Source organism: Lactuca saligna, chromosome 5 (assembly GCF_052625555.1).
Source record: "Lactuca saligna cultivar CGN05327 chromosome 5, ASM5262555v1, whole genome shotgun sequence".
NCBI lineage: Eukaryota > Viridiplantae > Streptophyta > Magnoliopsida > Asterales > Asteraceae > Lactuca > Lactuca saligna.
This window is the reverse complement of record NC_136421.1, coordinates 282673619-282745707: the sequence shown is the minus strand read 5'-3', so window position 1 is coordinate 282745707 and position 72089 is coordinate 282673619. Positions and strand designations below refer to the sequence as shown.

Below are 72089 nucleotides of genomic sequence, written 5' to 3'. Positions count from 1 at the left end.
TTAGGAACAAATACATGGGGGATGGGATGTTTTCTTGGCCTTCCTGTCTTCTTTGGTGTGTGGGGGGGGGGGGGGCACATATTGTTTTCTCTCATTCTTACATGCCCTCTTATTATGACCATATTCCAAACAATTACCACATCTGGTAGTTATTGCAACCTTCACTTTTGTTGTTGAAATCTTGCTCTCCTTCTCACTGACATGCCTCTTTCTTTTGGTAGCAGGCCTACCAGGCATCCTCCTAGACATTAGAGGCAATGGCTTAATGTACTCAGTTTGGGCCCAAAGATTGCTTACATTAACAGGTTCAATGTTTGTTGAGTAACATTGCCTAAATTTCTCTTTAGAGAAGTATGCATTGATGTATGCATCTGGTGTTTGATGGATAAAATTAATTGATGCATTTGTATGCACACAAGGGATGTCAGCCAAATCCCACAGCCTACATGAACATGTCATATCATCTAAGTCCACCCTATAACTGTCACACCCTATTCTGGCCTCAAACACATGCCCTTAACTATGAATTATTCCCCATAACCTACAATCAAGTATCTAGTTAGTAACAATAATTAATGATTAAGACAAGTTTTAGAAAGCATAAAATAGTACCTCATATTTTTCCCAAATCTATTCATTTTTTTCAATTTTTGGACAAACATTTGAATTCCACTTTTTACTTTCCTCATTCATGTAAGCAAACCTGTCCATGATATAAATCCGTATCTCTTCAAGCATGGTGATCAAAGGTTTTCTCCTAGCATCCAATATTATTGAGTTGAAGCACCCTGAAGTCCCTTTCTCAACTGCTTCACATGTATAGCATGATCCAAAATAGGCTCTAGACCATGTTTTTGGTTGCTTTGACATCAAGTATTCATATGTAGAAGGGTTCAATTTCTTGATGCTTTCCATATGCCTTTTGAAGTCACCTTGTGTGCAACTTATAGAGGCAGCCCAAAACAACTTCTTATATTCCAAACCTGTGAAAGTCTTTCTAAAGTTAGCATAAATGTGCATAACACAATTCCTATGTTCAACATGAGGCAATATATCTTTCATAGATTCAAGCAGACCCTACAAGCCAATCATTTAATTAGTTTAATAAAGGACAAATATGTAATAAGATAATTATGCAATTAAGTAGAGGACAAGTATGTAAAATTTTACCTTGTGTTGATCTGATATCACTACCAAACCTCTTCCACTATCAAGATCTAAATCATCCCTTAAAAGCTCAAGGAACCATGTCCAGTTAACCTTAATTATTCTCAACATCCACAACGGCCCAAGTAATTGGATAGACCTAATTATTGGCATCTCTACCAATGGCTGTCAACAACTCACCCTTTACTGCTCCCTTCAGAAAGCACCCTTCCAAACCAATAACTCTTTTACACCCATTTTTCCAGCCTTCACATATATCTTTGAAACCAATATAAAACCTATGAAAATTGTTTATCCCATCTGGATTGACAGTTACACACACCTTACATGTAGGGCATGGATTGGATCTTAACAAATCTTGTGCATAATCTCATATCTTGGCATAATGATCAATTAATTTACCTTTAATTAACTCCTTGGCCCACTTCTTTGCCCTACGACATTGGCCTATAGACACAGCACACCTAAACCTTTGTCTGATGTTAGTAATCATCTCTTTAAGCTTCACCTTAGGTTTATTTGCAATTTCAGTTATGTAGTGTCTACCTATCCATTCAGGAGTAAACATAGAGCCAAGTTTGAACTTCCTACCACAAATATGATTAGCTTCTAAAGTCTTGATTTAAATAGATATTTTATTGGACATCTACGAGGCATACAGTCTAAAACGGCAACCATTATCCTCATTTCTTTTCCCACATCTTACAAGTATTCTTGTACTGTCACACTTTTCAAAGTAGAGTTGATACCCATTATGGACTGCATATTTTTGGATACAAAACTTCAGCTGTGTAACATTCTAAAAAATGTCACCAAGTTTTGGTTCCATTTTGCCCCATCTTGTTTTTGGATCATGTATTCTGTACTTGTTTATCACCTGTTCTAGCTCTTCTTCACCTTCATCACTTTGCAAGTCACCACCATGATACACTTATGCTCTTACATCATTAGTCAAACTAGAGTTTCTAATATTTTTATCAATTGGTAACATATCAAGAAATGTATCCTTACACTTGTCCAATGGAGTAACGAATTCTTCGTCTGGTTCATGATCCATGTAGATGCCATGAAGCTCAAAATCCATCTCATTAAGACCAGAGAAAGGCTCGCGTAAACCAAAAAATGGGTCTGTGTTTCCTTCGTCTTCTGAATCCCAATCCATCATAACAACCTGAAAAAACACACATTATCATTTAACCTCTGACGAACAGAGAACTGTAATAACACAATCTTCAAAGAAATTACACATACCCTGTGAAATTGACTTTCCAATAACCTAATATTCTTCAAAAAGCCCTAATTTTGCGATAAATGATGACGATTTTCTGAAGGATTCTAAGAAAGTATACGTTAACGTGCAAAAGGTTGAGATAAGGTGATGGGTAAACGGATGTAACATCTGTGCCAACTCCTCAATTGTGACAATCGTCAATCTTGAGTCAAGTCAAGTCATCAAGTGAAGCCGGTCAACTCAATTAAACCTTGTGTATTAGGGTTTGTGTTATGATCATACTGTATAACTTGCTATATTAATGGGAAAACATCACTTGAGAAAAGTCTTGTGTTAAAAATTTCCTAAGCCCTAGTGCTAATCAATGAACTAAACTGATAAAAACCATGTTGCATACTCATTGGGAGTGTGTGAGATCCTTAATCATGACTTAACGAGGCTCAAGAAACCTGCATTGCGGAGCCAAACACTCACAAATGCCACACTTGAAACCTCTCTCAAATATCTCTCTGTATGAGAAATCTCTCCAAGAATGTCAAATCTCTCCCAAATCTCTCCAAGTATGTGAAAGCTCTCTCAAATATCTCTCTGTATGAGAAATCTCTCAAAGAATGTCAAATCTCTCCCAAATCTCTCCAAGTATGTGAAACCTCTCTCAAATATCTCTTTGTATGAGAAATCTCTCCAAGAATGTCAAATCTCTCCCAAATCTCTCCAAGTATGAGAAATCTCTCCCAAATCTCCCTCAAATAGTTCCCGTAACTTTTTAGAATCATTCGGGTCATTCCGGACCTTAACCGGGTCAAAAACGGCTTAAAACGGGGCGAAAACGAGAAAAATAGGCTTTAGGAACCGAAACCGGAATGAGAGGCCTCTTAGGACCAGAACCGAGCCTCTGGTGGCTGAGGCATGCGAGACCGAGCCTCGGTCTCTGCCTCTCTCGGTCTCTCTTCTGGTCGCTCGGTCTCTGCCTTCTCACGCTCTGCCTCTCTCGGTCTCTGCTGGTCGCTCGGTCTCTGCCTCTCTCGGTCTCTGCTGGTCGCTCGGCCTCTGCCTCTCTCGGTCTCTGCCTCGCTCGGTCTCTGCCTCGCTCGGTCTCTGCTCCGCCTCTCTGTCTCTTCCCTCCTCTCGGTCTCTGCTCCTTCTCTCCTCTCTGTCTCTTCGCGCCCCTCTGGTCTCTCCTCCCCCCTCTCGGTTCCTTCCCTCTCTCTTCTCCCCTCTCGGTTTCTACCCTCCCTCCTCTCGGTTTCAACATCAGAAGGCCGAACCTCGGCCAGATTTCGGAAATTTGTCACTTTTAGCTCATTTTTGATATTTTTAACATTTTGAGCCCGTTTTTCGTGATTTTAAAGCGGGATTTTCTCCAGAAATTATATTTTAACATAATAAACTCTAAATATTCATAATTTAAACATATTTTTATGAAAATCATAATCTAAATAATAAAGATCTAATGGGGGATTTATTTAAGGTGGAGTGTTGACTTTGCCTTAACTTATGACACAAGCAACCACCCCATACCCACTCTATGACCAGCCATACCTCCCCACCTTACCTATGTCACTTAAATGTCCCTTACACTCAAATTACACTCACTCCCACGTTTTTTTTGAGCTGGAACAAACACCCACTCTCCTCATTTTCTCTCATTGCTCTCATTCCACTAAGTAACAATCACCACTTTTCTCTCAAACTCTTTCTACACAAATTTCGAGATTCAAGGCTGATTTCAAGTGTTCTTCCACTCTTAGTAAGTAAAAATTCATCCTCCCTATTATTATTTCACTTCATTCTACTCAAATCTTTGATTGCTTACACAAACTCCATAACTATAATGTTAGATTCTCGAAAATCTTCAAGGCATCTCCAAGTATTCTTGAATTAAAGACTTCAATTCTTCAACAATCATCTACTGAAATCACTTAAGGTGAGTTCATACCTCTACATTTTCATGTTTTCTCAAGTTTTCAGGGGGAGAATACAAGTTAAAACACCAAGAACATAATTAAAATTTTCTAACAGCCTTCATCAGAAAAGTTCAACTCCATTCACGGACTGTTTTGGGCATCTTAAACATTTTTGTTTTCGAAACTGTACAAGGTGCAAATAGTTCAAGGTTGTAGCTTTAAAATGACTACTTGCACATCTCCATAAGATTTTTCTACAATTTATGGTGATTTTTACAAAACTGCCTATCATTTCAAACAACAATCCGGACCAGTCTGTGATTATGGACTTTTTCACCCAAGTTGGAGGTCATTAAAAATCGTGATAAAAATTATGAGTAAACTAGACACATTTTGTGAACTCTCAGAATTTACGGATCTAGTTTTTGACTTCGTATGATTTTTCTATGATTTTTCCAAAACGGGGCAGAATGGCTAAAGTTAGCCAACAGCATGTATATATCATAACACTTTGTATTATGTTGAGCAAAGTGTATAATCATAAGTTCTAATATTTGAATGTGTTTCCTTATTAGTTTATCATTATGAACTGAAACTAAGTCATTCATATTAAATATTATTCATTCATTTTAGAACACGTATATTTAACTATAAAAAGTATAGTTTGATAAATTCACAACACTAATACATTTCCATAAAAGAATTCATACATATTACATACATTTTAGATAAACTATAATAGGTATAGTTTATGATACATCACTCAACACACTCGTACAAAAAGGGTACATTCATACAAGAAAGATTTATATTCACACACATTTCACGTAAACTTGTTAACCTATGTTGTGAGACTCTCTCTCTCCCCGTACGTCCGAGTGCGGGATATAATTCCTGGTAGTTATAATCAGAATCTCCTTGAGGGAGAACGTGATACTTGTATATAGATCTATATTGGGTTTGACACCCCACACCTTGCTGCTAGCTACAGTGGGACCTGCAGGTCTACGGGTGACAAATGTCATTTTATTTTCGCGACGCCTGAGAAACGTTGTGGCAGGTTCACATAGTCACAGTATAATTATAGCGACTCACCTAGGGAGATAACAATTCATAAAGTTTACGGGATTTCATAAAACCGAAGTAGGTTTTAGGTTGATTAAAAATTTACTTTCCATATCATTTTAAACTCACGACATTTCTACTAAGTAATGATGATTTCTTATACATTTTGGTCTTTGGTTATAAGGCTACATTTTACGGATTTCAAGGAAAAATATCGGATTTTTCTGAAACAAACGCGACATTTATATGTGAAAGACTTCTACTAAGTTTATTAATAAAAGCTTATGAACTCACCAACCTTTGTGTTGACACTTTTCAAACAACTTGTATTCTCAGGAAAACACTAAACAGGTAATCAAGTGCTTTTGAGGATGGGACGTTAAGGCGTCAAACTTTTCATATTTTGTCAACATATTGTAATTGATTTTGAACCATGTAATTCATACAAGTGATGTAACTTTTTCAATTATATATATGTTGGTTGTGTTTGCTTAAATTACTATTGAAATTGTGGTTATGATACTATACATGAAGTCCTCCACCCCCGGACGTTTCCGCCATCCTTGGTTTGGGGGTTGTGACATCAATTAAGTGCCAAATCAGCACATGGTAACCGACTACTAAGGGTCCAACCTGTTAATGAGACATTTGATAGATTTAGTGAAAGTATCCGACTTTAATAACCCAAAAACTCATCCAAGGGTAAAACCGACAGTTTTTGGAAAACTGAAGAGCTTTTATGACAATTTCCCTTGTTTTACAAACATAATTCTTTTAATTACAAGATAATGATAATTTCCATATGACATTAATACTTTTGTTAATAGATTCTCTTATTAAGATATTCTCTGAAAAAAAATGTTATCCATCTCTTATAAATCAGTTTTGATGCCACAAAAGTTTGTGACATTAAAAAGGTTATTTTGGTTAGGGTATTGTTATAATTGGTTTTCATTAATAAATTGTTTGCTAATGTATTGTTCAAAGTAAATCATTTTGTTGGAGTTTTATTACAATTATTTGGAAGTATTATGTATTTTATTATTATAATTAATGAGGCTTTATAAATATTTTTCAATTTATTAGGTTAACCCTTTACAAAATAGGGGTGTACCTGTGAAAAGCTCCAACAAAACTACATGCCCTTTAACCCAAAGAAAACTATATGCCGATACATTATGCGTTTTCCATAATCCATCATGTTTAAAAAAAAAAACTATTTGCCGAAATAAACCAATACACACACCTTTAGATTTTATGTATTATATTATTTTTTGTTTCAACGGATAACACATTTCATAGTGTGTTTTAAACAGTTTCTTTTTATTAATTACTTGATGAGTCTATTATTTCACAAATAATGCAAAAGTTGGATTATATGATTGAGATAAATTATTTGCCGCGGCAGCTTTGTACAGATATGTTAAAACAGAACCATCATTTAGTAATAGGTTTTAATATGTGTATTTTGTTTTTTTTTAATAAAACCGAATTGGTCTTAACACCGTTTTTTAATTAAAAATTCATTTAAAAAAAAAAGAACTTATTATAACTGAAACTGGTCTAAAAATGATTTAAAAAAATAGAAACCGATTGAAAATCGATATAAAAAACAAATCTTCTGTATAGACTAATTTTTATAAAAATTATTTGCACCCGTTGATTATCGTAGGTAAACAGCTAGTGTGTGTGTTTATTTATTTATTTATTTATTTCAATCAATTCAATAGTTGAACAAAAGAAACAATTCTAGAAACATCCAAGCATGAATGCTTTTTAAGAAGGTTTTTGGAAGCCTCCTGGCTAATAGGGAAATAATTTAAACCGGGGATTAAATATAATATTTAGTTGTTTAAATATGGATTTGTCTACAAGTTCTTTAAACTATAAACATGACTTGTGGGCATTAAAATTTTGTGGCTTATCATACCTAGAAGATGAAATATAAATTTCACTTCTTTCTCATCTCTCTCTTTCAAGTTTTAGTCTTCTAGGGTTTGGGGTGTGAAATATTAGAGGCATATACATTATTGGATGTTAGAGCATTTGAAAAACTCAATAGTTAGTATATTTTAATATACTTAAAGGTATGTACCAAAGGACTTCTAGCTCAGTGGTATTCAGTGTTGTTCTTCTTCTTTGACGTTGAGGGTTCAAGTCTCATCATGAATATATGAGTCTTTGAGGAGTAGGTTAGATTTGTCGTTAACTTAAAAATATGTATTCTAATATTGTATTTTCGATTATACGTGGATTAAATTAGTTTTGCATAGAATGTTGCTATAATAAGAAAATGTCATAAAATGTTTGTGTGAGATTCCACTGTCCAAATATGTTTTATGTAACCTAGAAAACCCTTCAAACTATACTTCTCAAGTCAAATTCACAAAAAAAAAAAAAAAATCATACAATCTTTTATTACAAAGAATTTCCAATATTTGATTCAAATATTGATGTGAATGTCTTTTATGAAAAATAAAAAATTATAAATTTTTATAAAACTTTTTAAAATAAAAAAGGAAATAAACAATAGTAGCCACAACTGATTTTTTTTTTTTTTTTTTATTTTATTTTTTTTTATAAATTGAATGGTTTTTTAGAACAGTAAAACATGCAAAATAGGAAGCACCAATTAATAGTGGTAGTTTTAGAAAATTTTGAAAATATTAGTGATTTTTTTAGAAAAAATATGATGATTAAACCGAATATTGTCCAAATTATATCGATTTTTATGTTGGCTTTAATTTAAATTATAAATAAAAAATACAATAATTTTTTTTTTTTGAATTTACTCCACATTTTGACATACTTCAATCAATTGTTATTTGTCTAAATATAATATTAAACAACTCAATAATAATCATTGAGTGATAATAAATACATGATACAATTAATATTTTAATACGTAATTTTATCCGATAAAATATTTTAACTTAATGGGTTAAAAAAAAATTCCAATCTTATGCCAAATTTAAACATTACAATGAAAAAAACCATTTATAAATAAACATTTTAATTCAATTAAGTTATTCTAAACAAAATAAGAATTAAACATATTCATACGATTTAAGATTTAATATGTTAGCTTTCTTTATAAGCGAAATCTTAGTCTTAATTTTGGAAAGCTTTTATAATATTTAACCGTTAGAGAAGTTGAAAGGGTTGGCTTAGAATTCCCGCTATTTATACCTTCTTCTTCGGGTTTCCCCAAAACAGTGAAACACCCCACAGACACATAGCGATTGTAGTAGCTTCGCCATCCTTCGCCGGAAATCTAAAACCGATGGAAATCGAAAGGGTTGCGTTCTTCAGTCGTTTCGATCTCAACAAATCTAAACACCGTCGAGACCAATTGCGATCTATGTAACTCTACTGCACGAGACGAAAACACCCCAACCTTCGCAGTAGACTCTCATTCACATGTTAGTCCAAGAAATTATCAAGATCGATGTAAGTTTTCTCTAGGGTTTTTTAGTGATTCAGATATTGTAATTTTCTTGTAAAATTAAAATTGATGTTTGATTAAGAAAGAATCAAAGGTTAGTTTTTTTTTTCCTTGTTGTGGTTTCTAGTATTACCCTGCATTCCTCTTCATCTTTTCATTGACGTTTTTGTTTGTAAACTCTGATTTTGTCAGTTTAACTAAATGCACCAGACCCATTACAACGTAAAAAAAGAAACTGCATTTTGTTGATCTTTTCGTTGGGTTTTTTTCTTCTTCATCTTATTGTTCTTATAGTTTTTATTCTCTAATCTAAGGGGTTTTCTGTTAACGAGACATGATGTTTCTTATGTACAAATAAAGTTAATATATAGAAAAGAAAACTAATTTTATCAACACATGGATTGATTCCAGATTTGTAAAATGAGTATGAACCTTGGCTACTTATTATGATAACTGCCCCATGTTATATAATTTTATGAAGATATGTAAAATTAATATCATGTAACACACTCCTCTTGTAGATGTAGTTCTAGGTGATTCTGTGACATAATATTGATTTCATGGGTAAATTTGAAATAATATTGATTTCATGGGTAAATTTGAAACAATTAGTTCAAGGAAAGGAATTTTCCATGAAAGATTTATTTAACAATTGTTAAATTGGACTGATTGGGTGTGGCTTATGCAATGGATTTGTTGGATTTTGTACAAAAAGTAAGATGGACTTTGATTATTTTGAATCATTTTATGTTTGTTTATTAGTTAAGATTATAGAATTAATCTTGAAACTTTGAAGGGTGATATGTTGTGGTGAGAGAGCCTGTATGTTTTTGTTCCTGGTAAGAGTTGATTAAAAAAACTGGTTAATTGGGTTCACATTTGTTTGTTTCTATTGTGTTTTAAATCCTGGTAAGAGTTGATAAAATATATTTTGATTGTTATTTTTACAAGTAAATCCCTGCGTGTAGTCCAGTTGGAGTAGTGAGACTCCTAACAACCCAATGGTGTGAAGATGAATCTTCAAATGTCAGATGATTAGGGGCATAGATGTCATTTCATTGCCACTCCAATGGAAGGATGTTTGTACAGGGGTACCGAGAGGAATCTTTTTTCTCACTATCTTGACTTAGCTCTCATGAATCCAATTTGACTCCTGGTATCATATATATATATATATATATATATATATATATATATATATATATATATCAACCTTTTAACGTTTACTTTTAAAGTTGAATTGTGTTTTATATAGAGCATCAGGGTGGTTGGAGAAAGAGCCAAATATGACTGTTAGGCCCAAGCATTTTTATGATTTTGAAGAAAATGTAGAAATTGGGCAAAATGGGTACCACAAAAGTTAGGTAAAATGAAATAAAATTTGTTCGGTTTTGTTAATTTGTATAGATTATAAACATAATTATGGTTGTGCTTATTTTTTTTCCAGCAAAGAAAGACACAACACAAGAAAGAAAAGGTATTTTGGCAGTTTATTATGGAAAGTCTTTCAATTGTTTTTCAGAAAATGAAGGAGATAAGAGAAACGTTTTTCCATTGTAAATGCTAAGAAACTATAATTAATGTACTTTTGATTACAAATAGAATTGATATGATTTCTGTAAATCTATGAATCTTGATGATCTTATTGATATGAGGAGCCCTCTATATATACAGTAGGAATAGGAGAGATTACAGGGATATACAAAGAGATATTCTAGGAAATTGCTAATCTCAATCAATTTACAATAAATACAAATATATATAGAGATATGTTCTACTAATAATTCCATCATGTGAATTTTGTTGTTGTTTGCTATATTTGTTTAAATCTATGAATCTTGATGATCTTATTGATATGAGGAGCCCTCTATATATACAGTAGGAATAGGAGAGATTACAGGGATATACAAAGAGATATTCTAGGAAATTGCTAATCTCAATCAATTTACAATAAATACAAATATATATAGAGATATGTTCTACTAATAATTCCATCATGTGAATTTTGTTGTTGTTTGCTATATTTGTTTAAATCTATGAATCTTGATGATCTTATTGATATGAGGAGCCCTCTATATATACAGTAGGAATAGGAGAGATTACAGGGATATACAAAGAGATATTCTAGGAAATTGCTAATCTCAATCAATTTACAATAAATACAAATATATATAGAGATATGTTCTACTAATAATTCCATCATGTGAATTTTGTTGTTGTTTGCTATATTTGTTTGAATCAGGGTTATATATGTATTTTAATTGTTTAAGCTATTGTAGCCAAGTGTCTAACATTCATTCAGGCTTTATGTTTAGGGAATGTATAAATATAAGCATCGGGATAATTCCATGTTTTCCAACATTCATATAAATCGATGTTTTGAGGCACTGGGATAAAAGTAAGATGAACAAATAAATGATGGATGATTGATTTAAGAAAAAATCATATTACATAATACATTATATTCAATCACTAATGCTTTTGTATTTCATATAAGCATAGGGAATGAATGCTCTTGCAAGTTTTCAATTCGGTTTCAAGAAAGTTATCAATTTGTTGATACCAATTACCTCAATAAGAAGTTTCTACCAGCAAAGCAAAGACACAGCACAACAAAGAAAAGAAAAGAAAAGGTATTTTTCCAGTTTATTATGACAGGTATTTTCATTTATTTTCTGAAAAAGAAAAAGAAGATGATGAAACCTTTTTCCATTGTAGATGCCAGGTCATCAGATTTACGTGTTTTTGATTGATAGCTGTGATGATTATTTGAGCAGAGATCAATCAGTTGTCAAAATCTTGAGACTCTGAAATCAAAGGTCCAATCAATCACTCATCTTACAGTTTCCTTGTTTGTTTGTTGGAATCATAACAAATAATAATGAATTATATGTTGATCCTAAATACATTTCAATTCATCTTGTGGTGGATCCATGGTTGTTGAAAATTGAAATGGATTTTACACCTGTTAGTTGACACCAAGACCTACTATTTATTTTCATAGTAATAGAATTTGCATCTTTTTTATTATTTTTCATTACCCTTATCACCTCTTATTATATTGATGGTTGTAAGACTTTATAACCTTAATTATATAATATGATGATGATGATGATATGGTGGTATACTTTTACTTTTGAGTTCAAATGAATACATGAGGGATTTTTATTGATTGATGATTACATAAGATGTTAAATTTTTTATGCATTCTGAATATTATTCCTTAATTAGGTTGTCAAGTGTGGTCTGTAGCAGGATTACAGACTTGATGTATGTCAAACTAATGATGAGGGGTATCCGTGTCATTTCATTCCCACTCTAATGGAAGGATGCTTGAGAGGAGACTCATTATTTTCGTCTTGTCTTCCTTTACCTTATTAGTTCAATCAGGAGGATATTTGGGAACTAACTTTTGTTTCTTGTTGTTCTTGGCTACACATATCCAAAATGCGATTGTATTTCTTTTATTACAATTTAGGATGGTTAAGTTATTAAAAAAATAATATTCATTAAATCCTACTAATTGATGGAGTGAGATTACCATGTGATAATTTTCTAATCATCAATTAATCTTCCTCCGCAGTGCAGGTAAATAAAGTGTGTAATTATGGGTTGAAGTTTTTGATTGAAATAGGGCTTCCAACATTCGAATTTTAAATTTGCAGGGTTTCCAACTGATTGGTACTCAATTACGTACGTATTATAATCGTTATTATTATTATTATTATTATTTTTGTAGATACATTTCTATACAGTTGAAGATATGTAGAAGCATCCTCTTCATCTTTTTGTTTATGGGGTTCTTGGTCTGCATCTTTTCATTTGGTGTTTTTCTACTTCATCTTTTCATTCGTATAGTTTTTATTTCTTTACTCCAGGGTTTTTTCTGTTATTCAGACATGATTTTTCTTATGTAAACTACCCCATGTTATATATATAATCTTATGAAGATTTGTAAAATTAATATCATGTAATACATCTTGTGTTCTGACTATCTGATAGGATAGCTTTTGGTCTTAATCAACAACAACAACATGAAATGATGTCGATTCAGATTCAACAGGTTTGATTTTTTCAACAACTAGTTTTAATATACCAGATATGATTTTTTTTTTTTCATGAAACTTCTCCATAATCTGTTTGAAATATGGTCATCTAAGAAAATTGCTCTCTAGAATTGCGATCGATCTAGAGTTCTGTAAGTCATCAAAATAATTCATCTATTTTGTCGTTTTGATTGTGATTCTGCTCTTCTAATTAAGAAAAGTCGTTTGAGTTATGGTTTAAAAATATCTTGAATCATTTCAAATTTTGAGTTTTTATCAGAAGAAAATAAAATTGGTTTTAGTGAGTTTGCTTGTCAGATCAGTCAATAGCTGAAACATGTTTAAAATATGCAAATACTAGGGGTTATGATCAGTAAGTAACTGGATTAGATTTTAAAATTTTTGAGTATTCATTTTATGTTTGAGAAAATAAATATCCTCCTACTTTTGTTCCTACAAATCATCCTACCCAATTAAATGATGACATATGTCATTTTAATATACTAAAATATCATTAATATACTACTTTATGTTTGTGTTAGAATTTTGTGAAAGAAGGGAACAGGGGAGGGGAGGGAGCCCTTGATGACATTAGAAAATGAAAAAGGAAAGTCCCAACATGCTTTATTTATATACTTTATACTAATAAAGTTAGCTTTAATATAATTAATGTCTCAAGTATTAAATAGGTATGGCCTTTAATTGTTTTATATCCAGTTGGAAGAGCAGTAGCTTTTCTTTCAATGGGAATGCTTAAAGTTGCTGGTTGGTTTAAAAGGGAAAAGGTTAGCCATTTATTTCTCTATTTTTTTTGAAACGGCAAACTAACTAATCTACTCCTAAATAACCACCTATGTCTCCACCAAGACTTGAACCCCTGACCTCTCATATGAGATGGTCACTCCATACCACTAGGCCATTGGCCCTTTGGTATTTATTTCTCTATTTAACCTAAATACTTTAAAATTTCATTTAAGTTAATGATTTTGCACCAGTGACAGAAGATGAACCAAAGCTGATGTTGAGGGTTGCAGAGTTGATTTGGGCTATTGAATAAGAAGAAGAGCAAGATGCATAAAACTCATGTCACATATTTTTTTTACCAAGTTTCAGTATTTCTTGAAAATGTGTTGGAGATAAAAGGCACCCATGTGAAAGAGGTTATGAGTTATAACCATTTGACTACCTTTCTAAAACTTTATCATATCACTTATTTTGCAAATGAATCTTCAAATATCACATGATGAGGGGCATACAATTCATTTCATTGCCACTCTAATAGGAGGAATCTTTTTTCTCACTATCTTGTTGGCCCTCATGAATCCAATTTGACTCCTGGTATCATATATTTTTATTTATATATTGCTTTATCAACTTTTTAACATTTCCTTTTAAATTTGAATCGTATTTTTATTTATATATCGATTTATCAACTTTTTAACATTTCCTTTCAAATATGAACGGTGTTTTATATACAGCTTCAGGGTGGTTGGAGAAAGAGTCAAATACGACTGTTAGGCACAAGGACTTTTATGATTTTGAAGAAATGGGGCAAAATGGGTACCAAAAAGCTTGGTAAAATGAAATAAAAGTTGATCGGTTTTGATAAACTGTATAGATTATAAACAACATAAATAGGGTTATACTTTTTCTCCAACAAAGAAAGTCTGCAAAGAAAGACACAACACTACTACACTAGAAAGAAAAGGTATTTTGGCAGTTTATTGAAGCAAATCTATTCTATGAAACATGCAAATAAAAATAGGTATCTTATATAGAAAGCATTTGTCAACACTAGCTTCATGGTATAATGGTTTTTGTTATAAAGTTATATGTGGTAAGCTATTTGTCAACACTACTAGATTCATATAACATTAGCAGCATATAGAAAGCTGTATGATTTTCTTTTTTCTAGCTTATGCAGGCAGAAACCACTTGCAATTATGGCGAGTTTGATGTTCTGTGTAGCCTTCTTCTCCAGCAAAGTAAAGACATAGCACAACAAAAAAAAAGGTATTTTTCCAGTTCAGTTAATTAATTTATGGCAAGTCTTTTCATTCATTTGTTTTCTGAAAAAGAAGAAGAAGATGATGAAACCTTTTTCCATTGTAAATGCCAGGTCATCAGATTTATGTGTTTTTGATTGATGGCTGTGATGATGATATGGACAGAGATCAATCAGTTGTCAAAATCTTGTGACTCTGAAAGCAAAGGTCCAATCTATCACTACATTTTCCTTGTTTAATTGTTGGAATCATAACAATGAGTAATGAAATCTATGTTGATCCTTCAAACATTTGAATTCATTTTGATAGGTAAAAGATGTTCATCTTGTGGTGGATCCATGGTTGTTGAAAATTCAAATGGATTTTACAGCTGTTAGTTGACACCAAGACCTACTATTTATTTTCATAGTAACAAAATTTGCATCTTTTTTATTATTCTTCATTACCCTTATCACCTCTTATTATATTAATGGTTGTATGTAAGACTTAATAACCTTAATTATATAATATGATGATGATGATGATATGGTGGTATAATTTTACTTTTGAGTTCAAATGAATAAATGAGGGATTTTTATTGATTGATTGATTAAATGGGTACCATATAAACATGATGTCCTTAACTTTTTTTTTTTTTTTTTTCTGCAAAACGTGATTTTTTTATTACAATATAGGTAAGTTATATTATTTAATATTCCTACTAATTAAAGAATGATGCTTACGGTATATATGTATTTCTTATAGTTTTATAATAATGTATCAAATGAACAGCCAAAGGAAAAGTGTACTATTACTTTTACTCAGTGATTCTTTACATATATAAGCATTGTACTATTAATATTTTGATTTTAATATTTCAGGACAATTAATCAATTGATTTGTTCTCCCATGGCTTGGGTGGTATGAAGGTAATTCTTGATATCTCTCTCAACACATGAAATAGAAAAAGAAATAGAAATGAGAATGAAATTACTATTTTACATTAATTAAAGCTGCAACTTTTAGCATGTCTGTTAAATTAAAAAAGTAAGATATCAGACACTACACAACTGCTTGATATTATTTACATAAAATGTTATCTAACATTTAATTTCTAACAGGGATAGAGAAGATATGCATGCACAATTGCATAGGTGTTTCATTAAGATAATGACCATGTTTCATGGTTAACAGGTGTTGAGATGTTACCAAGATATGAGTTTTGATTTCCATGTTTTTATAAATATGTCAAGTTGGATCTTTAAAGCTGCACTTTTTTTTTTAATTAACTTTAAAATTTGATTTCCTCGGTTTAAGTAACTGCACCAATTGCATTGCAACTCTAAAAAGAAGGAAACTCAGAATGTTTCTTATTTTTGTTGATCTTTTTGTTTGGGTTTTCTTCTTCACTTTTCCATTGGGGGATTTTCTATAAAATCTGAATGTGTTTATGTGGTTTTTTGATCATCTGATAGTGTGTGGTGTGTTTAGATGGTTTTGTTATAGTGAACTCTATTTTTGTGTATGTAAATGTAATGCATTGCTTCTATAAAAACAACTATATTTACCACTTATTTAGGTGAATGGTTTGGTTAACTTACAAAGGTAATTATATTCCATTATTAGTATAACTCAAAAGGCAATTGAAGCAGTGAAGAATGTTGATGAGACCATAAAACAACATATATAAAACAGTTATGGAAGGGATAATAATTTAAAGTTTTCAATTTTCTTTCTTTTTTGGGGCTTTTTGTAACTTTCTTTTTACATTACAGTTCCCACACTGACAGAGGGCAACAAAGCTATGTTCTAAATTGAATTGAGGTCTTTGTAACATTTTTGGTCCCTGTCCCAAGAAAAATGACAATAGTTTTGGGACCAACATTGCAAAGTTTAGCTCTACTGAGGACCAAATTTGCAAAAATCAGCTATAAAAGATGCAACTTTATCTAAAATCAAAAGTCAACATTCTATTGAATATGCATTTTTCCCTTTTATCAGTGAAGTAGTTTTTCACAATGCAAGCACACTATTTTTGAATATTTTTTCTTAGCAGGTTGGAATTAGTAGAAGCAAAATCCTCGCATGTGGTCATGTTGGTAAATATATGAATAATTCAAATATCACATGATGAGATGAGGGGCATACTTGGTACTAACAGGTATCTCCCCTCTCTTGTATATGTAGTCAGTCAGTCCTTCCTGTAAATTTTGTTGTTGTTTTGTGATGAATATACAGGAAGCAACTTTTGTTACATATCCAACATTAACGAAGGAAATAATAGTCCTTCATTCAACTTGTTAATATTCTCATTTTGTATCAAAAAGGAGGGGAGGCTAATAGTATTCATCTTGAAGATTGTTATAATTCTTGGATTCATAAAAAGGATAATATGCGTGGCATGCTGATTGATCCTAAAAACATTTCAATTCATATTGATAGGTGGAAGATGTAGTATATACATCTTGAGGTTGATCCATTGTTGTTGAAAATCAAAATGGATTTCACACCTGTTGGTTGTCACACCAACATCTTGTAATTACATGGTAGAAGATGTATTTGTTATATGCTTGATATAGTTTTATAATAGTGTATGAAATGGATTTTTGATGTTAAATTTTCAGGACAATTAATCAATTGATTGATTGTCCCATTGCTTGGATTGTATGAAGGTAATTCTTGATATCTCTCTCTCTCTCTCTCAACACATGAAAGAGTGAAATTAGTTGATTACATAAGATGTTAATTTTTTATGCATTCTGAATATTCCTTTATTAGGTTGTCAAGTGTGGTCTGTAGCAGGATTACAGACTTGGTGTCAAACTAATGATGAGGGGTATCCATGTCATTTCATTCCGACCCTAATGGAAGGAGTTTTTCTCACTATTTTGTTGGCCCTCATGAATCCAATTTTGATCCTGGTATTATATATCTTTATTAACTTTTTAACATTTATATTTAAAATTGTATTGTATATACAAGAAAGAGCCCAATGTTATTCTTTTCTCATAATAGTTTTGTTAGAGTTGAATTTAGTTCTATGATTTTCAAGATTTATCATTTTCACTTTGAAATCAAACTTCATATAAAATTTCCTCAATATTTTCTTCTGTCTTCCTTTCCCTTATTAATCAGGAGGATATTTGGGAACCAACTTTTGTTTCTTGTTGGTCTTGGCTACACATATCCAAAATGTGATATTTTTTATTACAATTTAGGATAGTTACGGTATTTAATATATATATATATATATATATATATATATATATATATATATATATATTCATTAAATCCTACTAATTGGTGGAGTGAGCCATGTGATAATTTCTAACGATCAATGAATTCTTCTGCAGATAATAAATAGAGTGTTTAATTATGGGTTGAAGGATTAAAATAGGGCTTCCAACATCTTCTCTTCACTTACTTAACCTTGGAATTGATTTCTGTGGGTATGTTGTTAGCAATTATGATTTGGAACTTTTTTTATTATAAACATAGAGACATTCGACTTTGAAAATTTGCAGGGTTTCCAACTGATTGGTTCTCCCATGGCTTGGGTGGTGGTTTGAAGGTAATTCTTGCTGTTAATAGGCTTATATAAAATGTTCAGTTATTATCATATCATATCATCATCGAGACATTTTACTTTTAAAATATCAAACTTGTTTGATTTTGCTTAAAGATTGGAGTTTAAAAGTTAAATTGGACATTTGATGCAACTTTGACTTTTGAGTCAAACTAACTAACATTTAATTTCAAATCTAATAGGTATTCTTCCATTTTGTTTTAGAGTTTTGATATGTGAAAGACATGTTTGGGGACATGTGATGCCAAAGAAATAAAAGCATGCTTCTACACTACTTCATTTTCCTTTCTAATACTCATATTATGTATTATAATCGTTATTATCTTTCTTTTGTAGATACATTTCTATACAGTTGAAGATCTGTAGAAACACCCTCTTCATCTTTTTGTTGATGGGGTTCTTGGTCTGCATCTTTTCATTGGGTGCTTTTCTACTTCATCTTTTCAATCATATATAGTTTTTATTTCTTTACTCCAGGGTTTTTCCTGATTTTTCTTATGTAAAAATAAAGTTAACTAATTTTATTAACACGTGGATTGATTCTAGATTTGTAAAATGAGTATGAACCTTGGCTACTTATTATGAAAACTGCCCCATGTTATATATAATCTTATGAAGATTTGTAAAATGAATAATAATTAATACTATCATGTAATACATCCTGTGTTCTGACTGGAGTAGTCATAGAGCTTTTGGTCTTAATCAAGAACAACAAGAAGAAACGATGTCGATTCTACAACAGGTTTGATTTTTTCAACAACTAGTTTTTAATATACCAGATATGATTTTTTTTCTTCATAAAACTTCTCATGAATCTGTTTGAAATATGGTCATTTGAGAAAATTCCTCTCTAGATTTGTGATCTAGGGTTTTGTAACTCATCAAAATAATTCATCTCACCCCTCTATTTTGTCGTTTTGACTGTGATTCTGCTCTTCTAATTAACAAAAGTCGTTTGAATTATGGTTTAAAAAAATCTTGAATCATTTCAAATTTTGAATTTTTATCAGAAAAAAATAAAATTGATTTTAGTGAGTTTGCTCGTCAGATCAGTCAATAACTGAAACATGTTTAAAATCTGCAAATACCGTGGGTTATGATCAGTCAATAACTGGATTACATTTTAATTTTTTTTGAATCTTCATTTTATGTTTGTGTGAGAATTTGGTGAAAGAAGGGAACAGGGGAGGGAGCCCTTGGTGTGACATTAAAAAATGAAAAAGGAAAGTCCCAACATGCTTTATTTATATACTTTATACTAATAAAGTTAGCTTTAATATAATTAATGTCTCAAGTATTAAATAGGTATGGCCTTTAATTGTTTTATATCCAGTTGGAAGAGCAGTAGCTTTTCTTTCAATGGGAATGCTTAAAGTTGCTGGTTGGTTTAAAAGGGAAAAAGTTAGCCATTTATTTCTCTATTTAACTTAAATACTTTAAAATTTCATTTAAGTTAATGATTTTGCACCAGTGATCCATCTGTGACCGTAGATGAACTCAAGCTAGCTGATGTTGAGGCTTGCAGAGTTTCAGTATTTCCTGAAAATGTGTTGGAGATAAAAGGCACCCATGTGAAAGAGGTTATGAGTTATGACCATTTGACCACTTATTTTGCGAATGGTGTAAACATGAATCTTCAAATATCACATGATGAGGGGCATACATGTCATTTCATTGTCACTCTAATGGAAGGAATCTTTTTTCTCACTATCTTGACTTGGCCCTTATGAATCCAATTTGACTTCTGGTATTATATATATATATATATATATATATATATATATATATATATATATATATATATATATATATATAATTGCTTTATCAACTTTTTAACATTTAGTTTTAAAATTGAATTGTGTTTTATATACATCTTCAGGGTGGTTGGAGAAAGAGTCAAATACTACTGTTAGGCACAAGGATTTTTATGATATTGAAGAAATGGGGGGCAAAATTGGTACTAAAAAGCTTCGTAAAATGAAATAAAAGTTGATCGGGTTTGATAATTTGTATAGATTATAAACAACATAAATAGGGTTATTCTTTTTCTCCAGCAAAGAAAGACACAACCCTACTACACTAGAAAGAAAAGGTATTTTGGCAGTTTATTGAAGCAAATCTTTCAACTATTTTCTGAAAAAGAAGGTGATGAAGAAAAAGTTTATATTCAATCACTAATGCTTTTGTATTTTATATGAGCATAGGGATGCTCTTGAAAGTTTTCAATTTGGTTTTTAATAAAGTTTTCAAATATCAATTACCTCAATGATGCCTCTAAGAAGTTTCTACCAGATAATACAATTTACCCTAAAAACCTGTTTATTAATTTTTTTATTTGGAAGATGGATTCAAGAGCCTTTGTCATGAGATGTTCAGTGGCTGAGGCTATGTTTTTATTTTTACATTTTACTCCCTCCTCTCATTAACATTTTCATTTTATCCCCCTTAGTCAAGTTCTAATTTAAATCTTTATTATTTTTTGACTAATTAATGTATTCTGTGATGATTTGAGCAGAGATCAATCAGTTGTGAAAATCTTGTGACTCTGAAAGATAAGGTCCAATCTATCACTCATTTTACAGTTTCCTTGTTTAGTTGATGGAATCATAACAAAGATAATGAAATCTATGTTGATCCTAAAATCATTTCAGTTCAGTTTGTGGTGGATCCATGGTTCTTGAAAATTCAAATGGATTTTACACCTGGTAGTTGACACCAAGATTATCTTTCATATATTACAACTGTTATAGTTACAAAAATACATATTTGTTCATGTCTAGGTTTATAAGGAATATATATATATATATATATATATATATATATATATATATATATATATATAGGTTAGCATCTAAACAATTTACCTCTTATTGACAGTTGTAAGACTTTATAGCCTTAATTATATAATATGCTTTTACTATTACTTTTACTTGATTCTTTACATATATAAGCATTGTATTATTAATATTTTGATTTTAAATTTTCAGGACAATTAATCAATTCATTGGTTCTCCCATGGCTTGGGTGGTATGAAGGCAATTCTGATATCTCTCTCAACACATAAAATATAAATAGAAATAGAAATGGGAATGAAATTACTATACTTTTAGCATATCTGTTAAATTAAAAAGTAAGATATTAGACACTGCACAACTGCTTGATATTATTTACATAAAATGTTATCTAACATTTACTTTGTAACAGGGATAGAGAAGATATGCATGCACATGTTTTGATTCCATGTTTTTATAAAAGACTGAAATTTTATACGTTTTTACCAAACAACTTTTTGACACTTGCGTTTGTGGTCAGGAAATTAATAAGATTTGAAAAGTTGGTATTTTCTTCAATTCAATTTGTTTAGGCCAACTTCTTATATGATAGCATTAAGACTATAAATTTAGCAAGGTGGAATTCAGGGCTTAGAAAACTAGATTTTTTTAGATACATATTATTACAGTTGAGTGAGATCTTCCTTAAAAGATTAAAAGTAGTTAGATGTATGAGATTGCTATTGGTAAATCTCAACCTGCAAAATCAAAAACTTCCTCTCTGTTATATGTATATATGCATTAAGCTTTTACCAAGGATTTGGCTTCTACCAGTCTTCTTAAAGCATACGTCACTTCTATGAAGTTATTAACTATATTCCATAATCAGTATAACTCAAAAGGCAATTGAAGTAGTGAAGAATGTTGATGAGACCATACAACATATACAAAACAGTTATGGAATGGATAATAATTTAAAATTAAAATTTTCTATCTTTTTTGGGGCTTTTTGTAACTTTCTTTTTTTCTATTTCAGTTCCCACACTCTGTGCATTGTTACAGAGGGCCACAAAGCTATGTTCTATGGTCTTTGTAACGTTTTTGGTCCCTGTCCCAAGAAAAATGACAATAGTTTTGGGACCAAAATTGCAAAGTTTAGCTCTACTTGGGGACCAAAAATAGTCATTTTACATGGAATAGAGACCAAAAATGTTACAAGAACCTCTAGTGAGGATCAAAACTGTAAGATGACCAAATTTGCAATAATAAGCTATACTGAGCGACCAAAAGTTGCAACTTTATCTAAAATCAAAATTAAACATTCTATTGACTACTCATTTTCCCTTTTGTCAGTGAAGTAGTTTTTCACAATGCAAGCACACTATTTTTGAATATTTTTTGTTAGCTGGTTGGAATTAGTAGAAGCAAAATCCTTGCACAAGGTCCAGTTGGTAAATATATAAATAATTCAAATATCACATGATGAGATGAGGGGCATACTTGTAATTTCATTGCCACTCTTATGAAAGGATGGTTGTGTAGGTATCCTTCTCACTATCTTGTTGGCCCTTATGAATCCAATTGGGCTCCCGGTAGTTTATATTTCTTTATTAACTTTTTAACATTTACTTTTAAAATTGTATTTTATATGCATCAGCTTCAGTGTGGTTGGAGAAAGAGTCAAGGCACAAGGAAAATTAGGCAAAATGATACAAAAACATGTATATAATCTTTAAATGTTGTTCTTTGCATAATAAAAAACTTTTGTTTTAAGTGCAGAACCATTTTCTCCCCTCTCTTCTTCTCTTGTATATGTAGTCAGTCCTTCCTATAAATTTTGTTGTTTTGTGATGATATTTAGGAAGCAACTTTTTTTTTCTTGTTACATATCCAAGATTAATGAAGGAAATAATAGTCCTTCATTCAACTTCTAAATATTCTCATTTTGCAACAGAGGGAGAGAAGGGTAATAATATTCATCTTGCAGCTTCATTGTTTAATTGTTGAGTTCATAACAAAGATAGTGCATGCTGAATGATCCTAAAAATATTTCAGTTCATATTGATAGGTAGAAGATGTATATACGTCTTGAGGTTGATCCATTGTTCTTGAAAATCAACATGGATTTCTTCACACCTGTTGGTTGTCACACCAAGATCTTGTAAATACATGGTAACAAAGTCTGCATCTTTTTTTATCTTCACTCTCTTATTCTTGAATGATTACCTTCATCACCTAAAATGGAGACATTCAGCTGATAAACAACAATGCAACACAGGAAATGGTGGTGTACTTCTTATCCACTGGCTTCTAGAGGTTAGCTTACAGCATAATTCTTTTTCTATTTTCTATTTTATATTACAACTTCAGAAATACATATTTATTGATGTCTAGGTTTGTGAAGAATATATTTATATAGGCTAGCGTCTGAAATAATTTTACCTAACAGTTCTGCTTATTGATCATTGTAAGACTTTATAATCTTTATTTTATAATATAATGATGATGATGATGATGATATTGTGAATTTTTTTTTATTACAGTTTAAGTAAGGTATAGTATTTAATATTCATTAAATCCTACTAGCTGAAGAATGATGTTTACAGTATATATGCTTGATATAGTTTTATAATAATGTATGAAATGATTTCTGACACTTTAAATCTACCATGTATTTTCTAGGTCCTGAGCTTACAGTTAAACAGCCATAGGAAGCAACTAAAACTTCTAAAGATACTGTTACTTCTACTCTTTTTTTTTTCTTTTTTTTTTTTGTGAAAATGGAAATTTTAATTGAAAATTGAGATATATTGATGGGAACAAGAAGGGTCATTTGATAGGTTTAATACATGCTGAGATGCTTTGGATGGATTATAAATCAATACTGAAGTCTGTTAGTGATGATGTAAAGAGAACTTGAATGGAAAATCTTGAAAGTTCTTATTAGCAATTAATGCAAAGATTGATTGATTGATGCTAAAAGAAATGGTATTGCTGTACTTCAAAATTCAATCATAAATTCAGGAAGTAAGTAAGTCCCAACTCCCAACCATTGCATCCCTCTAAATTCTTATTCATTCAGTTTAAATCTTCTCTCAATTTACCCCTGTTTTTGATCATGTGGAGATAGTTTTGAAGCAAATATCATGTAGTTTTCTTTTGGAATCCTAAGTACATTGCTACTATTATTGTTAATTTAAAAAAATCGTTTGATTAGGTGGAAACCTGATAAAAAATGAAACACAACAATATAATGGAAGCTAAAAATTTGATTGAGAACTTTCTCATAACATGGATGTTGTTGAAAAAAAAATATGTTATCACTTTGTTTGTTTATGTTACAGGAGGTTAGTTTTGGGATATTAACATACATATAGAGTTATAGAACAACCTGAATGTAGTATTTTGTGGTAGTTTTTTATGTTGTTATTTAATGCATAAATTATTGGGCTTTTTATTGTTGTATGAAGCAATCATGGGTTTTGTATGGTTTTCAGGGAGATATGATGACTATGGCTTTCTAAAAACATTAGTATATTTCCAAGAGAAAATCAACCAAAGAAAGTAACCTGAAGGATTGATCTATTCAACCTCTATTGATTTGATTGTTTTCTGTTGCTTTATTATTGGTTTTATTAATTGATCTGGTTTTGCTATGTAGGTATGCTGGGATTGAAACACCAACACAAACACATGCAAACCTAAAAATACAAACAAAGATATCAAAAGAAAAAGTGTTACATCTTTTTATATTACCATTTGAAGTCTCAAGCATCGTCATATTGGAAAATTTTACATCATCTTAAGTTATCCTTTTCTCAGAGTTAAAAACTAGAAATTAGTTCTGCAATGATACAAAATGTTTGACAAAATTCTTTTAAAATTTTCAAAATTTATTTTTTTGCTTTGAAATCAAACTTCATTTAAGATTTACTCATTCTTTAATATTTAGATTTTTAAGTTTTCAGCGGCTCCAACGACAATTAATCAAGACATCTGCTCCCATGGCTTGGGTAGTATGAAGGTAATTCTTGATATCTCTCTCTCAACGCATGAAATTGAAATAGAAATGGGAATGAAATTGCTTATTGCATTTGTTTGTGATTATTATTTAGGAATTCAATTCAGTGATGGCATGGAAGCTTTGAGGGTGTCATATAGGAAGATGAATCCTTTGTGTGTAAGATTGATACTCATCAATCTTACTTGATTACATAAGATGTTAATTTAATTATGCATTTTGGAAATTCCTTAAATTGATAGTTGGACTACATAATTACATAAATTAATGCTACTACTTTTAACACATTTGTTAAATTAAAAATTAGAATTGAAGTAAGATATTGGACTGCAAAACGTGATTTTTTTATTTCTTGGAGTACAATTTAGGTAAGTTATATTATTTAATCTTCCTACTAATTACAGTATATATTTATTTCTTATATGATTCATATAGTTTTATAATAATGTATCAAATAAACAGCCAAAGGAAAAAGTGTACTATTACTTTTGCTTGATTTTTAATGATTTCTACTTTGAAATGGAGTGAGATCAACATGTGATAGTGGTTGGAATCTTGCATTAAGTTAAATTTTCTAATCATCAATGAATCTTCTTCTGCAGATCAATTATGGGTTGAAGTTTTGAAAGAGGGCAGGTAAAATCTATCGGTAGGTTGTTAACGATTATAATTTATTGGAGTTTTTTTTTTTTTTTTTTTTTTTTTTTTAACAAGCATTGTGCTTTTAATATTTTGATTTTAAATTTTCAGGACAATTAATCAATTGATTGATTCTCCCATTGCTTGGGTTGTATGAAGGTAATTCTTAATATCTCTCTCAACACATGAAATAGAAATAGAAAGATAAATGGGAATGAAATTAGTTGATGATTACATAAGATGTTAATTTTTTATGCATTCTGAATATTATTCCTTAATTAGGTTGTCAGGTGTGGTTTGTAGCCGGATTACAGACTTGATGTCAAAACTAATGATGAGGGGTATCCGTGTCATTTCATTCCCACTCTAAAGGAAGGAGCCTTTCTCACTATTTTGTTGGCCCCCATGAATCCAATTTTGCTCATGGTATTATATATATATATATATATATATACACTAGCCGTTTACCCGCGCAAAGCGGCGGGCAACAAATAGTTTGTTTCGACAATTAATTTGTTTTCGATGGAGAATGATTATTTTCAATTAAATCATTAGTTTGTTTTAGGAAACACATCATATTAAAAATAAAGAAAATTCATTAAATAATCAAATTATAGGGTGTTGAGTATTTATTTGGATGAAAAAAAGATCTAGTCAAAACCTTGGAAGAGAAGATTTTTAGGAGTTTGTTTACTTTTTAATATTATTTTATTAGTGATTAGTTGTACAATTAGCTTAATGATTTGGACGTCTTAAAAAATATTATTATTTTATTCAATCTATTTTTAGAAATAGTGAGATTTGTTTTATAAGATAGTAAAGATATATATATATATATATATATATATATATATATATATATATATATATATATATATATATATATATATATATTATTAGCTTTTTAACACTTATATTTAAAATTGTGTTGTATTGTATATACAAGAAAGAGCCAAATGTTATTCTTTTCTCATAATAGTTTTGTTAGAGTTGAATTTAGTTCTATGATTTTCAAGATTTATCATTTTCACTTTGAAATTAAACTTCATATAAGATTTACTTCTATCTTCCTTTACCTTATTAGTTTAATCAGGTGTTTCTTGTTGGTCTTGGCTACACATATCCAAAATGTGATTGTATTTTTTAGGATAGTAAAGTTATTTAAAAAAAATAATATTCATTAAATCCTACTAATTGAAGAATGATGCTTATTGGTATAAATGTATTTCTTATAGCTTTATAACTATTTATGAAACTTTAATCTACTTTGGAATGGAAATTTGAATTGAGAATTGAGAATTGAGATATATCGATAGAGTGAGATTTGCATGTGATAATTTTCTAATGATCAATGAGTCTTTTTGTCTAATTATGGGTTGAAGGGATCTTGTCTTCACTTTTAAACATTAGGATTGATTTGTGTGGGTAGGTAGGTTGTTAGCAGTTATGATTTTGGAGGTTGTTTTATAACTATAAACATAGAATAGAAGCATTGGACTTTTAATATTTTGATTTTAAATTTGCAGGCAGGGTTCCAACTGATTGGTTCTACCATGGATTGGGTGGTGGCATGAAGGTAATTCTTGCTGTTAATAGGCTTATATAATAAATATATTCCACATTCATGTATTTTCACCTTTTTCAGTTATCATGATCATCATCCACACATTTTACTTTTAAAATATCATCAAACTTGTTTGATTTTGCTTAAAGATTGGACTTTAAAAATAAAACTGGACATTTGATGCAACTTTGACTTTTGAGTCAAACTAACAAACATTTAATTTCAAACCTAATATGTATTCTTCCATTTTGTTTTAGAGTTTTGATATTTGAAAGACATGATTGGGGACACGTGATGCCAAAGAAATAAAAGCATCCTTTTACACTACTTCATTTTCATATAATCGTTATTTATTTAGTTTTTTGTAGATACATTTCTATACAGTTGAAGATCTGTAGAAGCACCCTCTTCATCTTTTTGTTGGAGGGTTTTTTGTCAACTCTGATTTTGGCAGTTTAACTAAATTCATTCATTACAATTTACAACTTAAAAAAGAAACTGCATTTTTTTGGTCTGCATCTTTTCATTGGGTGTTTTTCTACTTCATCTTTTCATTCGTATGGTTTTTATTTCTTTACTCCAGTGTTTTTCTATTATTCAGACATGATTTTTCTTATGTAAAAATAAAGTTATATGTATGGACAAGAAAACTATTGTTATCAACACATGGATTGATTCTCGAATTGTAAAATGAGTATGAACCGTGGCTACTTATTATGAAAACCGCCCCATGTTATATATAATCTTATGAAGATTGGAAAATGAATAATAATTAATATCATGTAATACATCCCGTGTTCTGACTATCTGATAATTAACAACAACAAGAAGAAAAGATGTCGATTCAACTACAGGTTTGATTTTTTCAACAACTAGTTTTTAATATACCAGATATGATTTTTTTTCATGAAACTTCTCCTGAATCTGTTTCAAATATGGTGGTCATCTGAGAAAATTCCTCTCTAGATTTGTGATTGATCTAGGGTTCTGTAACTCATCAAAATAATTCATCTCACCCCTCTATTTTGTCGTTTTGACTGTGATTCTGCTCTTCTAATTAACAAAAGTCATTTGAGTTATGGTTTAAAAAAATCTTGAATCATTTCAAATTTTGAGTTTTTATCAGAAAAAAAAATTGATTTTAGTGAGTTTGCTCGTCAGATCAGTCAATAGCTGAAACATGTTTAAAATCTGCAAATACTGGGGGTTATGATCAGTCAATAATAACTGGATTAGATTTTAAATTTTTTTTGAGTCTTCATTTTATGTTTGTGTTAGAATTTGCTGAAAGAAGGGAACAGCCGAAGGGAGGGAGCCCTTGGTGTGACATTAAAAAATGAAAAAGAAAAGTTCGAACATGCCTTATTTATACTTTATACTAATAAAGTTAGCTTTAATATAATTAATGTCTCAAGTATTAAATAGGTATGGCCTTTAATTCTTTTATAATGCAGGTTGAAGAGTAGTAGCTTTTCTTTCAATGGGAATGCTTAAAGTTGTTGTTGGTTTAAAAGGCAAAAGGTTAGCCAATTATTTCTCTATTTAACTTAAATACTTTAAAATTTCATTTAAGTTAGTGATTTTGCACCAGTGACAGAAGATGAACTGAAGCTGATGTTGAGGGTTGCAGAGTTGCAGAGTTGATTTGGGCTATTGAATAAGAAGAAGAGCAAGATGCATAAAACTCATGTCACATTTTTTTACCAAGTTTCAGTATTTCTTGAAAATGTGTTGGAGATAAAAGGCACCCATGGACTAACTCTTCCAAGTTTTACCTGATGAGGTGCATACTGTCATTTCATTGACACTCCAATGGAAGGATGTTTGTATAGAGGTACTGAGAGGAATCATTTTTCTCACTATCTTGACTTGGCCCTCATGAATCCAATTTGACTCCTGGTATTATATATATATTTTTTATAAATTGCTTTATCAACTTTTTAACATTTACTTTTAAAATTGAATTGTGTTTTATATACATCTTCAGGGTGGTTGGAGAAAGAGTCAAATACGACTGTTAGGCACACGATTTTTTTTTTTTTTTTTTTTGATTTTGAAGAAATCGGGCAAAATGGGTACCAAAAAGCTTGGTAAAATGAAATAAAAGTTGATCGGTTTTAATAATTTGTATAGATTATAAACAACATAAATAGGGTTATACTTTTTCTCCAACAAATAAAGACACAACACTACTACACTAGAAAGAAAAGGTATTTTGGCAGTTTATTGAAGCAAATCTATTCTATGAAACATGCAAATAAAAATGGGTATCTTATATAGAAAGCATTTGTCAACACTAGCTTCATGGTATAGTGGTTTTTGTTATAAAGTTAGATGTGGTAAGCCATTTGTCAACACTACTAGATTCATATAACATTAGCAGCATATAGAAAGCCGTATGATTTTCTTTTTTCTTGCTTATGCAGGCAGAAACCACTTGCAATTATGGCGAGTCTGATGTTCTGTGTAGCCTTTTTTTCTCCAGCAAAGCAAAGACACAACACAACAAAGAAAAGAAAAGAAAAGGTATTTTTCCAGTTCAGTTTATTAATTTATGGCAAGTCTTTTTATTCATTTGTTTTCTGAAAAAGAAGAAGAAGATGATGAAACCTTTTTCCATTGTAAATGCCAGGTCATCAGATTTATGTGTTTTTGATTGATGGCTGTGATGATGATATGAACAGAGATCAATCAGTTGTCAAAATCTTGTGAGTCTGAAAGCAAAGGTCCAATCTATCACTACATTTTCCTTGTTTAATTGTTGGAATCGTAACAAATAATAATGAAATCTATGTTGATCCTTCAAACATTTGAATTCATCTTGTGGTGGATCCATGGTTCTTGAAAATTCAAATGGATTTTACACCTGTTAGTTGACACCAAGATTATCTTTCATATATTACAACTGTTATAGTTACAAAAACACGTGTATATATATATATATATATATATATATATATATATATATATATATATATATATATATATATATATATTTCAAGTATGCCCCTCATCATGGTTCTTGAAAATTGAAATGGAGACACTGATTTGTTTTCTACTCTATAAATGATATTTCATATATTATATTACAACTGTTATAGTTACAAAAATATATATTTGTTTATGTCTAGGTTTGTGAGGAATATATATACAATTTACCTCTTATTGATCATTGTAAGACTTTAGAACCTTAATTATATAATATGCTTTTACTATTACTTTTACTCAGTGATTCTTTACATATAAGCATTGTACTATTAATATTTTGATTTTAAATTTTCGGGACAATTAATCAATTGATTGTTTCTCCCATGGCTTGGGTGGTATGATTAAATTAAAAGGTAAGATATCAGACACTGCACAACTGCTTGATATTATTTATATGAAATGTTATCTAACATTTACTTTCTAACAGGGATAGAGAAGATATGCACTCACAGGTTTTGATTCCATGTTTTTTTAAAAGTCTGAAATTTTATAAGTTTTTACCAAACAACTTTTTGACACTTGGGTTTATGGTCAGGAGATTAATAAGATTTGAAAAGTTGGTATTTTCTTGAATTCAATTTGTTTAGGCCAACTTCTTATATGATAGCATTAAGACTATAAATTTAGCAAGGTGGAATTTAGGGCTTAGAAAACTAGATTTTTTTTAGATACATTAATTATTACAGTTGTGTGATCTTCCTTAAAAGATTATAACTAGTTAGATGTATGAGATTGTTATTGATAAATCTCAACCTTCAAAATCACAAAGTTCCTTTTTTTTATATGTATATATATGCATTAGGCTTTTACCAAAGATTTGTTAAAGCTTATGTGATTTGTATGAAGTTAACTATATATTCCATTATCAGTATAACTCAATAGGCAATTGTAGTAGTGAAGAATGTTGATGAGACCATAACAACATATATAAAACACTTATGGAATGGATAATAATTTAAAATTTTCAATTTTCTTTCTTTTTTGGGGCTTTTTGTAACTTTCTTTTTCCATTTCAGTTCCCACACTGAGTGCATTGTTACAGAGGGCCACAAAGCTATGTTCTGAATTTAATTGAGGTCTTTGTAACGTTTTTGGTCTCTATCCCAAGAAAAATAAAAATAGTTTTGGGACCAAATTTGCAAAGTTTAGCTCTACTCAGGGACCAAAACTAGTCATTTACTTGGAATAAAGACCAAAAATGTTACAAGAACCTCTAATTAGGACCAAATTTGCAAAAATCAGCTATAAAAGATGCAACTTTATCTAAAATCAAAAGTATTGAATATGCATTTTTCCCTTTTGTCAGTGAAGTAGTTTTTCACAATGCAAGCACACTTTTTTGTTAGCAGGTTGGAATTTGTAGAAGCAAAATCCTTGCATGCGGTCCAGTTGGTAAATATATGAATAATTCAAATATCACATGATGAGATGAGGGGCATACTTGTAATTTCATTGCCACTCTTATGAAAGGATGGTTGTGTAGGTATCAGTCTCACTATCTTGTTGGCCCTTATGGATCCAATTGGTCTCCTGGTAGTTTATATTTCTTCATGAACTTTTTAACATTTACTTTTAAAATTGTATTTTATATGCAAGCTTCAGTGTGGTTGGAGAAAGAGTCAAGGCACAAGGAAAATTAGGTAAAATGATACAAAGCTAAAAACGACAAATAAACATGTATATAAATTTTGTTGTTTTGTGATGAAATTTAGGAAGCAACTTTCGTTTCTTGTTACATATCCAAAATTAATGAAGGAAGTAATCCTTCATTCAGCTTCTAAATATTCTCATTTTGCAGCAGAGGGAGAGAAGGGTAATAATATTCATCTTGCAGCTTCATTGTTTAATTGTTGAATTCATAACAAAGATAGTGCATGATGAATGATCCTAAAATTATTTCAGTTCATATTGATAGGTGGAAGATGTATATACGTCTTGAGGTTGATCCATTGTTCTTGAAAATCAACATGGATTTCACACCAATTTGACACCAACATCTTGTTTTTACATGGTAACAAAGTTTGCATCTTTTTTTTTTATTTTTTTATTTTTATTTTTTATTTTTTTATGTTCACTCTTTTATTCTTGAATGATTACCTTCATCACCTGAAATAGAGACCTTCAGCTCATAAGCAACAGTGCAACACAGGAGGAAATGGTGGACTTCTAGCGGTTAGCTTACATACAACATAATTCATTTTCTAATTTCTATTTTATATTACAACTTCAAAAATACATATTTATTGATGTCTAGGTCTGTGAAGAATATATACAGGCTAGTATCTGAAACAATTTTATCTAACAGTTCTTATTGATTGTTGTAAGACTTTATAACCTTAATTTTATAATATGATGATGTTGTGAATTTTTTTTTATTACAGTATAGGTAAGGTATTCTTCATTAAATTCTACTAGCTGAAGAATGATGTTTACAGTATATATGTATTTGTTATATGCTTGATATAGTTTTATAATAATGTATGAAATGATTTCTGACACTTCAAATCTACCATGTGTTTTCTAGGTCCTGAGCTTTGTTTCTTGAGCAACAAATAAACAGCCAAAAGAAGCAACTAAAACTTCTAAAGATACTATTACTTCTGCTCAATTTTTTTATTTATTTTTTTGTGAAATGGAAATTTTAATTGAAAATTGAGATATAAGCATGGGAACAAGAATGGTCAATTGTGATAGGTTTAATACGTGCTGAGATGCTTGGGATGGATTATAAATCAATACTGAAGTCTGCTAGTGATATCTTTTCAGCCATTATCCTTTGACATTAATGCAAAAGATTGATTGATCCCAACTCTCAATTTACCTTTGTTTGATCATCTCGAGACTGTTTTCAAGCCAATATCATATAGTTTTCTTTTGGAATCCTAAGTACATTGCTACTATTATTGTTCTTTTAAAAAATCGTTTGATTAGGTGGAATTCTGATAAAAAAATGAAACACTACAATGGAAGCTAAAAATTTGATTGAGAACTTTGAAGCTGATTCTCATAACATGGATGTTGTTGAAATATATATATATATATATATATATATATATATATATATGTGTGTGTGTGTGTGTGTGTGTGTGTGTGTGTGTTATCACTTTGTTTGTTTATGTTACAGGGTTAGTGTGGGGATATTAACATATAGAGTTATAGAACAGCCTGAATGTAGGATTTTGTGGTATTTTTTTTATGTTCTTATTTAATGCGTAAATTATTTCCCTTCTTATTGTCGTATGAAGCAATCATGGGTTTTGTATGGTTTGCAGGGAGATATGACTATGGCTTTCTGAAAACATTAGTATTTCCAGGAGAAAATCAACCAAAGAAACTAACCTGAAGGATTGTTCTATTCAACCTCTGTTGATTGATTTGTTTCTGTTGCTTTATTTATGAGTTTTATTAATTGATTGATTGATTGATCTGGTTTTGCTATGTAGGTATGCTGGGATTGAAACAACAACATAAACACATGCAAACCTAAAAATAAAAACAAAGATATCAAAAGGAATAAGTAGTGTTGCATCTTTTTCTATTAACATTTGAAGTCTCAAGCATCTTCTTAATGGAAAAGTTTACCACATTTTTAAGATATCCTTTTCTCAGATTTGAAAACTAGAAATTACTTCTACAATGATACAAATGAAATTTTTTGATAAAATTCTTATAAGATTTTGTTTTTGCTTTGAAATCAAACTTCATTTAAGATTTACTCATTCTTTACTTCTGTCTTTTCCCTTGAATAGGAACCAAGTTCACCTTCAATTCACTATTTACTCATTACTTGTACTCAATTCTATCATTGATTTCTACTTTGAAATGGAAGTTTTAATTGAGAATTGAGATATATTGATGAAGTGAGATTAGCATGTGATACAGGTTACGAAAAAGCTTAATCTATCTAAAAATGTGTTTAAATTAACTTTTAATGAACAATTAATTAATCTTGTGCAGGTAAATAGACTGTATAATTATGGGTGGAAGTTTTGAAATAGGTCATAAACATATCATCTTCACTTAACCTTGGAATTGATGTTTGTGGGAGTAGTTGTTGAGCTCCAGATTCTTCATAGGGTTATTGTCACTATAACACAACGATGTTTAGTATATTGGTTTAAAAGGTCCCTCGTGATTTTTTTTTTTTTTTTGCCTTTTAGGGGTACGAACTTGTGTTTTACCATTTTAAAAGATCATTATAAAAAATGTGAAGGGGTCACCTGGTTAACCCCTTCCTAATCATTAGTTGTAAAATGCCACGTAATGCCATGTATATTAAAAATAGTCCAAGTCGGTTGCCGCATGGGTGTAATTGATTAACCTAAATAATTGGTTAACTTGAAACATGGTGGATGAGATTCGACCCAACTGAGAGGACCCATTAAATATACGGATATCCACCCGGTAAGTGAAGAGCACTATCTACATCATCATTCATCTTATCTCCATTTGGGAGTTCATTTCTTCTTGCAATCCATCGAGCAAACCCCTTTAATCTATTGTAACTGTAACTAACAGATCACCATCTTCTGTCACAGACGAATTCAAATCAAAATGATTCTTGAAATTCTTGATTCCTGCATCTGTTTCTCCCTATCAATCTTTTCTCATCAATCACATCACCCCAATCTACATTGATGTCGATCCTTCTTTTTTAATTGATGCAGAGGTCGAAACAATAGAAGAAGCATCATTTTTACAAAAGTTACCAAAAACCGGAAACCCTAATGGCTTTTTATTATCTTTCTCCTTCGCTACATCACCATTTTTACAGATACCCTGTTCAGATTTAAGCCATGGAAACACAGTTTGATTGCATTTTCTTAAATTGTCTTCATTATCAAAAAAAATCTGAATAGTATTCAATTCCATACCCTTAGTAGTAGTATTTGTTAAATCCATAAAGTTTGAACCTTTAATTTTCTTTTGGGACCCATCATCAATCTTTTTGCAGTTTCAATAATCAAATACTTCTTTTGACCCAGATGAGGACCTGTGAAGAAACCGGTCCTCGTAACACCCGTTTCTTGTAGTAGATGATAGAAATGAAGGGTATTTTTGTAATTTTTAGTCAAGCTATGTGAGATACTGATAAACGGGTATGCATTTGGGTTCCAAGTCTTCGAATCTGGCAACATCTGTAGTTGCAGGAGTGGATACGAGAGCAACTTCGGAGCTCCATATCTTAGATGATATCTCAAAAGTGATATGGGAGCTAGTGAAGACATATTCTTTGTCAGAACTGATGTTACTGAGAACATTTTGGTACTTATTTTTCAATCTTCAGAGCTTCTCAACTAATTGATTCTTATTGAAGTCCAACTGCAATTTATTCTTGATATGATCTTAAAAAGCAATGGTATCATGGTGATGGTGATGAAACAGGTTGTTTGGGGTGTTGCTGGAAATAAATGACGATCATTAATAATCATTACACATGTGACATCAAGTCAAATGAGTAGCGAGTCTGTGTTGACTCACCAACTTAGTTGGCAGATGAAAAGGCAGGGTTACCTCCTAAAATGGGTAAAGGTACCTTTTAAAATGGTAAAACACAAGTTCGTACCCCTAAAAGGCAAAAAAAAAGTTACGAGGGACCTTTTAAACAAATATACTAAACATTGTTGGACTACAGTGACAATACCCTTCTTCATACGAGTGAAGAGCAGGTGGAATCTGTGGGTTGTTAACAGGTTTGATTTGAAATATTTTATTTTTTATTTTAGTTTTTTTTTTTTTTTAATGATATTTCTTTCTATAGAAGCATTGTACTTTTAATATTCAGATTTTAAGTTTTCGGAGGTTCCAACGATAATTAATCAAGATTGATGCTCCCATGTAGTATGCAGGAAGGTAATTCTTGATACTACAAAACTGCTTAATTGATATTATATGATCTTTTTGATTTGAAATATTTTATTTTTTATTTTAGTTTTTTATTTTTTTTATGATATTTCTTTCTATAGAAGCATTGTACTTTTAATATTCAAATTTTAAGTTTTCAGGGGTTCCAACGATAATTAATCAAGATTGATGCTCCCATGTAGTATGCAGGAAGGTAATTCTTGATACTACAAAACTGCTTAATTGATATTATATGATCTTTTTTTTTAAAGTTGTCTAACATTTACTTTCTAACATGATAGAAGATATGCATGTGTTATTTTTTGTCCATTGTATTTTTTTCGATGAAGGCAAGTTACTTTTAAAATCTAACCTTTCAAAGCATTGTACTTTTATGACCCTTTGAAAACCTAATCTCTTATATATATATATATATATATATATATATATATATATATATATATATATATATATATATATATATATCTTTCACATTCAGAAATTTTACTTTTAATCTTTTTCCTATTAATGTGATTTTATTTTTAGGAGAGATGTCATCTGATTAGGATGAAGAGTATTTTGGCCGGATTTTAAAACTTGGTATTTTCTTCAATTCAATTTGTTTACAACAAATTGTGTTACGATAATATTAAGATTATAAATTTACTAGGTTTACCATGTTTCTTTACTAATTTTAATATTATTGTAATATTGACTAATAACACATAAACAACCACATTTATACATTCTTACCTCTTTAATTATTATCATATCTTACAAATTGGTACCGATCGCGATGGGTGATGTGTGTTTTATTGTGGGCATGGATTGGCTGAGTCTATTTGGAGCTATGATTGATTGCGAGCGTCAGATGGTGACGATACGAGACTCTAGTGGGGGAGTGCTTACAGTGTATGGCGAGGGTACCTGATCTAGATCAGTATTTTGCTCGGCTGCCAGAGCGAGACAGAGTCTACAGCAGGGTTGTAGAGGATTTGTGGTGTATGTGGTGGATACTCATGTTGCCTCTAAGCGACCGAGTTCTGTCTATAACGTTCCGATAGTGAGCGAGTTTCCATATGTGTTCACCGAGGAGTTGCCGGGAGTGCCTCCCGAGAGGCAGGTGGAGTTCTGTATTGATTTGATTCCAGGAGCGACACCTATCGCTAAGGCACCTTATCATCTTGCACCGCAAGAGATGTAGGATTTATCCTCACAGCTTCAGGAGTTGTTGGAGAAGGGTTTTATTAGGCCGAGTAGCTCACCATAGGGAGCACCGATTCTTTTTGTCAAGAAGAAGGATGGGTCTCACCGGATGTGTATTGACTATCAGGAGTTGAACAAACTGACGGTCAAGAACTGTTATCTGCTTCCGAGGATTGATGATCTGTTTGATCAGTTGCAGGGTGCATCTTGGTTCTCCAAGATCGATTTGAGATTTGGATATTATCAAATGAGGGTGCGTGATGAGGATATTCAGAAGACAACATTTAGGACTTGTTATGGTCATTACGAGTTTGTGGTGATGCTATTTGGGCTCACTAATGCACCAGCAGCGTTCATGGATCTCATGAACCGGGTGTGCATACCTATGCTGGATTGATCGGTGATTGTGTTCATCGATGATATCCTAGTATATTCGAGATCCATGGAGCATTTGTGTGAGATTCTTGGAGTGTTGAGATTAGAGAAGCTTTATGTCAAATTCTCCAAGTGTGATTTCTGGTTACGATAAGTTCAGTTCTTATGGCATCTCGTTAACCAGGATATCATTTTGGTCGATCCGGCCAAGATTAAGGCTGTGATGAATTGGGAAGTGTCGAGATACCCCACCGAGATCAGGAGTTTTCTGGTGTTGGCCAGTTACTATCAGAGGTTTATTAGAGATTTCGCTAAGATTGTCGTTCCTCTCACCAAGTTAATCTGGAAGGGCGTTGCTTTTGTTTGGGGTCCCGAGCAGCAAACCTTGTTCGAGACTCTTCGCCAGAGATTGTCTGAAGCTGCGGTGTTAGCCCTTCCTGAGGGGATGGAGGATTTTTTGGTTTACTGCGATGCATCCATATCGGGGTTGGGTGCAATGCTTATGCAGAGAGGGCACGTAATAGCATATGCTTCGAGGCAGCTGAAGCCTCATGAGACAAGGTATCCCATCCACGATTTGGAGCTGGGGGTGGTGGTGTTCGCCCTCAAGATCTGGCACCACTATTTGTATGGGGTTTGGTGTACCATATACATGAACCACAAGAGCTTGAAGTATCTTATGGATCAGCCCAACCTGAATATGCACCAGAGGAGGTGGTTGGATGTGGTAAAAGATTACGATTGCGAGATTATGTATCATCTGGGCAAGGCTAATGTGGTAGCCGATGCACTGAGCCACAGGATAGAGAGTGTCCCGATTCGAGATGTATGTATGAGAATGACAGTGATGACTCCAGTGATGGATACCATTCGAGAGGCCTAGGCGAAGACTGTGAGACCAGAAAACTGTAAAAGGGAGCGGGTGATTAGGTAGGTACCTGAGTTTGTGACTGATAGTCGAGGGCTTATGACCTTCCGAGGGAGGATTTGGGTGCTTTATAAGGGGGGAGCTCGTGGCATTCTGATGGAGGAGGCGCATCGGTCGAGATTCTCAATCCACCTCGAGGCCACTAAGATGTATCTGGACTTGAAGAGGGATTACTGGTGGTCCTGTATGAAGAGGGATGTTGTGTGGGTAGTAGAGAGATGCTTGACCTACCACCGGCTCAAGGCAAAGCACCAACGTCTACATGGTCCACTGTAGCCTTTGGAGATTCCCCAGTGGAAGTGGGAGCAGATCTCTATGGACTTCATCACTAAGTTACCGAGAACGTCGCATGGAGTTGACGCGAACTGGGTGATTGTGGAACGATTGACGAAGAGTGTTCACTTTCTATCTGTTAGTGAGGGCTCTTCTGCAGAGAAACTGGCCGAGATTTATGTGAGAGATGTGGTGTCTAGGCATGGAGTGCCGGTCTCGATTATCTCCGATCGAGACGTGCATTTTACTTCCCGGTTTTGGAAGAAATTTCATGAGGAGTTGGGCACACGATTCCATTTCAGCACCACATACCATCCGCAGACAGACGGACAGAGTGAGCGGACAATTTAGACGCTAGAGGACATGCTTCGAGCATGCTTTATGGATTTCAGTGGGAGTTGGCACACATACCTACCATTGGCTGAGTTTTCCTATAACAACAACCATCACTCGAGCATCGGTATGCCTCCCTTTGAGCTCCTTTATGGGAAGAGGTGTCGTACTCCCATTTGTTGGGGAGAGGTGGGACAGAGAGTTATAGGCCGCACTGAGATAGTGCTAAAGACGACCGAGCAGATTCAACAGGTCAGACAGAGGTTGCAAACAGCTCAGAGTCATTAGAAGAGCTACACAGACGGAATAACCCAGTTTAGGAAGCGGGGCAAGTTGGGGTCTCGATATATTGGACCTTTCAGGGTGATTGCCAGAGTAGGCAATGTAGCATATCAGCTGGAGCTACCTGAGGAGTTGAGCCAGATCCTTAACACCTTCTATGTGTCCCAGTTATGGAAATGTGTGGCTGATGAGACGGTAGTAGTACCATTAGAGGACATTCAGGTGGATGCGAGCCTAAATATAATCGAGAGGCCAATCGTGATCATAGATCAGAAGGTGAAGGTTTTGAGGAACAAGGAAGTGCCCCTAGTTCAAGTCCAGTGGCAACATCGGAAAGGGTCCGATATGACTTGGGAGCCAGAGTTAGAGATGCGGGAGCAGTACTCCGATCTATTTGCGGAGCAGAACTTCAGGGGCGAAGTCTGATTCTAGTGAAGGAGAATTGTAACATCCGGTTTTCCAGGTATATTATTCTTAATATTTAATTTAAGAATTTTGGAGGGACTCGACAAGTTGGTGCCCCAACTCGTCGATTGGGGTCGCGACTTGGTGACATGTTTTATGAATGGACTCGACGAGTCGGGTATATGACTTGCCGAGTCAGCACCGCTGAGGAAAACCCTAATTTCCCGGGTTTATGACCTATTTAAAGGCTCTTATGACCTTCATTTGCGGCCACACTTCCCCTTGAGAGACCCCAAATCGATTCAGAGAGCTTAGAGAGACAGAGGGAGCTAATTGCTTCATTTTGGTGCATTCTCGCAAGGAAGAAGGAGAAGGTTCAAGCTTGACTGGCTATAGGGGCTCAAATTGTAACGACCCAAAATTCAAGACCAAAAATTTCTTTTAATAAAACATTACTTTAAGCAAAGTCATCATTCCAAAACATAATCAGAGTAATAATTTTCAAAAACACGTGTTCATTATCAGAGTAAACATTCCCAGACTGTCTAATCTATGGTGTGTGCCATGCGATCACCCCGAGCTCTTCCCTCCGCTACCGGAAGTACCTGAAACCAAAACTGAAAACCGTAAGCCCGAAGCTTAGTGAGTTCCCCACCCTACCACATACCATGCATAATCACATACTGCACATACTGGGCCACGCCCGCTATCTCGGGCCTCGCCCGCTACAATGGCCCCGCCGCTCTAGGCCCCGCCTGGCTTCGAGCCCCGCTCGGATACAGATCTGTTTCACTTAGGCCTCGCCTGTCACAGGGCCTCGCCCGCCAACAAATAATAACACATAAACATATCACAACACATAAGCTAAATTCATACAACTGATCCTGTCCTAAGGCCTCGCCTATCCTGGGCCTCGCCCCTGTCCTGCTACTGATGAGCCATGGAACCCCGTCCACGCTCCTACTGGTAGTGAGATACGGGCCCAACCCACTCTCACTCCTTCCCTAACTTGGGCCTCGCCCCTGTACTGCTACTAATGAGATATGGAACCCCGTCTACACTCTGCTATTGGTGAGATACGGGACCTCGCCCACACTCACCTCCCTACCAGGCACATACATGTATCACACAGACAACAAGTATAAACTATCATATAAACAAATCATTGGGCACCCGCCCGCTATTTATGGACCTCGTCCTGAATATCATACTAGCATACTATGCCTAGGGCTAACCCCCGGGTCTTCTACTCATAACTACATGGGCCGGCATTGTGGCCTTAGACCCATTCACACAAAGGGAAACTCACCTGCACTGGCTGAACATGCTGATGATCTCACTAGTTGCTGCCCTGCAACTCACTGAACTCCTGCTCCCCTTGCTCCCCGAACTACCAATATCAATGCATCACTGAGTCTAACTGACCCCCGAAAGACAACCAAGTCAACCCTGGTCAAAGTCAAAGTCCTGGTCAAGGTCAACCTTCAAGGTCAACCCTACTGACTCGTCGAGTTCATATATTCAGAGTCCTTCCTTTCTCGTATCGACTCACCGAGTCAATCCATGACTCGCCGAGTCTACCGATTTCTGAGTCCTGACCTATCCAACTCACCGAGTCTCCATCCGACTCACTGATTCGAGTCTCAACTCAAAGGGTTTGGGGTTTCGCAACCTGACTCGTCGAGTCCAGGAACAGACTCGCCGAGCACAAGGCAATCTTCTGACTCGACGAGTTGTTCATCCCACTCATCGAGTTGCTCCTCATCTTCATGCTACTCTCCGAGTCCACTCAAAGGACTCGCTGAGTCCATTTAGATCTCCCTACATGCAGAGGACTTTTGAGTCATGCATGGACTCCAAGTTGTATATCTACCCTTCCCAAGCCTATTCCTCACGTAAATTTGCAAAATTTACGTGTAGAGAAGGAGATCTAGGCAAAATACACCATAAACTGGAGTTTAAGGCAAAGAGGCTCCATAATCAACTCAAGGGCTGATACTTTATGCTTCTCAAGACCATAAAATGCTTAGATCCGGAGTAGCAACTTCAGATCTGGCTTCTAACTCAAAAGAATAACATTATGGCTAAAAAGCCCCAACAATTACACATAGATCTAGGTGCAAAAAGGGTCCAAGAACTAGTTTATTACCTCCAAATTCTCAAAAATGTACTCACAATCCCAGATCTATAGTCTTTCCTTGCTCCTCCAAGTTCCTTCTTCCTTCTCAAAGCTTTAATCCACCTTCCAAGGCAACAAATGGCTCAATCAGTGGATATGGCGGCTAGGGTTTGGTGTTCTGGGTTAAAGAGGCAGTAAAGGAACCCTAAGGAGGAGAATGAGGTGCTTAAATAGGCTCCAAGTTCCGAATTTAGGGTTTTCCTCGCACAGACCAGACTCGCCGAGTCCCCCTTGGCCGACTCGCTGAGTCGGTCACTTACTCCTAGACCCGGATCCCGCTGGGACTCGCCGAGTTCATCCTTGGACTCGCCGAGTCGCCCTTTAAAATTAGGGTTTTCTTTCCTTTCTTGGACTTCCAGACTTTGGGTGTTACAACTCTCCCCCACTTAAACTAAACTTCGTCCTCGAAGTTTGCTATGATCCACCGCATGCGGTCTGCCTCCAATACCCCACCAATTAGTCTAACACCAGCTGCCTAACTTCGCTGGCCTTCCGCTCAGTGATTCAGACTGACATCAATCCTTATGGATAATAATCTCGGGTCCATCCTGACCCTGAACAGTCTGGAAATACAACTTACTCAACCGACAATCCTTCTGGTACTCTCCGAGTACTACAACTGAACCCATAGGGGTTCACCCCTTCTTTCTTTGCGCGATTTCCTCGCCTCCCCAAGGCAACGTTCCATAACCATCTATCTACTCTGCCACTATGAATACCTTGTCTTCACCAAATCTATTACTCCCGCTACTCCCAGTACGGGTCATCATCGCCAGTATCCACTGGGCATTCTTTCTACTATCATTTGGTGTCGAGCACCCCACGATCAACTAACTGAATTCCACCATACGCTGCATACTCGCACTGCTATTGACTGGAAATTCTGCTATTCCTTTCTAGCTTCCGGATGAACTGAGACCACCCTGGTCCCTACCAACCTATCAATATCTAGATTACCAGCTCCCACCGTTCGCTGACCCAACACAACCACTAGTCGCTCCCAGCGACATCGAAGAAACTTCAACCACCTATACTGCTCAATCTATTCTACCATGCTGGCACTACAATTTCCTGGGATCCCCGATCCCCTATCTAGACACTAAGATCCCTACCAGGTCCCACCTGTGATGCTAAAACTCACAGTCCTCGCCCACGGGTCTCACCCGCCCCTATCCTTCTAGTCCCACTTGCATAGCTACTCTCGCACGGGCCTCACCCACGGGTGTCACCCAACCATACTACTGAGCAACCCTGCTCTCAAGTCTCACCTACACTGCTATTCTCATACGGGCCTCGCCCATGGGTCTCACCCACTATATCCTAGAGCGGCCTTTCCCAAGGTCTCACCTCTCAAGGGCTATACAGGCAAACTCCTTACCATTCTCATCCATTACCCATTCCTGATACGTATCTGAATGCTAGGAGATAAGGGCCTCGCCCCGACTCCGCCAACGAAGCTACTATGGAATGCTACGGCTTACCCGCAGTCTTACATCACCTTCTATCGTCATCTGCTAGTGAATGCTACGGCTGCCCCATAGTCTAACAACACTTCCTACCACTGGCTGCTAGTGAATGCTACGGCGGCCCCGTAGTCTTACAACACTTCCCACCACTGACTGCTAGTGAATGCTACGGCTGCCCCGTAGTCTTACAACACTTTCCACCACTGACTGCTAGTGAATGCTACGGCTGCCCCATAGTCTTACAACACCTCCTACCACTGATTGCTATCGACGAAAGCTGAGGCTCTCCCGCCGCTCTTCCATGCTCTACATGCTGTCTCTGCCACGAGCTACCAACATGAAAGCATCTCATGCTATCTGACCTCAGGATCTTCGTTCCGAGTCACACGAGTCCTACAGGCGATCCTTCAACCTGAATTCCCAACCACATACTAACCATCACCAATACACACATTGGCTGAGGGGGAGTTTCTCAAACTCCTAACCCTGAACTCCTCATTCATCAAACGCTGAACTACCTCTTTTCCTTCTTATAAGTCACGTACTCGTTCTCGATTTGCGTGCTCTTACCCTTGAACACTCAGACGATTCTCCCCCACTTCGATCCTGCTTACTCCTCGCTGCTCAATGAATAGAAATCCCAATCCTTGCTACCATTCCATAATCGATCTGCTGAGGAATCCCAAGCTTACCATAGCTAGGGGGTCTAACCTGTTCATTTCTAAAACTTATACGACTCTGAACTAGCGAGACATACCAAGTCCCTCCAAGGCATACTACAATTACTGCACCCTAAGTAACCTTCTTCGATAGAACCCATCCCTTATCTACTATCCAAATATCCAAGGTATGCAGATGGTATATAACTCGATCACAATCAAACCTCTCAAAAATAAAATACTCATACTGATAATGATGCAGAACCATAACAATATAATCATGCATAAATAAAAGAACTGAAATCAGAAGTCGCATACCTGCAACGTCCGGCGCTGCTCGCGTCTCCAAGGTAGCCATCTGAAAAGCCCTGCCTCCTACTGCAGGCACCTCTGCACGGCCCTGACGGTCGTCTGTGATCCTCAAAGTTGCAGGGGTAGGTACCATCACCCATCCTGCTGAAAACAAACTGGGGCACTGGGCCTTCTTGTGGCCCCGCTGATTGCAGTGAAAACATATCAAATCTGATCCCTGAGTGGTGGTAACAATACAATCCCTGCTAAAATGACCAGTCCGACCGCACTTGAAGCAGCCAGACTCACCACCGCTACCACTCCTGCACGCGCCCTCGTGCGCCCTACCACACTTCCCGCATCGACTGCGGTCATGATAATCCCTCGATCTCGAATCCGATCCCTTGGGCCTTTTGCCCGAACTCGCAGCTACCTGAACCTCATCCGACTTCCTCTTCCGAATCTGCTCCAAATCAATTTCCCTTTCCCTGGCCCGAGAAATCATATCTTCCAGCGTCTTACGGCCGGACCTGCTCACGAACTCCCTGATGTCAGCCCTCAGCATCTCGTGATATCGGGCCTTCTTCATCTCCTCATCCGCGACATACTGCGGTACAAGAAGAGCCCTCTCCCTGAACTTGGCGGTGATCTCTGCCACAGTCTCAGTGGTCTGCGTCAAATCCTGGAACTCCCGGGCCAACTGCTGCACCTCAATAATTGGCGAAAACTCCACCCTGAACCTAGCTGAGAAATCGCTCCAAGTCATCGCGTCCAATGCAGCATCATCACCCAAAACATGACCAATCTCTTCCCGCCAATCCCTCGCTCTATCCTTCAGAAGACAGGAAGCGAGTCTGACCTTGTCTTCCTCAGGACACCGGCTCGTACGGAACGCCTTGGCAACATCAGCCAACCATCTGCTACTAGCAATGGGGTCCCTAGCCCCATGATAATCTGGTGCCCCGCAAGCCCTGAACTCCCGAAATGTCAAGGTATGCGCTCCCATCAATGCCATCATCTCAGTACAGAAGGCTCCTAGCCTTTCATCCAAAATCTCCAATATACCCTCCTTGACCGTGCCAAAGATCACAGGAGTCTGAGCTAGAATAATGTGCATAACCTCAACTGATATCAACTCTCTCATCCGCTCCTCGAGCTGCTCGGCCCCTGAACCCGAGCCCGATCCCTCTCCGGTGCCTGATCCGCCCGCTGGTCTCTCTCGCAACGTCACCATACTGAAGCATATAACATAACCACTATCAGAATACTCCTCACTGCTGCGAGACCAAACATACTCACTACCAGGTTCCCGGTCTTGTCTTGGCTTTTCCCGAATCGAGTACGGATCCTCTGCTTTCAGTAGTACGGGCCCATACTACCTTCCACATATATCCGTACTTTCCTCAAGAACTGCTTTGACTCCACCAGGTCCCTTTTCCACTACTACTGCTCCTAGCACTACCTCATCCTAGGCTTACCCTAGGGAAACCTCTGACTCAACTCAAACCAGCCCTCAGCTGCTGAAGGTCTCTTTATGATGCCAATTAGCCATCACCTGGATACCATCACATGTGACGAGGCTCAGATAATCCTTCAAGTAAAAGACTCATTCCTACAACGGTTGGACTCAAACAAGAGCTGCGCAATAGGACCAAATCCAACACTCTGAGATTATTCAACCCTGATCACATGTGGCATGTCATATCCACCTAATGGCTAACTCCCATCACTCAGAATCCCACAATGCACAAAGCAAGCAACATTCAGACAAAGGGAAAAAATCTAACCATAACATACTCAAGCAATCATAATATCATACCAAGAATCTCAACTAGCATGCAACACAAACACATAAACTCAGGCATAACTTAAACATGCTATCCTACTACTGTCTAACCAGCACTATCATGCAGATGAAAAGCACATATAATAGGCACATAAGGCATCCTCCCTAGATCCTTAGTCCTAGTCTAGCATGTTGTTCTATTAACTGACAATCAAAACATAGACTTGTATGGGTATTTTGGGGTACTTACTTGAGCTCAGTTGATTGCATGCACCACACCTCTTTTCTCTTTTCAAAGTTCTTTTCTTTCTGAATTCTTTTTGCTTTTCTAAAACTGTTTTCCTTCTCGAAACTCTCTTTTTACAAAACTGTCTTTTCATTTTGAAAACTTCTATACCAATTCCTCAGTTTGAGTTCAGACACACCCGAGAGTATGTCCGAATCCCTCAAACCAAGGCTCTGATACCAACTTGTAACGACCCAAAATTCAAGACCAAAAATTTCTTTTAATAAAACATTACTTTAAGCAACGTCATCATTCCAAAACATAATCAGAGTATTAATTTTCAAAAACACATGTTCATTATCAGAGTAAACATTCCCAGGCTGTCTAATCTATGGTGTGTGCCATGCGATCAACCCGAGCTCTTCCCTCCGCTATCGGAAGTACCTGAAACCAAAACTGAAAACCGTAAGCACGAAGCTTAGTGAGTTTCCCACCCTACCACATACCATGCATAATCACATACTGCACATACTGGGCCACACCCACTATCTTGGGCCTCTCCCCTAATCTCGGGCCTCGCCCGCTACAACGACCCCGCCGCTCCATGCCCCACCTGGCTTTGAGCCCCGCTCGGATACATATCTGTTTCACTTAGGCCTCGCCTGTCACAGGGCCTCGCCCGCCAACAAATAATAACACATAAACATATCACAACACATAAGCTAAATTTATACGACTGATCCTGTCCTAAGGCCTTGCCTATCCTGGGCCTCGCCCTTGTCCTGCTACTGATGAGCCATGGAACCCCATCCACGCTCCTACTGGTAGTGAGATACGGGCCCAACCCACTCTCACTCCTTCCCTAACTTGGGCCTCACCCCCGTACTGCTACTAATGAGATATGGAACCCCATCCACACTCTGCTATTGGTGAGATACGGGACCTCGCCCACACTCACCTCCCTACCAGGCACATACATGTATCACACAGACAACAAGTATAAACTATTATATAAACAAATGCTTGGGCACCTGCCCGCTATTAATGGACCTCGTCCTGAATATCATACTAGCATACTGTGCCTAGGGCTAACCCCTGGGTCTTCTACTCATAACTACATGGGCCGGCATTGTGGCCTTAGACCCATTCACACAAAGGGAAACTCACCTGCACCGGCTGAACTTGTTGATGATCTCACTAGCTGCTGCCCTGCAACTCACTGAACTCCCGCTCCCCTTGCTCCTCGAACTACCAATATCAATGCATCACTGAGTCTAACTAACCCCCGAAAGACAACCAAGTCAACCTTGGTCAAAGTCAAAGTCCTGGTCAAGGTCAACCTTCCAGGTCAACCCTACTCGCCGAGTCACCCTACTGACTCGCCGAGTTCATATATTTAGAGTCCTTCCTTTCTATCGACTCGCCGAGTCAGTCCATGACTCGTCGAGTCTACTGATTTCTGTGTCCTGACCTATCCAACTCACAGAGTCTCCATCCGACTCACTGATTCGAGTCTCAACTCGAAGGGTTTTGGGTTTCGCAACCTAACTCGCCGAGTCTAAGAACAGACTCGCCAAGCACAAGGCAATCTTCATCTGACTCGACGAGCTGTTCATCCCACTCGTCGAGTTGCTCCTCATCTTCATGCTACTCGCCGAGTCCACTCAAAGGACTCGCCGAGTCCATTCAAATCTCTCTACATGCAGAGGACTTTTGAGTCATGCATGGACTCCAAGTTGTAGATCTACCATTCCCAAGCCTATTCCTCATGTAAATTTGCAAACTTTACGTGTAGAGAAGGAGATCTAGGCAAAATACACCATAAACTTGAGTTTAAGGCAAAGAGGCTCCATAATCAACTCAAGGGCTGATACTTTATGCTTCTCAAGACCATAAAATGCTTAGATCTGGAGTAGCAACTTCAGATCTGGCTTCTAACTCAAAAGAATAACATTATAGCTAAAAACCCCAACAACCACACATAGATCTAGGCGCAAAAAGGGTCCAAGAACTATTTTATTACCTCTAAATGCTCAAAAATGTACTCACAGTCCCATATCTATAGTCCTTCCTTGCTCCTCCAAGCTCCTTCTTCCTTCTCCAAGCTTTAATGCACCTTCCAAGGCAACAAATGGCTCAATCAATGGATATGGCGGCTAGGGTTTGGTGTTCTAGGTTAGAGAGGCAGTAAAGGAACCCTAAGGAGGAGAATGAGGTGCTTAAATAGGCTCTAAGTCCCGAATTTAGGGTTTTCCTCGCACAGACCAGACTTGCCGAGTCCCCCTTGGCCGACTCGCCGAGTCGGTCACTTACTCCTCGATTAGATTGTGTCCACATAAATCATATATGATAAAATACATGAGAGCAAATATTGAATCAACAAAGCGAAAATGAATTATGTCCACATAAATCATATGTGATTAGATTCATATAATCACATGTGATTAGATGTATTTAATCACATATGATTAATTTGGATAAATATTTTTTTGTCTTCTTGGTTCAATATTTGTTATCATGTATATAATCACATGTGATTGTATGTATCTAATCACATATGATTTATATAGACAAGATTCGTTTTTTCCAAATAAATCACATGTGATTAGAACCATATAATCACATCTGATTAAATGTATTTAATCACATATGATTAAAGTAGAAAAAAACAATTATTGAATCGAGAACGCGAAAATGAATCTTAGCCACATAAATCATGTGTCATTAGATATACATAACCACATGTTATTATATGTATCTAATCGTATATGATTTGTGTGGACAAAATTCATTTTCGTGCTCTTGATTCAATAGTTGTTATCGTGTATTTAATCACATTTTATTATACGTATATAATGTAACTCACCTCCTTAATAGAGAGTTAATGTAACTCACCTCCTTGAACTTGAAAATCAGCTAGCATGAGCAAGATGAATCATTTCATTTCCGAGAACCTACACAACAATTATAACATTATCTAGCTTGTGCTTTGGTGTACTACTTTTTATAAAACTTATGTATATATTTTCTTATTTTCTCTTTGATTGTAGTGCTCTTTTTGGGATCTATTTTCTTACCTTTCAACCCATTCTTAAAATTCGATAAAATAATATTGGTAAAGTTCCTCCTTTTATCTTTTTAGAAATATAAAGATCTCATTCTAATGATTTTTGGTTGATTTTATATTAAATTTACAAGTTAGTAACTTTAGGCTGTCACTTTCTGGACCACTCAACACTCTTGGAATAAACTATACCAGTCTACCAAGAATTACATTAGTCTCTTTATATGTGGGAAACTATACATCCATATCTAACTATAGAATTTTGAATTTTGGCATTTAGAGTTCTAATGAATTTATTATGATTTTTTGAAGACAATGCATGAAATCTATGACAGCATGAACCAGCCTAAAAAGATTGCGAATTTTACCCCTCAAGGAGTTGAAATTTCGAAATGTGATTGAAAGTCTCACGAATTTTAGCATGGACCAGCCTAAGAAGATTGCCAATTTTACCCTTCAAGGAGTTGAATTTCGAAATGTGATTCAAAGTCTCATGATTTTTAGATGTTCTTGTTGACTTGCACGAATTTTAGAAGTTGGAGTACTGATTTGGGAAAATTGATTATAATAGCTTTTAAATCACTTTTGGCGTTCTACTAAAGACTTAATGGATAAGCCTTAAGTTTATCACTTTTTATATGATTACTAGCTACTTATTAGGCTATTAAAATGTGAAATTCAATTTAACCTAAGGGCCTTAATGGTTGGCTTAATGAGGGTTCAAATGTAAGGATTTTCATATAAAATACTACTTTTTCATTGAGGCATTTCATCGTACGTTAGGTGTTCATAAAAAATCTATAAGCTATCACAATCTCTATGAGATTAGATGAAACAAGATAAAAGTTAATTACCCCAAATAAAATAGTAATGAAGCAACAATAATAACAAGAATTAGTTAAGAAAAATAAATAGCCACTGATATTAATTTCAGTAATCTGAATAAATCAAACCAGTTCATTATAGTTTTATCCTTAATTCAAACAAAATCAAACCATTTCATCAAGTAATAAATATAGTTGGTTCAATTGATCTTTGTACTTTGATCCAGAGTAAGCGATAGCAAACTCATGATGATTTAGGGGTTGCACGATAGCGATAGCAACGAGTTAGTCAGAGACATTGGCTCTGGTAATTTTGGGGCGGCGAGGTTGATGAGGGATAAACATACTAACGAGCTTGTTGCTGTCAAATACATTGAGAGAGGTGAGGAAGGTCAGTGTTAAAAATTGAGTATCAATCTTCCATAGATTTATGTTCCTCTGTTCTTCCCTTTTTCTCTTTTGATTTAGTGAATAGTTTGAAATCGAATCTTGTGTTTTGAAGCTGAAACATGGGTAAAACGTAATTGATAAACAGAGGTTATTGAAGTTCTAACTCCTGTGTTCAACAGGTTGATGAAAATGTACAGAGGGAAATCATTAACCACATATCACAAAGGCATCCTAATATCATTATATTCAAAGAGGTTTGTAATCCTTCATATTCTTCTATAATAACATCTTAAACTATGTTCTTAATTATGATGTTGATTTCACTTAATCTACAAGTGATTTAACACCAACACATCTTGCGATTGTAATGGAATATGCATCTGGACGAGAACTGTTTGAACGTATCTGCAATGCTGGAAGGTCTCCGACTAACTTGTACCGCTAGGGGTGTTGTGTCGACGAATAGATAGAAAAAGAAAGCGGCTCGTGTTTAATAGCGTATGGGATGTTTAAAAAAACGATGTAGCTTGTTGTATAGTTTTTTTTTTTTTTTGAAACGACAAACTAACTAACCAACTTCTAAATAATTATTTATGTCTCCACTAAGACTTGAACCCATGACTTCTTGTATAGCTTTCATGAATTACAATTAGTTTATTTGGACATAAATGGAAACTATGGGAAAAAATAAAATAACAACGTGCTCTGAAAAAATCCCGGATCAAACGTTTACGTGAGACTCAAGCATAAAATCCCGTTCAAGAGTTACACCAACGGTAGGGTCCTATCGTTATTTATCGAGAATTTAGGTGATTAAAATGCAAGTTTTAAAATATAGGTGCGTGTATCAAACTTTTACGTGAGACTCAAGCATAAACCCTAATACCACTTTCAAACAGGTTAAACCCTATTTCGTCATCGTCGTCTCCGAACACCATGCTTTTATGCCAATCCTCCACTCTGCCTAATTCCTCTTCAACTGTTGTTTCAATGGAGTACGTTAAGTATGAACCAGAGTACAACCCAGAAGCCATAACAAATTACTATTCAAGTGGCGTTCAAATAGGCAGAAGCAAGAATCCAGATATCAAAGCTAAAATCATGAAAGCAAAAAACCATCTCTCTGCACTCGGTTGGACTTTCTTCTACCTCTGGAAGAAACCCAATCGTCGAGAACTTCGGTACTGTTCTCCGACAGGTAAAACTTATATCTCCCTCCGAACAGCCTGTGGATCTCTCATTGATCATCAAGTTCATCACGATCTTGACGTGAGTAGTTCCATAATTGAAGAAGGTACAAAACAGGATACGAAATTGGTGAATAGCGATGTGTCAGTGATCAGCAATAGTCGACCCAAGAAAAGGATTCGGATAGAAGATGTTGAAAGTTCGTATTTCCGTCAACAGAGTGAAGAATCGGTTGGGAACAGTAATGATTCGGGTATTGTTGACGACGATGAAAAGAAAGAGGGTATTCTGAGAAATCGTCCAGGAAAAGCTCTTCGTGAGATTAAGAAATTGAAGGAATCCGGGAAGAAAAGAAAAGAGTTTAAACCCAAGAAACGAATACGAAAGGTGAAACCTTCTTCTGTGAGCGGCAGGTGCCTTCTTTCTTCCCTAATCCAAAGTAAAATTGTGTTAAGTGGTTCAAGAGTCGCTTATCTTAACAGACTAGATGATCACATTATGGCATCCGGGCGTATATATGAGAAGGGGATTCAGTGTGATTGTTGTAATATGTTTTTTCTGCTAAGCAAATTCGAGTCTCATGCTGGAAGTACCTATCGTAGACCATCAGCCAGGATATTTCTAGACGATGGGAGGTCTCTTTTGGATTGTCAAACTCAGTTAAACCTAGAAAACGAAGTTGATAAAGTCACTAAATCGATAGAATCATCTAATCATGAACTGTTATCTGGCCAAGATGAGTTTTGTTCTTTTTGCAACGATGGTGGTGATTTATTGTTATGTGATTCTTGCACTTCTTCTTATCATTCATCTTGCATTGGATTGAATGGAGTTCCTGATTCTGAGTACTGGTTCTGCCCACCTTGCTGTTGTGGGATTTGTCTTCAAGGTCACGATGAAGACCAAATTACGTGTGAACAATGTGAGCGCCATTTCCACATTGATTGCCTGAAAAAAGAAGGGCTTTCAATGTCTTCCGATGGTAATAAAACGTTCTGTTCTAAAAAATGTGAAGGAATATCTTCCGGCCTAATGGGGATTTCTGGCATATCGATTCCATTAACAACGAACAACCTGAGTTGGAGTTTACTGAAGATGGTGAGTAGTGATGATAACAACAAGAAGGAAGAATATACAGAAACTTATAGCAAACTAAACATGGCATTAGAAGTGATGAATGAGTGTTTCGAACCTGTACAGCATCCGTGGTCCAATAATGATGTGGTTGAAGACGTTATCTTTAATAGATGTTCAAAAAAGTCGAATTTCAAAGGGTTTTTTACAGCGGTTTTGGAGAGAGATGAGGAAGTGATATCGGTGGTTGTAGTGCGAGTTCATGGTAGTAAAGTGGCGGAGATTCCATTTGTTGCCACAAGATTCCAGTACAGGCGACTAGGGATGTGTAGGATGTTGATGGATGAGCTTGAAAGGAAATTGGGAGAGTTGGGGGTTGAGAAGCTTGTTTTGCCTGCGGTTCCTGATATGGTTAGTACTTGGACTCAAGCATTTGGATTCAAGATGATGACAGATTCAGAACGATTGAGCCTTGTTGAATTCAAGATCCTTGATTTTCCGGGTACTGTGAAATGTCAGAAAATCTTGAAGAGAATGTGAATATGTTTATTATACTTGTTTTGACTTTTGGTAATTACTAGCAATATATATATTTGTAGATAATATGAATACTTTATTAATTGTTAGTTTTTTATCAACTGAATGAGAGTTGTATATACTTTTTCCATGTGTTGATCTACCAATTATGCATGATTGATATATGGATGTTACTTATTTTCCAATAGTTCTTTATCTGTGAAATAATGTTTAACATACATCTGTTATTTGGAAAAATGCAATGCTTAGATTTTATTTATTTATTTATTATTATTTTTTTAAAGAGTTTGTAACTTAGCCTTATAAGAAAAGCAAAAGCTAGAAAGAAAGTTTTCATTTATATGACAGAATAAGGACATTTATTAATATAATACAGTCAATTGGGATTTTTTTTGAACCAGAAATATTTAGCTAGAACAATTCTTGAAATTAACAGAGACCTTTATTTGGGTGAAAACTTCTTCTCTCCTTTTATCACAGACTTGTATTTAGAAGAAGATCCCAACCATGAAACTTTTCTTTGGTAATTTGATCCAAATTTTGACTCATTTCAATTGTGAGATGGGTTCCTCCAGTCTCCAACTTTCCCTTCCCTAAAGAATGCATGATTAGGTATACCAATACTTAAACTCCCATGCTTATTAACCTTACTCAAATTTTCAAAACCACATAGGCTCACAACCTCTTCCACCACACCTTTGCCCTCTTCCTCCTCTGAAAAAGAGCAGCCCAAGAACTTTGCCAAAAGCTTCACATTATTCCTAGTATCCATTTTCATGTCCTCATATGTCAAAAACAGAATCCTTGTCGGCTGTTCTAAACTTACTTTGTAGTACCCGTTAACATGATCCCAATAAGGTCCGTTTGGTATGACACCTTTACAGAACATATCAAACCCCTCCTCGAATGTCATCAAATCCGGCCGAGATTGGCCTCTCAAACTGTTTGCAAAGTGAAACAAATTAAGAGACTAAAACATCTTTAGGGTTTCGACACATGCATATAAACTAAGCGACATGAAGAATCAAGAATGGATTGAGGCAACGAAGTGTAAGGCATGTGGGTAGCAAAGAGACGTGGAGAATGTGCTTTAACATAAGTAGGGTGGCTAGTTCTTAAAACTTCAGTCTCAACGAAAGGCAAACAGTTATGGGGATTAGAGTTTTCACTACACGAATAAGCAACTATAGGGACGAGATTTATAGGGACAACATTTGTCGTCCCTATAGGCTACCTATAGGGACGACATGTCGTCACAAAAGAGTTGACGAATTTTTTTGACTTTTTAAGCTACAGAGGCGACTTGTGGTCTAAACATCGTAAGCGGGAAAGGAAATTGATTTGGCGCGTTCTTGAAATACTTGTGGCGACGAATTATCGCTCTAACAAATAACAAAAAATTAAAAATAACATATTTTTTAATAATTTAACGGAAATAAAATTAGGTCGGTTTTTTTGGGATAACTATAGGGACGACTCGTCGTCCCCATAGCTATCTACTCCCGAAATTAGGAGAGCAGCTCCCTTCGTTTAATTCACGCACGCTCCATCATCAATCTCACTCTTTCTCTCTCTCTCTCTCTCTCTCTCTCGATCGATCGATCGAAAATTCTCCCCTGGCAACCTCCTCACCTCCCACTCCTGGCAATCTTCTTCCTCTCTCTCGATCCACATGCTAGTTGTCGAAGACCACCGGCGATTAGCTTCAACGCCGATGATTCTAACTACCAGCTTCATTTTCACATCCGATTACAAATTCTAACGAATACAAACCCCACTCTAGCGGCCTAGGTTAGTAATTTTCACATCCGATTAAAAATTGTGATTTTCTATGGTTTCGCAGCTTTTTGTTTGAAGATGCAATACTGATAAACTGTAACCATATCAACGATTTTAGGTTAATTTTCTTTCTAGTTGTTCGTTATTCAAGCTTGGAGTATTGATTTATATGTGGATTTTGCTTCTGCGATTAAAAGGTATTGTTTTTCACTGAGATATGTTTTCAGCACCGATCATTGTGATGACAACCTGTAACAGGAATTAGGAACTTAGAACATACTTCATAATTGGATATTATTGTCATTCTGTATTCATTGTGCTTCTTGACCGGTTGAAAGTAATGAAAAAGATGATTAGTAATTGGTATAGACTTTAACATATAACATCAAGTCAAGTAATATATTCACAGTTAGGATTATGAAAATTTGTCTATTAAGGAAGAATTTCTTACTGTATTTCATTCGTTATAATGGTCAATAATTCACAAAGAATTTCTTCACTTTGTTTAATAACTTGAGTTTCTTGTTCAATTGATCAGTAGTAACATGTTCATTTTGTTATGTTTATGTTAAATGCTGATCGATGGGTACACTATGATGACATAACAGGACATCAAATGGAAGCACCAAAAAGGATGAGGCTGAAAGTACAATGTCCATGGTTCTCAATTTCTTGAGCAGCTTCATGGAAACATCTCTTCATCCCATGAAAAAGAAGTTATTACAATATGACTGCTTGACATTGCTGAAGCAAGAAAGGAAGGACATGTTATCATTGGTTCACATTCTCAAGCAATGCCATTGTTCATATCCATCCATAGAAACGGTAACCCATTGGCAAAGAAGGTAGTCAAAAAAAGCATCACTTCTTGATAGAGGGTAAATTGGTCATTTCTTTTATTCAATCAATTCATTCAGTCCAAAAAATAAACAAAACATTTTAAGTTAACTATTCCTCAATAAATTTTCATAATCCTAACATGGTGTTGAAAAATGTTAGAGAGATGTGGACTGAGGTTAGTTCTTTCAAAAGAAAATATCTGGTTCCAAATTTGTATGCATTTTCTTATTTTTTTTTTTTAGTTTTTGTAAGACAGATCACAAAAACAGGAAAAGTCAAGAAGAAAGCTCTTCTAGTTAACAAAGACAGATTTATCAGCAAGATTTTTCTCCGAGGCGTTTCTGTCATCATTCTTCATTCTTCATTCTTTTCCTTGACAAATCAGGTCTTTTAGTGTTCTTTTTGATGTTTTGCCATGTCTTGTGACCTTAGTGACTGGTTCATTAGTACTAAAAGAATCACTAAAAATATCACACGGGAGAACAGAAAGTATGCAAGTGAAGGAAGATATGAGGAGTATTACAATCAGCCAGTAACTGTTTATTAAGGTAACACACTATATATTTTGCTGAAATAAGTTACAAAGATCATTTTTTTGAAGGGGTAAAGATGTCTTTTTTATAGATCATTATCTTTTTAGGTCTGGCAATGGGGAGGTTGAAGCTGTTCAGACTCCACTGGATGTTGGACAATGTCTCTGATGCAAGACCTCATAAGGGATTCATATATTAACTATATATCCCTGTAAATCCTCGAAAGGTTCACTTTCTTTTTTTAATATAAAATTTGATCTTTATAACAAGTTATTTGTATACTTATATATAAGGGTTTTCAAAATCTTGGAAAAATAAATAGCACTCAAGAGTTGAAAGATTGAATTATAGTTTCCTTTTTTGGGTTAACATGGTCACCAATTGGTGATAAAGAATTTTAGTTTCTTTAAATTTAATCATGGTTTAATGGAGGTAGGCTACATTGGTCATTAAGATGCAATTTTGCAACCTAATAATCTTGATTCTAATGTTTCTGTTTGTTGAATGAAGTGGAGCTAAAATACTTATTAAGTCCTTTCTTTAGTTGAACATCTTGTTCATGAAGCCTCCAAAAAATATGAGTATGCATACAAAAAGATCAAAAAAGTGAAAAAAGACAACTCACTTTGTGTGCACAAAAACGTGAAAAGCCATGGATCGAGATCAAGGTTCCTTTTTCCTAGTTCTTTCATCCTTTTCTTTTTCTTTTTTCAAAAAAAAATGATTAAAATTGAATTCATGATCAGGTTCAGATAATGAAAGTGGGAAGAGTGCAAGAAGCTGTAACGAGCACAGAAGGGCACACTAAGATGAGAAGCAATATATTGTTGATGGCACTCTATGATGAGAAGTAGTCCATTGTTGATGGTGTTATTTTATAAACCATGTAGAATGTAGTGTTATACACACAAATGATCATGTGATGATTATGCTAATTTCCTCAAGTTAATAATTTTGTTCTTCATAATATTTGCAATAATGTAGAGTTTTGAAAATATATCGTATTTTAATGTTTTGCAATTAAATTTACCGTTTTAGCTATTTTGTAAATTTACTGCTTTAGTAATTTTGGAATGTGAAAACGGAAATTATAGAGAAAAAAATCAGCCTTATAGGCATATACCTATAGAGACAACATGTTGCTTTTATAGGTTCATCTATAGAGACGACATGTCATATCTACTGGTACATCTACCACGACGGCCTGTTGTCGCTAAAGGGTATGTCTATGACTCCACACCTATATCTATGGAGACGACATGTTGTCTTTATAGATATACCTATAGAGACGACATGTCGCCTCTATAGCTTCATCTATGGAGACCAACACCATATAGCGACGAACTAGAAAAAGACGACATGTGGTCTCTAAAGGATAACTATTGCGATGATATTTATAGCGACGGCCAAATATATCTATTGCGACGGGGCTATGGTGACGAAAGCTATAGGGACGACATGTCGTCCCGGACACCTATAGGGACGATTTTTAAACCTATAGAGACGACATTTTTCGTCCCTATAGGTCCCGTTTCTTGTAGTGTTTGTAGTGGGTGGGTTGAAGGTGGCTTGTTTTTATATCGGTTTCGGTTTACAATAGCAAAAGCTAAGGCATTGAGCCATGTTGTGCCAGATTTTGGAAGTGTGGCTAAGTACACATCAGACGGATGAGCTAGCTTTGAAACTGTCTTGTGTGGCTATCACAGTTTCAACCGAGACTACGTTCTTTGACTGGTGCCAAAACCCTTGGTACATGTAAAGGTCTCATCCAGCCTTTCTCCTTAGGAAAAGTTGTGAACCTATCCTTGTATCTATCATACATTAGGGATAGATTGGTCTTTTCATGGTCATCATCGTCTACAAATGAAAGATGGTAGACATCGGGACTGAAATTTGAAAATTCATCTTTGTGGAATTGAATAAAAGGAGTTTCTGTTGTTTAATTACACTCTCACTTGTCTTGTCTATATATACTAAAACAATATTGACATTGGAGTAAAAGTTTCAATATTTGCCAGGTTGGCAATGACATTTATGATTTTATTCGGGAGCTGATTTGTTCGCAATAATTTTTTTCCATACACAACAATTAATGTTTTAAAATGTTGTATTGTACAACTATATAATGCATAAATTGTTGTGTATAACAAAAAACTGTTGTGTACGAATCACTCCCTTATTCCAAACCATATCAATGCGTATCTTTTGACCGAAATGAAATGAAGTCATGACCATACATTTATAACTATTAATGATATTGTGATCGTGTTTGTGTATTGTTTAATCCTATATAAGATATCATGATTCAGGTGAACTAACTACTCAACAACACAACAATTTTTACCATATGCTATCTGTTTTCCTATCTGATTATACAAAATGTTACATCCCTCCATCAATTTTGCAAAGAGTGTAGGTAACAATATATATATATATATATATATATATATATATATATATATATATATATATATATATATATATATATATATATATATATATATATATATATATATACACACACACACCATGTAGCTCTCCTTCATAAATCTAAATAAAACTTGATTTTATCAAATTTATTTCTATATAATCGATAAAAACCATGTAGCTCTCCTTCATAAATCTAAATAAAACTTGATTTTATCAAATTTATTTCTATATAATCGATAAAAGTAGGTAACATACTTTTCACACATCCATATTTATAACATTAAAAAAATAATAATAATAAATAATAAATAATTCTTTAATTTAAAATTCGGATATTCATCAAAATAATGCTTTGATGACTGGTGCATGCAATATATTGGTTTTGGTAAATATATAAATCAAGTGAGTTTTGAATTATTTACTTTTTTCTTTTTTTCATTCTTTCTTTATTTATTTTTTTGAAAATGAAATTCTATAACATGAAAAACTACCCAAAGCTAAGCAGTTGAGGCAAACATGTGTACGATATTTAGACCAACATAAACTATCACCTCTCATCGCACTATTTTTCAACCAAAAGAAAGCTAAAAATTGCACCTCACAATCGAGATCATGAGTGCGCTTCACCTTATTTTTAAAAACAATGTCATTTCTAGCACTATTAGAAACAGAGGCATCACAGACGGACAATTCGTCGCTGATCCGTCGCCATCGACGGAATTTGGTAGTCCAAAAAATCCTTGTCGCTAATACGTAGCGACAGATTAGTGAGGGAATCAGCGACAGACTAGCGACAGATTAGCGAAGTCACAAATTGATAATATTCTTTCCTTTCATCTAAAAATATGGGTCCATTTTTCTTCTTTTCTTTCATCTAAAAATATGGGTCAATTTTTCTACAGCTTCCACGTGTTGTTAAAACTTAGAAAAAAACCCGATTTGGATCCATGTTAACGTAGTAAATTTTTTTTTTGAAAAGATTGTATAATATTACAATAGATAACAAAAGATATGCAAATGACACTTTAGGTCCCTGTAGTTTTAATTTTCCCGAATTACATTTTTAATCTCTGTAGCTTTAAATTTCAGGAATTACACTTTTGGTCACTATGAAAGTGGGAAATAAGCAAGACACTTTTGGTCCCTGAAGCTTTTAGTTTGCAGAAATTACAATTCTTGTCCCTGTAGTTTTAATTTTCCAAAATTACATTTTTAGCCGCTGTAGTTTTTAATTTGCAAAAGTTAAATTTCTGGTCCCAAAGTTTTAAATTTCTCGACTTACAATTTTGGTCACTATGAAAGAGGGAAATAAGCAATACACTTTTGGTCCCTATAGTTCTAGTTTTCCATAATTATCTTTTTGGTCCCTGAAGCTTTTAGTTTGCAGGAATTACAATTATTTATTTTTTACAAGATTTACGGATTAGATTTCAGTGATCAGAGCCATCGCATGTATACTGAAGATGATGTTTGACGGCCCATGGACCTCATGGAAGAAGTTTGACAAAGAACATCGTGATGCAATGTGGGAACACTTCAATGTTTGTACTTATTATTTTTATGATTTATCAAAGTAAAACTTGGTGTAAAATGAAAAAGATAATTGTATGCGTGATCTACATGTAGGGTTTGTATGTCTGGCCCGAAGAGATTGATGTTCTTCCTCGCAAGGTATGGGAAGACTGTATGAAGAAATGATTTCCTGACATAATGCGAAGAGCACGTGAAGAATCTTTAAAACTTGTCAAAGCTGCAAATGTGAATGCCTCACTAGAAGGTGATTTAAATTTGCATCTCACCTTAGTTTCCACTTAGACTATTGAGTTTTTGTTTTGTTTTTTTAATGTATTACTAATGGATTTTGTAGCAACCAACACTTAAACGCCCTCCTACAAGAGTTGAACTTTATGCAAGGTTGCACACTAAATGGTCTACTCAAGAGTACATTACACCAAAGGAAGCTAAATTAAGGTATTTTCAATTCTTTTGTAGGAAACAAAACTTCCTACTACTCGAGTTAATGACTTTGTTAAAGCAACAAATTGACAGAAAACAAATCTTTCATATTTTTGAAGTAGTAATCAACTAACAAAAGAAAAGAAAAAAATATTATCTCTAAATGTTTGATCCTCTACCTAGTTGTAATTAAGTGTTTTGTAAGAAGTAATCAACTTTATGCAAGGTTTGAGTATTAATTAATAGGAGGCTTATGAAGTGGTTCATTCCATTCCTTAATTATGAATTTAATGGAATGGAATGAACCATTACATTCCTTATTTCATGTTTCTGTTTTTTCATATTTTTTTGCTATAATAGGAGGCTTATGAAAGTGCTATGGTGGCTAAGTTTGGTGATGATACTAGTTGCCACCCCCTCTTGGATAATGAAATATGGTGTGATGTTTCCAGAGGAGTCAAGAAAGGAAGAATATATGGATTCGGATTTGTTTCTGATCCATCGAGCTTTTTGGAAGGAACATCTAGTACAATAACATCCCAAGAGGTACTTACAAAGTTTCCTATCATGGCATTGTACTTACAAAGTTTCCTATCATGGTATTGTACTTACAAAGTTTCCTATCATGGCATTGTACTTACAAAGTTTCCTATCATGGCATTGTACTTACAAGGTTTCCTATCATTGTGCTTTAGGTTGTCTATGAACGTGTACGAAACGAGATGCGTGGGGAAATAGATGCTAAAGCTGCAGAAATGGAAGCTAAACATCAACAAATGCGTGAGGAAATGGATGCCAAAGTTGCAGCAATAGATGCCAAACAACAACAAATTGATGCAAAATATGAAGCAATGGAGAAGATGTATGCAGCCTTGCAAAATATGATGAGAAATTGAAAATTAGAGGTAATATGATGTTAACCATTAGTATTTGATGTTTTTGAATGACTTGTTAACCTTTTGTATTTGATACTTTTGATTGTTTTGAATAATGTTTTATAGGAATGTGAATCGAAGATGATTGGATGGACATGAAATGAAGAGAGCAGCTAAAATGTTATTTTGAAATTATGTTTTGTGAAAACTCATTTCCTGATGCATACTTTGGATTTTTTGATGCTAAAATGTTATTTTGAAGTTAAACCTGTGGGAGTTTGATGTTATATGGATAGTTTTGGTTTTGGATGTTTTTTGAATGATACTTTGGTAAACTTTGATAGTTTTGGTATTGTAATGTTTGGTTGTATTGTTATTTGATGTTTTTTAGTATAAAAATTTGATGATTGTTGTATTTTTTTTCTTTTAGAATTATAATAAAAAAAATGATATTACAAGTTCGCGACGGATTGGTGAGAATAAAAATAGTATTTTAATGCATCAATTTTGCGAGGGATTAGCTACGGAAAAAATATCATGTCTAAAGTTTGCGACGGATCAGCGACGGAACAAAAAAAAATTAATGTATAAATTTTGCAAGGGATTAGCTATGAAAAAAAACCATGTCTAAAGTTTGCGACAGACCAGTGACGAAAAAAAAAAAAGAAATCAGTATATGAATTTTGTAAGGGATTTGCTACGGAAAAAAAACTGATCACGAAAATTTGCGCCAGAACAGCGACGGAATGACTTTATCAAATTTTGTCGCTAATGCCCTAAGTAAATGTGTTGAGTGACATTTAGTGACGGATATTCTATCGCTACATTTGTCGCAAGGAAAACCCTCTCCGTCGCTAAAACCCTCGCTGAGAAATTAGCCACCTATTAATTACCTATTGAGTGAGTCCGTCACTGATCCATCGCAAACAACATTTAGTGACGGAATAGCGACAGATACTTCCGTCACTAAAACCCATGTTTCTAGTAGTGATTCCATTGTTTTTGGAGTTTGGACAACCAAACATGTTGATGTTTCAGCTCAAGAACCACAAAGGACTGCAACCTCGTAAAATTACACAAACTTAAACGACATTCCAACATACATACACCAAATCCTTAGTGATCGTACAATAGGGTATCTTAATGCCCTGTTTAAATCGACGAACCAAAAAATGACTCCATTTCAGGCGTAACCTAAAAACACAGAAACAGATGAAATAAATTAAACATTGCGACCGATACGTCTAGTATGAAATAAAAACTTCAGAATTAGATCAGATAAAAAAATGGAACCTAAAATTGATTGTTACTTAGATGCAGAAATCATGGAAAATACTAAATCCTCCCGAACATGAAGCACATCATCGTTACAAGGGGAATGCAGTCGGTCCACCATTTCTCCTCTACAGTAACATATAGATGGTTCATGTATGGAGGTAATCAGGTTTACGATTTAGGGCTACAAACCACAATAGAGATAAAAGGAAGCCCACAGGAGAAATAGAGGGGAGAGGTGGAGAAGTAAAACGACATAGACTAAAAGCCTGTGGTGAATAAAAAGACGGTGGAAAAAACATCGTTGGAAGCCACCGATATAGGGAGGTTAAGTTTTCCAGTTCGTACAACAATTTTGATGGAGTTGCAGGAAATCGAGGTTTCCTGATGACAATCGATGTAATCAAAATGTTCTTACTTCTCCTTCACGGACACAAAGCTCACCTGTTGATTCAGTAGAGTGAATCTATTGTCGTAGGAAACAACACATCACTAATTAAAATAAAGCAATGGCGGTGAAGATGAAGAAGTGGACTGACATTGTAAGGCGATGGGATGCTACCAATAGAAGTGCTTCAGTATAGAGAGAAGGGAAGTGAAATAGACAAAGATGGAATTCAAGAAAATGGAAGAGGACAGAGGTTGATTGAAGACAGATGCGGTGGAGATAGAAAAAATAGGGAACAAATGGAGGGCGGTGAGATATTGGGTTAAGAGCCGATGACCACTGATCCAATTCTTATTGGATAATAGAGTCGGTGTCGAAGACAATAATATTGTAAAAGAAAAAAGGAAAAACAAAAACAAAAAGGAAAAGGAAAAAAAAACTAAAAAGAAGAAAATCAACCAATCATAAGAAGATATTGTTCACCAAGGAGTTTGAAATTAGTATATATATATATATATATATATATATATATATATATATATATATATTAATAAAATTTTAATTTATCGTTATATTCATGATTTGTATTTATATTTTAAATAGCTACAATTGTTATTGTCTTTTTATTTAATTTGTTGTTATATTCATGATTGGATTGTAATATGTATCACAATCCTCTATAATAAATAAATGTTTCTTTTTTGTACTTGTTAATATCTTATTAGTTTTGATACTTATCATTTTGTGGTATTTTTGAAAAAAAAAATATTATCCACTTGTTAATTTCTGATTTGTTTCAATTTTTAAAATTAAAATCATAATTTATATATGTAAAGTATTAAATATAATATATATGAAATTAAATTGCAATGAATATGTTTTTTTATTTTTTATTTTAAAGTTTTATGTTAAAAAATATTAACTGCTTATATTTTAATGTTTAATTTTTTTTAAATTAACTCGTATAATATACGAGTCTCACACCTAGTTATAATTATTATTTGTTAATCAGAATTATATTATTATTGTATGTGAAACTAACTTGTTTGTTTATAATTTGGTTTATTTATGTTGATTGTTGACGATGAGTTTGTAACTATTATTTTTTATTAATGAATAATGTCAAGATTTGAAAAAAAAAAAAAAAAAAAAAAAAAAAAAAAAAAAAAAAAAGTAAGAAACATTTTTTTTATCTTATGGTCGTGAAAAAAGTAAATGGAAAAAATATTTATATGGTATTATTTATAATCCACCAGATAATTAAAATTTCAATCTTTTAATTTTTCATCTCAATCAAATGGTACACACACGATGAGTTTGAAGATATATAGTATTCTCCGCTGTGGATAAGCTTGAATAAATAGCAACACAAATACACAATTCATTAATTTATTAAATTCAATAGCCTTTACTAAATAAGATTTATTTAGATCAATCCTTAAAACACACTTGAAACTGAAAATTCATTTGAAAGAGTAATAAAGGCTGCAGATTTTTGCTTTGCTTTTGTCACAGACTCACAGGCACGATTAGAATGAAATATCCAAACCATGGAACTTTGCTTTGGTAATGTCATCCAAAATCTGGCTCATTTCAGTTGTAAGATCGTTGTTCCATCCTCCAACTTTCCCTTCCCTAAAGAAACTGTTATTAGGAACACCCTTACGGAAATCCCCATGCTTATTAACCTCCTTCAAATTTTCAAAACTACATAGCTTCACGATCTCTTCCACCTTACCCTTGGCCTCTTCTTCCTCTGTAAAAGGGTAGCCCAAGAACTCTGCTAGACGCTTCACTTTATTTGCAGTATCTTTTCTCATGTCCTCGTATGTTAAAAACAGAATCCTTGTCGGATGTTCAGAACTCACCTTATGGTACTCTTTCACGTGATCCCAGTAAGGTCCATATGGCATCAAACCTTTACTATACACCTCAAACAGCTCATCAATGGTCATTTGGACATGATATTTATCATTCAACTTGTTTGAAAAGTGAAACCAAGAGACCAAAACATCTTTAGGGTTTCTACACATATAAACTAAACGACAACCAGAACCAAGAATGGATTGAGGTAACGCAGTGTAAGGTATATGGGTAGAAAAGAGACGTGGTGTATTTGCATGGACATAAGTAGGCGTTTTACCAACAATTTCGATCTCAAGGAAAGGGACACATTTGTGGGGGTTAGTGATGAGTAGAGGGTTAGTTGAAGAGTCGTTTTTGTACCTGTTTCGGTTCACAATAGCAAACACGAGTGCCTTAATCCAGGTTGTACCAGATTTTGGTTGTGTAGCCAAGTAGATATCAGTTGAATGAGCTTGGAAAGTATCTTGTAAGGCCATCATAGTTTCAATTGAGAATGCGTTCTCGGATGAGTACCAAAACCCTTGGTACATGTACAAGTTTTGACCCATCCAACCTTTTTCATTTGGAAATCTGGTAAACTTATCCTTGTATCTATCGAAAAGAAGGGATAGATTGGCGTTTTCATGTTCATTATCTTCTAAACTAAGTTCAGATACAGGTGAAAGAGGAGAAGAAGCATCGGGGATCGACATTTGAAGGATTTAATGAATCGATTATCCCTATGGAGTGAAGTACACAGACGCACAGGGTACTTTGGAGACGTCTTGAGGTTTAATATTTGATTAGACTCACTTTTAATTTTCTGGGAATATTTAAGAGGAACGCGAGTCATGTTTCAGTTTATAACAGTTTTTAGTTTTCAAACCGGCCAATGCTTTTTGATTTAAATCTAAGCTGTCTTAAAAAGCACATGGTCTTTTTTTTTTTTTTTTTTCTCGTTTATATAATAACTCAGATTCCACAAGACAGTGTTTATTTAACAGTTACACATAAACCTTTTGATTAGTTAAATTTTGGCATGTGATTGGCTAGATGCAGATCGATGCCTTAATCACATGCATCAGATGTCTGATCAGAGTAGGAATATGTTGGTGGCATGCAATTCAAATTCATTGCAGAGTGATACGTACTTGTGTGGGTAGGATATTAATTATGCTATTTAGTCCATGTGCATGACTTAATCAAACAAAATAATTTCAATTGTTATTTCATATTTGCTTATTTTATTTAGTAGTATGTTGTTTCCCACTAAGTAGTATATTTAATTCACTGTAATCGTTTTTGACGTTACGAATGAAGTAAGAAATTTGTTTCAATTGTGTTTCTCTAACCTATCTATATTTCTAAAAGGGATTAGCCATCCATAATTGACTTCTATCACACAGGGCGGCTCAACCAGTTTGAAGGCTCTAAGCGAAGAACCAAAAAATTTGAGGCTCTTTAACATATACTATACTTAATATTATAAACCGTCCTCCTTTATCCGGGCTTGAGACAAACAATAATAAACTGAAAAGTTTACAGATGGCGGAGTTAATTTTTTTAATTTTTTTATGTTTATGTTTTTTGTGAATGTATTTTATGACATAAAGTTAGTTTTTCTAGCATTTTTTAAGTAATCAAGTTAACGGTTATGTGACACCAAAAATATAAATTAAAAACTTTTTCTATTTTGGATGCTATATTTCTAATAAAATCAATTATATACAATCTAATTGAAATCTCACATACAATTCCACATTATTCTGTCATTAATAGCGAACAAAACATTGTCAAATAGACCAATACTTTCAAATGTTAGTTTATTATGAAAAAAAAGGGTAAATTACACCGTTGGTCCCTCGTGCACATGCCAGAAAGCATGTGTAGTCCCTATTTCCAAAATTTAACTCGTGCAGTCCCTCGTTGTTATTTATCTTGCATGGTTAGTCCCAATGCACGTTAACTGTTAAATCCTTCCGTTTAAGCTACCCACGTGCCTTGCACGTAGGGGCATTTTCGTCTTTTTAGGGTTTGTGTCCATATTTAATGCCGTTACACATTAAATCTTATAAAGAACACTGCAACCCTCTTTTCCTCTGTATCCTCTCGTTCGTCTCTTCCCCTCGTTCGATCGATTTCTTCCAAATACATAACAATGATCGATATTAAATGCAATTGTGGAGCCACTACAGTGATTCGCACATCTTATAGCAAAAGAAACCCTGGGAAACTCTATTATGCTTGTACAGTAAAGGTAAGGTTAATGATTTCAATTTCGTTCTTCGTCTTCTCTAATTTTGCCCTAATTCTTCATCTACTTTAATTGGTTCAGGGATCATTATGCAAGTTCATAGGATGGGTGAATGATTATGATCAGGATTGTGATTGTATGGCGTTTAGGATGAAACTTGAAGAACAAAATCGCAAATTGAAGCTTTACCTAGTTATTAGCTGGGTTTTTTTTTGTTTCAGTCCTTATATATAAAGTGTAGGTTAAGTAATGAAGTTGTTAGTATTTTGGTATGTGTATTTTGTAATGGAGACTCTTTGTAATGTTATTTGTATTAACAAAAAAATTTCAATTTTAGTTACAATATATTGTGTAATCATAATGTGGTGTTATCAGTTGGTGTTCAAATTTAATGAAAATGTGGTATTTGCAACATATGCAATATACCATTCAATACTAGCATCCAATATAACAATTAAAAAGGACAAAAAGTCTAAAATATCCAAGATAACCATTGACCATTAACATAAAGGGACATCCAAAATAACAACATAGTCTTATGGCATACAAATAGTTATCCTACACAGCAACAAAGTATCAAAATACAAAACATAACAACAAAGTAATATGGCAATAAATGCCTAACAAAAACATAGTTATCCTTCATGATCATGATACCAAACTACAAATTCTCAAAGCATGGGGCTTTTTCCTTTGTTCCCAACTCCATTTTGTACACCACCACTGCTACCTGCTGCACCTTCTCCTGTTGTATTCCCTGCTGCACCTTCTCCTGTTCCATTCCCAGTCTGTGATTGTCCCTTGCAGGTCCTTCCATTATGGCCCACATTTCCACATTTTGTGCATGTTACAGATTTCCATTTTGTGGACACTCCATCATCTTCTGTTGCAGATCTTCTTCTCTTTTTTTTTGGTCTGCCAATAGGGACACGATACTTTGGTGGTATCAACTTGGTAGGACATGTGCTTTTTCCCACAATAACCTCCCATTAATAGGTTCAACTTTGAAGACATACATTTCTTTCCATGTCTTGAGCCAATAAGTTGGGTGTACCCATGTCTCAGGTATTCCAACATTTTCATTGTTGAGCCTCATATCCCATATAGCCGCTATACTATGTTTGCAGGGTATGCCTGTCAGTTCCCACCTATTACATGAACAAGTTTGTTGGTCCATATTAACCACATACTGATTAGTACCTTCACTTGTAACCTGGTACTTCCCATTGCCACAGAACACTGCCCTACACTGTACTGCCCTTTCTTTAATTTTTTCAAGGGTCTTAGTGGCTGTAGGAGTTAATGGGCCATTAGCTTTATCAATTTCTTTTTGAACCATGATAATTTTCCTCATGATATACTCCCTAATAAACTCCAAGCAACTGATAATTGGCTTATCACGACCCTTCACTATCTTGCTATTCAAACTCTCACACATATTATTCAACAAAGCATCACAATGTGCCCTCCCTAATAAAACACAACTGTATTAGATTATATTTAAAAATTATACACTTATAAACATAATATTATATACCTGAGAAGTGGGATCTGGACCAGTGCTTAGGTGGAATAGAATTAAGCCAGTCATATGCTTCACTGTTAAGTTTCTTTAGTTCTTCCATGGCACTGTTGAATTGTGGTATGGTGGTACATGTTGCACATTTCCAAAGACAATCCTTGAATTCCTTGCCCCTCCATTTACGTTTCATGTTCTCATGAAGATGCCTTAGGCAATATCTATGCTCTGCTGCTGGGAAAAGTTTCTCAAGTGCAGGCAATAACCCCTAAATCATCAAAAGAGTGAAGTTGCTTATTGAATTGTAAAACATGCATGTGAAAATGAATGGAGAACTTTATTTACCTTCTGTCTATCTGATATGAAAGTGAAGTTGGAGTTTGCATACAAACCAAGATCATCTCCTAAGTTAGTTAAAAACCAGGTCCATGAATTAAAGTTCTCTGCTTCAACAACTGCATATGCCAAAGGGTATGTGCAATTGTTCCTATCTAAACCCTGAATTATCATGTCAAACACAATAATAAGCAAACAATTAACTATGGTCAAACATTAATCAAATACTAAAATATGATTATGCACATACCACTGCTGTCAGGATCATACCATGGTATGGACCCTTCATGAATGCACCATCAAGCCCTAGTAAATCTCTTTTCCCTGCTGCAAATCCACTTTTCAGTGGACCAAGACAAATGTATACTCGTTCAAATACCCTGGTCTCAGATGCATAACATGGTTCACTTTGCACTTGAAGTTTGACTGTGGTGTTTGGATTTCTACTCTGCACCTCCTGTAAGTAGTCTCTTAGACATGAGTACTGAGCAGCAAAATCTCCCCTAATTGATTCCAGGGCTTTCGTTTTCGCCCTATGAACTTTCATGTCTGACAATCCAAGTTGGTATTTCTTCTCAAGCATCTCACGTAATGCTCTAAGTGGTATTTCTGGGTTTGCCTCCACTGTGTCAACAATCTGTTCAGAGAGAAACTTGTAGTTACATGCCCTAACTTTCCTTGTTTGAAGGCACGTATGTTGCTTTCATAGGTCTTAACAGTCCAGTTAATGTCTTTTTTCCACTTACTCACTAGTAGGACCCATGGGCATTTATGAATAGAACCATCTTTCACTTTCTTTTTCTTTTGACTTGGTCCCACTTTGTCATTACTTTTGCTGGTCCCACCTGTTTCTAATATCCCAAGGTTTGGTATTGTCCCTTTGCAAACCACTCTAATCCTATTTTTGTCATTCTTGACGAAGTCTAACTCCCTTCTACTCTGTATGGAATGAAGATAAATTTGTTGTTTAACTTCCTTGGCTGTGCTAAAAGTCTGGTGGATGTAAAATGGATCTTTGACAGCAGCTGCTTCATTCTTATGTGCTCTTCGTAAATCTCTTATCTTCTTCCTTTTTTTACTAGCTTCACCCTCATCTGATGAAGATGCAGATACAAATTCTTCAGTGTTTATAACCTCTAATTCTTCATCACCTTCTACTGCTTCATCTCGATCATCAGGAAAACTTCCAACCCACTCCACCTCTTTGTCAATGTTGAAGTGAAAGTTCTTCATATCAACCTCTGGATCATCTAACAAATTATCTTCATCAACTATGTAATCGCTATCTTGACTGTATTCACTATCTTCAGTGTCATCACTATCATGACTGTCTTTACTAGCTTGACTGTCTTCACCTGCTTTTTCACTATTTGGTTCATCTTGTTCCATAGGAGTCCCACCAAAAGGTTCACACCATTCAAATGTATCACCCAAAGCATCAACATTAGGACATGTGCTTCCTATCATTGGTTCAGTCAAAGGGCTTTCAATTCTTGGTATATAGGCAGGGGTTGACTCAACTGTTTCACTCAATGTAACAAGGGGTTGTTTCAAGTAATGTACTAGGGGGTTCGTCCATAGTTTCTACATTCTCAAAAACAGGGGCTTCTTCACTAGGACAATCCCCTGAATTTGACCATGTCAATAACAAGCTTTTACGACAAAGGGACTCAGGAATTTCGTGTATCTTTATCTTTGCAGGGTTTGGGGACATTTGATACGTATGGAGCTTGGTTTCCCAAAACTCTGTATACACTTCTATCACCTTGTGTTCATACACGTATGACCTAAAGTGGTTTATATCTTCGTCACAACCCAAAATCTAAATCCCAGGTTGGTCGTTTGAAATGATAATAAATACTTTTACCTGGTTCCACACAATCAAGCAATTCCATTATCTCGTCCATATCATGCACCGAGAACAAGTCACTATCAACGCCATCAATATATTTCATCTTCCCCTTTATGTATTTGCGGCCTGGAAACTTCGTAAGAACTCCACCATAGTTCAATCGTATCGAGAACATACATGGATTGTCAGCTGCGAACCCAAAAAAAAATTACGTTTTAGGAACGTATAATGGATGATCAACTGAAAATGTAGAAAATTTTACCGTATGAGCTTTGGAGATCGTATTCCTCCCATTCTTGCCTAATCCTCCAGTTCACCATCGTAGAAAACTAGGGTTTTCTCGTGCAATGCTAAGGGTCGACGGAGGATGAAATCAAAAATGATTGGTTATCGAAGTCGCGCCATACTGGTTCATGTATACAAACCCTGAAAAGACGAAAATGCCCCTGCGTGCAAGGCACG

The 72089-nt window shown here is 34.6% G+C and overlaps 1 protein-coding gene, 1 long non-coding RNA gene and 2 pseudogenes across 6 annotated transcripts; 2 read left to right on the top strand and 2 right to left on the bottom strand.

The window, feature by feature from the left end:
• Nucleotides 1-51882: 51882 nt before the first annotated feature.
• Nucleotides 51883-53748, top strand: LOC145046788 (increased DNA methylation 1-like). Its single transcript, XM_078995050.1, has one exon. The coding sequence runs from the start codon at nt 51883-51885 to the stop codon at nt 53746-53748; it is 1866 nt and encodes a 621-aa protein (XP_078851176.1).
• Nucleotides 53749-54295: 547 nt separating this feature from the next.
• Nucleotides 54296-54658, bottom strand: LOC145046787 (cytosolic sulfotransferase 5 pseudogene; annotated as a pseudogene).
• A 563-nt stretch (nt 54659-55221) lies between these two features.
• Nucleotides 55222-57894, top strand: LOC145048029 (uncharacterized). 5 transcript variants are annotated; one of them, XR_013682693.1, is made up of 6 exons: nt 55222-55536; nt 55643-55721; nt 56133-56749; nt 56851-56912; nt 57005-57565; nt 57644-57894. It is a non-coding gene; the product is annotated as an uncharacterized LOC145048029 (long non-coding RNA). The 5 variants fall into 5 exon arrangements; XR_013682692.1 differs by having other exon boundaries at nt 56133-56912; nt 57005-57123; nt 57442-57565; XR_013682690.1 differs by having other exon boundaries at nt 56133-56912; nt 57005-57123; nt 57408-57565.
• A 7373-nt stretch (nt 57895-65267) lies between these two features.
• On the bottom strand, nt 65268-66480 carry LOC144998062 (cytosolic sulfotransferase 13 pseudogene; annotated as a pseudogene).
• Between the last annotated feature and the right edge of the window lie 5609 nt (nt 66481-72089).

What these genes read in the sequence shown, in the direction of transcription:
- LOC145046788 (XM_078995050.1), top strand. Translation starts at nt 51,883, where the DNA reads ATGCTTTTATGCCAATCCTCCACTCTGCCTAATTCCTCTTCAACTGTT.